Below are 60,948 nucleotides of genomic sequence, written 5' to 3'. Positions count from 1 at the left end.
AAATACCTATACACTGTGGTATCAAATTAATGTAGTTGTAATAATAAGTGATATTTTGAAATATTTTCTCTACATAAACATAAGTAATAGATGGAATTGATCAAATCGAAATTGGTGTTCAATAAATATTGCCTGACCTCGGTCACTACTTCTTGATGCTGGTGCGTTGATGTCTTTTGTACTAGGCGTCCGCTACTCTGCTACATTACGTTGTATATTTAAGTTCAAAGCTGTTTAGAAGTACTTATGCAGTCAGTATTTTACGAATTAGTATCTAACTTAATATCATAACTGTAAGTAAGTTGCTTTCATTAAAACAACCATAAAATAAACATGCTTAAAATTTTATTTAGTGATGTGATACTAAGAGGCTTTTATCGCTGTGTTTTATACAAGTCTCTGTCCTCTCCATGACATCTCCTATTCTGTACGGTTTGTACGCTCTTGAGTGATATGTTGCTGATAGAAGAGAGGAATGAAAGTCTGATATGAACTGATATAACTGTATTGATAGACTGATACTTATGCTAAATGATAGAATGATATTGAGAACGCGCACGGTATGAACGATGACCGAACATGAACTGATGAAATTATAAATGTGGAGTAAAAATGCTGATGTGACGCGAACTTATGAAACAATGTAAAATGCTGACGCGCAATTGGGTATTTGACACCATTCGCCAATAATTCTAAACCACAACTTTTTTAAAAATACACTTGTTTCTGGTCTTAAAAACTTAATTAATTTTTAATTACCTGTAAATTACGATTTTTGGTTGCATTATAATTGAAAAAAGTAGTTTCATTGTGTTGATAAAATTGTGACGTCACATGCTAGTATTGCCGTACAAAATCTATGGGAGAGTTTCGTTTTGACAGTTTTAAAAAGTACGTCAATTGATTGGTGGTGTCAAATACCCTATTCGGTACGTGCTACTGGCTCGTACATATTCCATTGTTGGTATTTATTCGGCTTTGTTGTCTTTCGCGGGCGCTTGCGCAGGCGCCGACTGGTCTACGAACGCCATCTTGACGAGGTGGTTCACGGGCGCCTCGACGCACAAGTGTGCCACCACAGAGAATATCACGATCAGCCCCATGTAGCCGAAGTATTCCTGGAACTGAAAATAAATTAAATCGCATTTGTTCTTCTCATTTTTTTTGTAAAAGGAAGAGGAAAAAATATAATTAAAATTCAAGTTCTTTAATAGTGAAGGTTGCTACCACCACTCTGGAATAACATGTCGGCTGGTGCTGCGAAGTAGTGGCGGGAGAAAGTCAAGTCAAGTAAAGAAGTGGTAAGCCAAATATGCTTGCGTTACGTGTGGGCTCATCACAAAAGTCCAGGCGGGGTTTGATTGAACCCATGTTCCTTGGATTTTGAGTCAGCCAGCCCGTCATCGATTGGGCTATTGTCGTTTCAGAAAGTCACCTATGTCTGGCAGCCTCAAACATTCTAAACCAGCGCGAGCGCGAATGCCGCCCGTTTGAGACGCCTCTGTATACTATGCAAAATGAAGTACATTACAGCTGGTGATTGTCTTCTGTTAGAGCGCTTTCACATTAGGGCGTTAGAAGCTCGACAGCAGCGCATCAGCGGCGTTTTATAATGTGAAGGCAGGCATCGGCTGTCATAGAACGGTAATACTATCTATACAGTATTCCAATTTTATTTATTTATTTATTTATTATTCATTATTGAGCAATTACATATTTGATCCAAATAGCGTCCTAAATCCTTTTTAGGTTTGTCTAGACACTATTGTTCTCTATACAAATAAAAACAAACGTTTTAGTTTTTTAATTCGGCCATATTTTTGAAATAAATGTCAACAGCCGCGCGGTACGTCACCGTATGACAACATGCGATAGGGCTGCCCACCTGCAGACCCTATTTTCATTACATCTGCCTACTTAGAATTTCTATCTAGTTTTGTTAATGTATTTTGTGATTGTAATTTTTTTATTTTATTTTGACAAACAAAACACTTTGTGAATGCAATAGGATAAAAATGCATGTTGCCTTGTTATTAAGAGCGTTTACGCCGTTTGGCGCAAAAACAGTACTTTTTCAACTCGTTACAATCATTAACCAGTAATACTACAAATATGTTATAGGCATAAATAGTTAGGCAATTTCGTCGTCTAAATAGTTAATTGAGAAAATATTGCGATTAGTTTAGTATTTAAGAATTCTATCAAGAAAAAGGAAGGTTTTGTAAATTTCCACTTTAGCGTCAGTTTACAAGCTGAAATTTTTATAAAAATACTGTGAAAACGATTTAACAAACATTTATATCCTATAGCATAGATCCTTGGGCAAATAGTTATCTGAGAAAATTTTTAGATTTAAGCATTTTACAATAAGAAATCACAAATTAAAAGAACGTGAAATACCCAAAAATCAAAGTGATTTTTTCACCAATATTCTTTCTTTATTCAACATAAAAATAGCTTAATATAATAAAACAACATCTTCTTTAAAATATTTACTTTGAAACGATATTTAATTCATTGTTATTGTTTTGCTATAACATTTGAAAACTATTAAAAAACGCCGCGCGCGAATCATTTCCAATGATGCCCCTTGAAACGCCGCGCTTCGCGTAAACGCTCTTAATTGATTTAATTAAAAAAAAAATTGTGTTAAGATTTAGTAACAAATCTTATAAAGCGACTGTAAAATGTATGCGCCTCGAGTGAGGCGTAAAAAATGCTTGATTATTATACAGAGTGTTAGAAAATTGATATCATCATTTTAATAATTTTAATTTTCATACAAATCTGATTTTAAAAATTTTATTTTGTATGAAAATTAAAAAATAATTATATCACTGACTTCACCATACCATTTACATGCATAAATGTTAACATGGGCTAGTGTCAGCTTATAAACCCATTTACCTAACACCCTGTATAGATAGGTACTTGTAATTATTTTTTTTTAAAAAAACACTTACTGTTTAAAAACCAACACATCGTCCGTTTATTACTGTGGCACATTCGCGACACCCCCGGCTTTTGCATGTCGAGCGCATACCGAGATTTGAATTTCGAAGGAAAGCTCGCGTTTCGTCCGTTTATATGAAGTTACAATACTGTATGATAGTATTACCGTGGTCATAGTATGACATTTTCGGCAGCGCGTCTGTCGCGCGTTTGTCGCGCTTGTAAATCGCCTAAGAGTAGGCGCACACCGTTGATTTTTCGTCGGCCGATAGTTTAGTCGGGCAGTTGATCAGTATGGGCATGTATGGGAGTGCGCACACTACGCCGATTCGATTTGGCCGATTCTTCATACAAATTAAAATCGGGCACACCTATCGGCCAACTAAAAATCAACGGTGTGCGCCTACTCTAAATGTGAAAGCGCTCTTACTATCTATTTTATGTCGAAGATCAGCTAAACACTGGCACTTACAACGTGCACGTAGGACATGTGGACCAAGGTGGCACGCGAGCCGACGGCGTAGCGGATCACGAGCATGTGGAAGGTGTAGATGCTGAACGACAGCTTGGCCAGAGGCACGAACCCGCGCCACTCCAGCACGCTGCGGTATAACGCTGCAACAAGCATACAACCATGACAACTACGGTCTACATTGTAGACTTACTTAGTCCATAACTTACTTTTGCAGACTATATTATGCTAAGTAACTCATGGACGCGTGGCTGTTTGAGACACAGGTGAAAATGCAGTAAAAAGAATGAGTCAACTCACAGATCACTCGATCTTATTAAAACCATATTGTTATTTTGTGATTCTTGCTCACTATCATACAAGAAGAATACTTGTGATTTGCAACGAAGCGCGGCGAGCTTCATTACTTCAAAGAATTCAAGAAAACTGACATCAGTAGCGAACAGATACATCTTTGGCCTTATCAGTGTTGAACCTGAACCAACTAATACTTTGTGCTGTGTGGTCTGTGGGTGTAATTAGTGAGCTCACGAGTGAATACTATCATCATCGGTTGCCTAACGTCCTGATGCGTGCGTGCCTTATTCTGTGGTTCGACTTTCGCCTGGCGCGACAACCAAATAAAAAGGCCGAACAGGCCGGACATCGGTTATTTTGGCCGGACACGCAATCAAAAAGCCTAACTATGTCCGGCTTTATCCGGACGCCTGGCAACCCTAGCTATGTCCAGCCATGCTCACTTTCGACTTTGTTGACGGCGCCGGCGATGATGAGCGCGACGATGAGCCCGAACAGCGGCTTGATGACGGGCGTGAACAGCGCCCGCAGCGGCAGCGAGCGCGGCGGCCCCGGCTGGTAGAAGCAGTACCCGCCAGATTGCAGCACCAGCACCATCAACGGAAACAACAACCAATAGGCGTAGCGGTACTTCTGCAACAATGTCTTCTGTCAGTTAATCTTCCCGAAACGTGACATGGCGACAATATGAAATATGGTACTTCGAAGGCCCCATATCTCCGCGTGAATCCCGTTTTACCCCTTTAGGGATGGAGTTTTGTAAAATCCTTTCTTAGCGAATGCCTACGTCATAACATCTACCTGCATGAGTGCATGCCAAATTTCAGCCCGATCCGTCCAGTGGTTTGGACTGTGCGTTGATAGATCAGTATGTCAGTCAGTCAGTCACCTTTGAGTTATATTTAGATCACAATGGAACGCGAAAGTTTAAAAGGTTTCTATTTGTCGTCTTTTATTAGGAAATCAGAACCTCTATTTCAGATTCTCTGTATAGCTAGCAAACGTGTTAGCTATATCAAAGCAAGATTCTAGCAAACTCAAGCTGTCTTAACTAAGAAAAGAAATCTGATTGACGCCGAATGCGTAGTAACCCGTAGCATACAACTTCTAGAAGTTTCAAAGCAAGATTCTAGCAAGCTGAAGCTGAATGTTATCACCACCATAGAAGAAAGGCAGACTGTACGAGCTATCGTACATTATTACTTGCACATTTCCCTTTTATATAGTTAAATCATTTATTGCTAAGTAGGCGTTAAACACTTTACGTATAAGTTTGACCTAGTTTTAATTCACGCCTGTAGAATCACTTAGTAATAAATCAGTGTATGAGCAGCACTCAAACGGGTCGGTTTTATTTAGCACTCTTCGGAGTAACCCATCCCTCATCAGCAAGCATAGCATAGCAACTATTACATAGACAATACCGAGTGGTCCCGCGTCGTGACCTTCCTCTTCTGCCAGTCGTAGATGAAGAAGCCGAGGGTCATGCCGATAATGAACACGGGCATGTTGCTGTATGTCCGCTTGTACAGGTAGTGGAACGTCTCGTCATTCTTGTAGTACTCCATAATTGTTCTGCGGGAAAATGTACGCAATATAATAGCTATACCTGAAAAGAGCTGAAAAACGAAGAGGTCACCCGTGTGCGAGCAAATTAGGGACATTATCACAGAATAATAATAAGTACTACGTACAGAAGTTTTACTTCGCGAAGGTATTTAAAAAAATGTATGCTCAATGTCATTATTGTTCATTGGCGACTTGCTCGCTCAGCACGAGGATATTGACATTTTTGCCGACCATATTGGATTTATTTTTAAACGTTTTTGTATATCACTCAATGACACTCATTGTTAATGATAATGATGACCTGCTTGATATAATGATTTTTTTTTTGACATGTGACATTATTAATCCATAATTTTTCTGTTCTAATGTATCTATATTAATTTTATCTCGATTTGTTTATTATCTAGAATTTGTTAATTAATTAATTCTGTTTAAACAGAATTTAATTTTAATTTAATTTAATAATTTGTGTAATTTTTTGACTATATATAATTTTATTGTAATCGATGTGGTGACTAAACATGTAAGCGCTTTGGGTTTTCTGTAAGCTTATTATGTTGCTCATTAAATAAATAAATAAATTAATTAACAATATGGTGTAATTTAGCCTGTCTCAAGAGTCAAGCACCATTTTGTTGACAAACGTCAGTGATCGGCACTGCGCCGAAGCTATAGGGCTGACTTCGGTAAAATGATGTGACGTGAGGTGCCAAACTGCGGAAAATGGCGGAGGAAATACATGATTTAGCATGAATTATCATGAATAACATTAACTACTTATTTACCTCTCAGTGTATTGAGGCAACTTAAAAAAGTACATTCTGTGTTTTTATTATTATTTAGGCAGTTAAATACTGCTCATTATTTAGTACACTATTTTCTTTATTTTCTTCCATCATACACAAGAATACGCGTGCGTGAGTCAATGTTCGCTCGTATGTGAGGCCTTGTCGAATAGTATCCTATAGGTGGGCCATCGTGCGTGTTTTGTTTTCGATGTAAACTCGCGGAGATGAACAGGCCTGACATTATGCACAATAAGGTAACTTTCCTCTGTAACATTATGGATGCATTAAAGAATTGAGTATTGAGTATTTCCGCCACTGCACAAGTGACTACGTTGTTAATAACTGTTTTGGAGAAGTCAGAAGATTACGAATGAATACGACATAGTTTTTCACGAAAATCATAAGCGATCAGCTACTATTTTATACCAATCCGTAGTGTAGAGATGTTATAGAGGTCTCAAAATGTGATCTACGTCTTACGTTAAGTGAATTTGTAAGTGAGAAAATATCATCGATTGCGAAGAACAAGATCTCTACTCGCCTACCCGTAGATTTCAGGGAGCACAATAAAATGATAACTGATAAGACTAACTCTGGTTTGGCGATCAAAGTGCCATCCAGGTCTCTTGTGATGACGTTGTAAGCCGGCCACACCAGGCCCACCACGTATAGCAGTGCCAGCATCACGCGCCGCCACGCCACGCTCGGTGCCAGATAAAGCACCGTCAGGCCTATCATGTGCAGGTGGAAGTCGCTGGCTGACGACCTGGGGACGTTACAGTTTTTATAGACGACAAAAAACAAATGCTACGAAAGGTTAAAAACAAAGAAAAAAGTACGCTGCCAGGCTGACCAAAATAAAAAGGAACATACGTACAGAAAGATTTATCTAAGTACTAGCTTTTGCTAGAATTTTGTCTGTCACAGAAAAACTTTATCGCACGCGTCTCTGGTTCAAAAACCGGGATAAAAACTATCCTGTGTTCTTTCCCGGGACTCAAACTATCTCTGTCAAATTTAATCGAAATCGGATCAGTGGTTTAGGCGTGAAAGCAAGACAGACAGAGTTTCCGTAGATAGAACGTGAAGAAAAGAAACTATTGAATAGTAAAAATAAAAGTACTGTAAAAGTAAATACCAAGCCTGCAAATTGCAAGTGGAGACGTCGACGAGATTGTTGATAAACAGCGCGTTGTAAATCCAGTATTTGCGGCAGTATTCCACTTCTTCTCCTGTCTGTTCCTAAAAATAAAGAATACCAGTATGACATTGTTTTGTTTATGGACAGATTTTGAACATCGGTCCATTCATTTCACTACTGAATTCCACCAAAGTCCTTGAGAAAATATATCCTTTTTTTATATTTAACGTAGTTCCTTTTGTGTGTTAATGTGTTTTTTCTCGTTCAAAGAAACGCATAAAAAGTTGCATAAATTGTATTTTTTTTTCTTTGGAAAATTAAACAAAAAATCGTCGATAGTTAGTGATGGACACTTACATGCCAAAGTGGTCCATAAGCTGAGAAACGCAGCCAAGTAGCTGACAGTACCAGTGAGAGGAGGATCATCGGGGCCAGCCTGTAATGAGTAAATAAATATTATTTTAGGCAAATACCACATGACGTTATTATAATTGCCTCCTTCCTTATGTCCTTACCTCGTCCATCTCAAAAATATCGACTTCATATATTTTCTCCACGTAAACGGCTGCTTCTCAGTTGATATTTGCATGTTGTAGACCAGCAGCAAACCTGACATCAAGAAAAATGACTGCGTTGTCGTGTTCGCGTTATAAATCAAATAGTTGTCCTTCCCCTCGTACCCCTGAAATTGTTGAGAGACCCTTTTATTTTATTGTAACTTTTACGAAGAGGTTTGGTGAGGCATCTTTCATGTTCTTTTTTCAAGAAGCAATGTCTGATGATTTATTAGAAATGTCACCCATTCCAAATATAATAGTGACATCGCAACGGAATTTACGGTGGAATAAGATTTTTCCAGAAGACTGTGCCATGAACTTTCGCCAAACTAAAAATTGACGACATTGTGTATGCAAAGTCGAATTTTTTATATTCTTTTGAATTATTTATGTAAATATTTATTTACGTTCAAGATATCTATAAAAAACCATTTGGTAGACAAGTAGATACATACCTTTTCTATGAAGTCGGGGTTTTCAAGAGCAATGTGTGCTGGCATGGGCACGTGGACGAATACGATTATGAGGCAGGTCAAGAATCTGAGGACAAGGGTTGTATTATTATTAGTGGATTAGAGAGTTTATACTTAGCAGGCCGAGTATTTAGTTTTTTGGTTGGAAATATGACTCTACAGTCTACACATTAATGCGAACAGCTAGAGACTGGAATTCGTTGCCTGCTGTTGTCTTTCCCGTACACTTACAGGGCAGATACATTGTACCATCCTAGACAGCATCTCACTTAACATCAGGCAGGTGCGATTGCGGTCAAATACTTGCCTTGTTCTGCATAAAAAAGTAATCTTCTTGTGGTTTTAAGAAGTAGCTTAGGATTCTACCGACTGTGCTTATTACCTACCTATCACATGGTTGACATGGTCTTAAATAGCTAAACACTTGAATGTTTAGAACCTGCCTTATCCCATTGAGTGACTGCAGCTCCATTGCGCGAGGATCTGGTGACGGCGGCTGCATCAGCTGCTTCCAGTTTCTCTTCCACGAGAATGACAGCAGGAATCTGTTCGCTGTAATATACTAGAATGATTATGCGCCATACGTGTTGGACTTTAATGTTTATAGAATTGTTATTTGGGTACTTTTCAAATGGATTTTAGCGAACGAACGAGAAGGGCTATCAGACATAAAAACTTATAAAACTCATTTTAATTTTGCAAGCTTTTAAAAAGCACCTTAAACGTCCTACCACTGCTTCGGGATCGGGACTACAAAGTAAAGACTAAGACCATGTTGTAAAAACTAAAAAGGCCTACTGCGATACTAGCTATGCTTAGTGCAGAAGCCGTTAGATTTAATGGCAATAAAAATTTTAATTAATGGCCCAGTGCTGAGAAGAAGCAGGGCAAAAAACTCAGTCACTCACATCTTAGTACCGCCGCACATCAAAATCGTTATTCTAAACTTACTCAATTGGTTGTACCTGGCTTAGCCTCGTCTCTGGTATAGTCATATACACTCCCTGCAACATTCAAGGTAAGGACAGCAAATATGAGCGCCGCAACGGCCCAGTCCACCCAGTCGACTGAGTATTTGCTCTTCGTCTCATCTTCGAAGTAGCAGTTTATCTGTGTCGGAAAACTCAATTTTAGTGGAATTTTCTTGATCCGGATCCCAACAAAATTATGGCTTTTTAGTAAATAGAGGACCCTAACCTATACTAGTCCGAAGACATATAATAGCAGCAGCAATCTGCTTGTAATGTTTAGAAGTAGCTGACTCTTAGCACTGAGAAAATACCTTTGTGACTTTCGTCTTTAGACCGCACTCTTGGGCCAGTGTGTGGTTGAGGCAGGCCTCGGCGGCTGCCCGCAGTTCAGGCTCGCTGTCCCCGGAGTAGAACTGTTGGCAGGAGCGCGTCATGCACAGCCCGCGGCGCAGCCGTGTGTAGTTGTGGTGCGCGGTCGTGTATGCTGAGTAGCCCTGTTATAAAAACCACAATAGAATAGTCTTCTTAAGTCAGGCTCGTCAAGCCGTGGCGGCGGCGCACCAGGGTTCAGGTCGCCGTAAGCGGACGACCCAAGGAGATCCACCATATTCCTCTTGAAACGCGGTAGCCTGAGACGGAGCGGACGAATGTCCAAGTTAGACAGTAACTTGCAGCTCCGTTTCATTGGGCTCCGGGTTTTAGTTTAGCGGGTAGGCCCCGCTTTTTCAACCGACTTCAAAAAAGGAGGAGGTTCTCAATTCGACCCGTATGTTTTTTTTCTATGTTTGTTACGCGATAACTCCGCCAATTATGAACCGATTTGAACAAATCTTTTTTCGTCATATAGGTAATACCTCAAGGGTGGTCCCATTTAAATTTAATAATAGAAAAAACAACCAACCCAAGGGTGGAAAATTGGGGATGAACTTTTTTATACACAATATCTCCGCCGATTATAAATCAATTTGAACGATTATTTTTTTGTTGAATAGGTATTACCAAAAGGGTGGTTGCATGCGAATTTGAAGAAAATATTTCACCCCCAAGGGTGGAAAATTGGGGATGAACTTTTTTATACGCAATATTTTCAATTTTTTTAGTTTTTTTTTGTGTTCACGCATTTGAAGTCGGTTTTATTTTTTTTTAAAAGTTAATTATTGACGGGGAGAATCTAGCATAATCCATTGGTTGTCCTCATCAGCCATTACGCGCCAAGAATTTCCCGACGTAAAAGAAGAGAGTACGTAGGACACGTCAAAGTATCTTGAAATCAGATAAAGAGTGGCCAAGCTGGTTTGCCTGGAAGGTGTACAGACCCTCATCATATCCAGCAGTTCGCTCGGGCCGTCGGAGACGACGTCGGCGTGCGCGAAGCAGTACACCCCATTGGGCTGGTTCAGGCAGTGCTGGTAGCGGTCCAGGTCGGTCTTCAGCGGCATTCGTGCATAATCTTCCTCTGGAAATCCATCAACATTGTGATCAAATCAAACGGCAATGCTCATGGGTAATTGTACAAGAACGGCAATCGTTGAAAATAAGGGCATGCTCATGCGCCAATTTCAAGATGGCAGTCCATCATACTCAGATAGTATTAATCATGAGTTAGATAGTGACATGGCATGTCAGAGGCACAGCCCCCCCCCCCCCCTCTGAAAAAGAAGCCTAGATAAATGGTTAAGCTGCTGCTAACTAATTGCTAACATCTACATACTTGTTTTTTTATTTTATTCCCCACGAGAAAGCTGTTGCTGACTGCATCTCACATAATTGTAAGAGATGATCAGGTACAATAAAATTTACCATGTTTTTCAACAATATAGGTACTTACGTAGGTATTATTCAAGGATCAGTAAGGTAACACACGCAAGTGTTGGCGTTGACGCAAGCGTAAAAGAAAGAACCTAAAAACCTTTACCTATTCATCATCTTAGTTTTCGTACAAGGTCTTTTACAGCGTAAACAATAACTTTAAAGATTTTCTTCTGATACAATCATGGTGCCCTAACAATATTTGTGTTAGGTATTTGAAAGCCCAGTACTTAAATTTAAACTTAAAGACAAACGCATTTAGTTTTTTTATAAACAACTAGCTGACCCGGCGAACTTTGTTCCGCCTTAATGGCAATAAATAAGCAGACTTTTTTTTTAATTTCGAACGGGATAAAAAGTATCCTATGTCCTTTTCCTGGCTCTAAACTACCTCCCTGACAATTTTCAGCTAAATCGGTTCAGCCGTTCTTGAGTTATAAGCGAAGTAACTAACACGACTTTCTTTTATATAAGTATATAGATTAACCATAAATGTGACTTGAAAAACGGCCTCACTTGTGGCCCACCTCTGGGATCAATTAGACCTATTTTTGTGGTTATAAAACCAAATAGGTGATCTCACGTGTCCTCTTTAACAGAGGGATAGCGAATAATCCCAACTAAACAGTTTTTAGGCCAGAAGAGACTCTGGATCCTTATAAAGACACATTTTTGGGGTGAAATCCTTTCCTTTAATGAAATGAAGTTTAGAATTTATTAGGCTTTAAAAATGGGTACCAATATTGGTGGGAAATAGGGATGCATACGTTTGAAAGTGCTTATCGCGGGAGGTGCGATTTGTTTGACGCCGAGTGTATTACTTTTATGACCGGACTTTGACAATACTTACTGCTTAGCTTGTAGATTACCTCTGTCGATACCGACTGATGGAACAGAACCAGTAAACCAAACAGGATTAGTTCCATGGCTTATAAAAGTAACAATTCACAATTAAATAACTTTAAAATTATGTAATTTGGTTAATTTTGTTTACAACATTGTTATCAACTATCGCCAGTGGTAGCGTGCTATTGAATGTAATTATGAAAAGGTTGATCACTTGTCGCCTTTTATGTGTTTACTTCAACAATGCAAGGTGCTTCTTGAGTAGGTATTATTTTTGAATTTAAAAAAATATAGTGCATACCGATTAGTACTTTGCCACACAGGGTTCTGTACATTACTCACTTACATAGTTACTTAAATTGCTATCGCTTTTGTTAACTACTCAGGTAATCCCTTTTGATTTTTAATTCGCCTACTGCTGGACAAAGCGCTCGCGCACTGGTGACTTTTGTCGTCAACCCAGTCTATGGAAATGTACATACTAAACGGGAAAAACAGCAGCAGGCAACGAATCCTCCTACTAATATTATATGAAAGTTTGTATGGATGTCTGGATGTTAACATGTTTATTCTTTGACGCAAACTACTGAACGGATTTTGATAAAACTTTATAGTATTATTGTTTATAACCACAGAACATAGAAATGTTCTGTGTTTATAACCCAGAATAACATAGGCTATGATTTATGACAATCTGTGACAAACTTCACGCGGGTGAAGCCGCGGGCAGAAGCTGTACCTATAAATCCTACTAATATTATAAATGCGAAAGTTTGTGTGGATGTTTGTTACTCTTTCACGCAAAAACTACTGAACGGATTTTGATGAAACTTTACAGTATTATTGTTTATAACCCAGAATAACATATTAGGCTATAATTTATGACGATCTGTGACAAGCTAGAGCAAGCTAGCAAAAGCTAGTAAAATAATAAATGAATGGCCCCTAACTAGGAAGATAGAGCACTTAAATAAATATACCTACCGATGTTCATTTATGATTATTTGAATTTATTTAGCACAGAAACGCAAAAACCTAGCAAAACCAGATATTACCTAATGTTACAGTCAGAACTCATAATCGGTCAAAACCACTTCTGACTGCAAATTCAGCCAAAACTGGTTTTGACAGACGCGACGCCCTTAGTTTAACGGAACCACAAACGGAACTATTACTCTTATCCTCCTCCTCCTAACTATTCCTACTATTACACTTATGGTAACAAATAAGTAACAGGAATTTTGTTTACATACTAAGGGTTTCTTCAAAATTAGGGATTTATGGTGAAAACGGGCATTATTTTAGTAATTTGTAAGTACAATTTAATATTCTTCTTATCTATTACGAATAATTAGTTTATTTAGTTTATTAGAGATAACATTATTTAGAAAAGACACACCAAAAGCACTATAATACTCCTACATATACCGATTATGAGTTTTGACTGTAACATTAACAGATGCGAAAATGAATAAAACAAATAAGATTAAACAGTAAGAGTGAAGATGTTTCCAACCTTCAGATTTCGATTGAGGTATACTTGCGCGAATTCATCTATGTGAGAAAATGCGCATTTGGATTCGCACATTAAGGCCCAGAACAGACGGTGAAACGCGACTGCAACGAACTGCAACTGGTAGTTACTTTTGAGTTGCATCTAAGTTTCTGCCATAGCGTCCGTTGAGAGACCACACATGACGCGACCAGTTTGAAACTTTCAGTTTCAGTTTCATTCATCAGAATCATCAGAAAGTTGCAGTTTCGTTGCAGTCGCGTTTCACCGTCTGTTCTGGGCCTAGGTGTTGTGTTACGGGCTCATCTTGCTGCAACGTAAAGGTTGTCATTTATGACTGGAGGCTGGAGACCGCTGACTGATTCTTCAAATCATTATCATCATCATTTCAGCGACAGGAGTACAGGACGTCCACTGCTGTAATTACTGAATGCCTCCCTTAAATGTTATCATATATTTTCGTATTTTTACTACCTCATATAGACCAAAAAAATAAATGCAGTTAGAAGGTATTGTTACTTCAACGACGCCGATATTATGGTCGATATTTGGAGGTTTGACCCTATGGTGTTATTTACGAAGTCACTTCCTTATCCTCAGCAAATCCGTAAGTAATACTTAGGTATTACTATAAAAGCTATGGCCAGACATCTCATTTAACATTGCACCGTTAATTTTACACCTATACTCGTACTTACTTACCTAGTTGTCAATCCTATTATAAAGTTATTTTTCTCAAAGCCACTATAAATATAATGGACTTCAATAACAAAGTTGTTGTAATTACCGGTGCCAGCTCTGGCATCGGCGCCGAGTGTGCCCTGCTGTTCGCGAAGGCATCCGCCAAGCTCGCGCTGGTCGGAAGAAACGTTGGCAACCTGATGAAAGTCGCGAACTCGTGCAAAGATTTCACATCGGAACCTTTGGTCATTGCCGCGGATCTATGTGTGCAGGACGACGTTAAGCAGATTGTCAACAAAACTCTCGCCCATTTCGGAAGGCTTGATGTGCTAGTGAACAACGCGGGGATCATGGTTCTGAGAAGTATCGAAGCCGGCATCGACGCATTCGAGGAAGTCGTACGAACAAACCTGTGGGGGCTTTTTCTTTTGACGGACCTGGCCATGTCGCATTTGATCCAAGCCAAAGGAAACGTCGTTAACATATCTAGCATGCTGTCTTCCATGCCTGTGTCCATGATGACGGCTTATTGCATGTCTAAAGCGGCGGTGGATATGTTCACTAAATGCGCCGCCGTTGAGTTTGGGCCCAAAGGTGTTCGAGTCAACGCTGTGAATCCCGGGCCAGTGAAGACGGCATTAATGAAAAATGCGGGACTTAATGAAGAAGCTAACGACTTATTTTATTCCACACTGGAGTCGGCGAGTCCTTTAGGAAAAGTAGCATGCGGCAAAGATGTAGCCGAGGTCGTGTTGTTTTTGGCGAGTGATAAAGCGTCCTGTGTCACTGGAAGTTGCTATCAAATCGATTGCGGAGCAAGTATTAGGGAACTAAGTATGCTTTAAAATTAAATTATAAACAACTGTCCTCATCATAGGTTGTCTGGTAGAGATCGCTTCATAATGATAAGACCGACTATATTGTCGGCTATTTGGTGTAGTGGTTCAGAACGGACTATTATGCCGAGAGGTCCCGGTTCGATTTCCGGTCGGGCAGAAATTGAAATGGTGCATTTTAATTTCTGTGACGGGTCTGGGTGCTGTTTTATGCATGTTTTTAAAATGTTCAATCGTATAAAAAAAACTAGACCGTGAACATACCTTTTTTCCACTTTTTAAAATAGGGCCACCTATTATCGGGATGAATTCGCGTTTGATAGAGTCATGTTCAATTAATCATAACACCTAGATTAAGTAGCTAGTTGATTTAACTTTTAAAGCTAAGCCATACTTATCAGTTTTTAGGTAATTACTAGTGCATCTAAAAAATGGAAAAAAAAGGTAAGTTCACGGTCAGTAACATTGAATTTAAAAAAGAAGCACAAAAAACTGTACTTTTTACGTTTCAAGTGTTTCTAAAATATTTAAATGGGAGTTTTTGGTAAAATTTTTGATGTCAACTTATTGCTTACTTTTTTAGCCGTCGAACGAACTCACCTTTACACTTATAGGTCCTGTACATCAAATCTATACTTAATATTATAAAGCTGAAGAGTTTGTTTGTTTACTTGAACGCGCTAATCTCAGGAACTATCGGTACGATTTGAAAAATTCTTTCAGTGTTAGATAGCCCATTTATTGAGGAAGGCTTTAAGCTATATACTATCACGCTACGAGTAAGTACCTAATAGGTGCAGAGCAAAAATGAAAAATGTTGCGAAAACGGGTTTTCATGCATACGAAGTCGCGGGCACAGCTAGTTAATCATAATATTCAACAAATTACTTGCTCAGTGACAGTGATTCAACTAGCAGCCGCCCGCGATTTCGTCATATTATTTTCAATCCTTTAATATTATAAATTCCGTTCTTAGTGGATGTCTACACCCTATAAGGAAACCTACATGCCAAATTTCAAGTTTGTAAGTGTTAGTTAGATAATACCGGCCGGCACCAATACCTATCAATATTGTAATATTATAGCCTGACCAGGAACATAAAAACCCTGGCATAGAGGCGCGTCAATTGCATTTGATAGTGCAACACTGAGTACAGTCGTACCTGTGTTAAATTAATAGGCTAACTTTATGTATCAGGATTCAGGATTTCGGGCTATTTTGATATTTTCATAAATTAACGGAAACATATTATTATAGGTAATCTGGTTTAAATAAATTAAATGAAACCATCAATCGAGCTAGTAGGATTTATTTTATTATTCATCAATAATCAAATTCAGAACTTGAATATTCAACTGCAATGTTTGCTCATGAACGCTTCCAACTCGGTACTTCTTTCCCAATTCCATAAAATTCAACACTTAGAAAGTGACAAAAAAATTTAAAATAGGTAGTTGTAACAAACCACAGCTAATTTTCATAGTGGACTGTACTATGCGATAAACATGTCAGTCAATTTGACAACCTTTGTCGGAAACATTATTCAATGAAAATATTGTCCGAACCCTTAGTATTTCTCTTCGACAAATACTTTAACACATTGTGAACCACTTTTCTTTCACGACTATAAAAAGATTTCAGCAATTTAATTCACAAAATCAATTACGCACATTTAAAATATAGTTTGTTTACACTTTGACAGCAATAGACTGACATGCAAGGTGACATGTCAATGAAGTTTTAAGTTACTGTTGCCATTAAAAGAAATTAGTACCATTAGTTTTCCGCAACATGGCGAGGGTTTTTATGTTCTTGGTCGGGCTATACCTTGACAAACGTTTAGGTATTCAGTTTGGCAAATTGGCATTCTGAGTCAAATACTTCAGTTTTTCATAAATTATGCTATAAAAATTTATGGCTTTTAAATAATTTTTGCCAGGGGGGACAACAGTCCTCAAATCATTATTAAAAATCTAGTCCTGTTGTCTCCCCTAGCCAGGGGGGACAACAGGATTTCGAAATCCTGTTGGCTCCCCTAGGGGGCCCAACACAGGGGGGACAACAGGACTGCACCTTATTCCAGTGGATTTGTCGATAAAATTGATCATCTAGCTAGTGTGGTAAGTATATCAGAGCACCCATAACACAAGCATATAATTAAATTATTATTGCTTACTTTGGCTTTGGGGCTAGATGGCTGATGGCTCTGTGTGAAAATGTCCAAGGTTTATTGTGCCGTCTCTTGTGAAATTATTAAAATTAAAATGTATAAAACAGTAATCCAAGTGTCCAACGTATTCGTAAAATATCATCACAATAAGTAGGTACGTAACATAATATAAAAACCCAAACATTGAAACTAGGTAGTTGTAGTTAGGTATAACCAGGGTCGGACTGGGCCGGAAGGGCCCGGGTGGCTGATAGCAATCCCGAGGCCCGAGACTAGATCATGGTGATGGGATACTATCGAAAAATACGGAGATACACAAATTGAGATAAACAAACTGTAAAAAATTTATTACAATACTAAAATAAAGTAAAATAATAAGTAGGTATAGGTGTTATTTTTTATACTGATCATACTTTACCAACNCCCTACTATTAGGATAATAATTATATTGTAGCCTAAGGTCTTACTTGGCTATTTCTCATAATACGAATTATATTAGCCTTCGCAAGTCCTAAACCTGTTGCAAGTTAAAATGTATTTTTTGTAATGTTTGTCACTAAATTTTAACTTGCAACTTGCTATTAAATTCTGTGTTTAATTTAATCACATAATTCAATCATCAATTTGGCATAACACAGTGGCATTTGCCATAAGATTTGTAACTTAGTATTATTATAACTTGCACTTGCCAGTATATCCTTATTATGTATTATTTTTCATAAAAACAATTAATGCTAAATAAATGTTTAGTTGATGAATAATTTTGTATTTTGATTTTCACCTGAGTCTTCCATTTTGATTTACGAAACCTACGAAGCTTATTTCCTCAGATGGCTGTTTTCCTTTACATGGTGGAGTCACAACATTTTTTTATGCATAACAAGGCAGTCTAGGATTTTACATAATGTTCGCAAAAATATAGAGCAATTCACGAAAAAGAGCGATTTGCATAACTTTAATACAAGAAACAAAAATAAACTTGCCGTTCCTTGCAGATTGCATAAGATTGGTAATTCATTTATGGGAAAATGTATTAAATTCTTTAATAAATTACCACAAACTGTTGTAGAACTACCCATTCATAAATTCAAAGGACATATTAAAAGTACCTTAATGAAAAAGGGCTACTATAATGTCGATGATTATTTAAAAGATAAAAATGTTTGGGATGCGTTACCGCCTAGCTTGCATAAATATTTATAACTTTGTACATTTTAAAGCCTGTAAACCTTTGAAAAAGAGGCTGACAATAGTGACTGAGTTTCTTGCGCTGCTTCTTCTCAGCACTGTGCACTGGCCCATTGATTGTCCTGAAGCAGTGTTAGGGTTAATACTGGGACTTGTAATTAAGTGCTTTTTTAAGCCTATCTACAGAAATAAATGAGTTGTTTTATGAGGTTTTTTTTATGAGAATTTAATATGATTAATATCATGTTCTCTTCCATCAAAAATACCATCTAGATGAGTATCGGGCGAGCGCAAAAATTACGTCTCGCGAAATAACAGCGCTGCAGCGCACTTGAGAAGTGAGTTCTTATGTAATTAACGTTAGCGGGGTATACAATATGTAATACATGGGAATTATAAAGACTTTAAAATATTAAATTAAATATTAATAAACGAACTCACTTCTATCTATTGTGCGCTCTTATTTCCCAAAAGGTATTTTTTGCGCTTGACCCGATATCTACAGTTGGTATTGTTGATCGAAGTGTTTACTGAATTTGTGAGCTCACTAGCGATGTTTTGGAAGTTAAAACCAACAAAGCTATCGATGCAAAACATGTAGCAACCACTATGCGATTTATTCAACCGACCTGCTATTGCCTTTGGACTTTGCATATTGCCTGTACATTCCATGTCGTAAGTACAAGTTTTATCAATCGAAAAAGTTGTTGACCCATTGTTATTATTATACATGGTGGCTTTGCATTCAGTATCCAAATTAATCGATTTACGCAAAGAAAACATTTTATTTCAATATTTAATCAATTATTTTTATCCGCTGCGCGCGGTTTCAAAATTGGCACACGTGGATAATTAGCTCCGTTTTTATAGAAAAATACATACATACACTGTTAACAACAAAGCGTAATAGACATAATGGTAGGTATGCGAAAATAAGTTAAGGGCACCCGCGAATTAAATTTTAGATTATTTTTTTCGCGAAAAATACCACGATTAAAAATAATTAATATAAAGCAGTATTGTTGTATTGTTCTGTAGAGCTTATTAAAAAAATTTGGATACTGATTACAAAATCACCTAAACAATTGTATTATAGCTATTAATTGTTTCAGTATTTATCTAAAATATATAATTTGTAACGCGACGTAGGTACTTTTGTTCCAGTTATGATACAGTTTTCTAATAAACTAAGTGAATAAATACTGTACTTGAATCTTATTGAAATTATGGGCTAAAACTTCGTCCATCAGTCATATTACTGAATACATTTAATAATTTGTTATGTTTACCTACTAACTATGTAGTATATTGTAAGTATATAAATATTTCAGATACCAAATTTCAGGGTACATACAAACAGAAGGATAAAGAGAAACACAGAAGACAAGTTCAACGTGTTGCTTAATCTATACAAATTTAATCCGCTAAGACACTCGAAGGTATTCGAAATGTTTTCCAATAAAATTCTCCTGCCGTATAAAGACAGTGGAGGGATCTACAACGACGCCTTGCATTATAATGAGAATGAAAGTATCAAGGAAAAGCAAACGCGAGCTGACGTGAATCTTAAGAAGATACAGGATGCAATACATTCTTCACGTGCTACCAGCAAACGAATTGGTAAACCGGACTTTGAGGTAGACATAGATACAGTACCAGAGAGATTCTCCAGCGAACTGACAGTCAAGGAACTAATCAAAGCCGACCTTTTAAAACCTAAACATGACGCGTTCAAAGATATTTTCGGTCACATTGTAGAAAGTAATGAGACAGCCGGTGATGTTACTCATGCCCCGGTCACGAATACGTATGATAGAGCGTTAGATCTAATTCCTACAACAGTTTCACAGTCGGTTAAGGTTGGACCGATTAATTTAGATAAAGATAATTATAAAGTCTATAGAGATGATGGTGTTGTCGTTATGAGATAGATTTTAAGAAGATTTTACTATATCTGCTATCCAAGTGACTGTAGTATATGGATATTTTTTTAATTTGATATTTTTTATTTCACAAAATTAATAATATTTGACCTTTTAAAGGTAGCAGGAACGCGCTGGATGCAGGCCGCTACCGGGCGATGAAGGCCTATGTTCAACAGTGGACATTCTGTTGCTAAAATGATTACGATAAATCTTTGACCAATAGGATGGGATAGGTAGGTCATGATAACTTTTAGTATAATAAATTATTGCACTCCACTGACAATCACAGGGCACTTGACGCTACTTTCATTATTTTGTTTATCATTTACGTCAAGCCCCATTTAGATTTTGGCTCTGTTTGCACGAGTTATTTATTCTAAGCTTAAAAATAACTAAAGTCCGTTTCAAAATACAGCAAGGATCTCGTATTTTTAAGAGATTAAGGCGTAGGGCAATCAAAGAACATTGTTATGAAACTTAATTTATACAGACTTTATTTACAGTGTAGAAATAAATAAATAAATAATTTAATCGAGGTCCGTAAGTCTTGTGTCGTTTTAGAGGTGGCCCGAGTAGGCTATTTCTTGGGCGTCTTCGTAGGATCTGGCTTGGTAGGGACCGTGGGCATCCCACGCGGGGGCATGGTGGTCTACGTGGTGTTCAACGTGGTGTTGCGGGTAGTGGATCACTTCGTAGTTCACCACCTTGGGCTTCGTGAATTTGAAGATCACCATGGCACCTGCGAAGATGTTACACCGTCACAATCCGTATTAAAGTATTAGTAGAGACGCTAACCTTACTAATAAAAAGTTACACGCTTACTTAGAGTAGGCGCACACCGTTGATTTTTCGTCGGCCGATAGTTTAGTCGGGCAGTTGATCAGTATGGGCATGTATGGGAGTGCGCACAATACGACGAATCGATTTGGCCGATTCTTCATACAATTTAAAATCGGGCACAACTATCGGCCAACTAAAAATCAACGGTGAGCGCCTACTCTTACGTTGCAACGCAGTTATGTGTGCGTTGAAGTATGGAGTTTCATACAAGTAATACTGACCGCCTTAAGTTGATACGGTTACGATCCCTTTCCAGGTCGACAAGTGTGCTACGTCCTTAAAATGTTAGGTACATGCTTGTTGAACTGTTTGCTTTGTTCATAATGACATTTTCGTATTAACCGTCACTATAAAGTGGGTTCACGTGCATATAACTTTTATTAGTTAGAGGGATATGCCCGTTTACACCATCGATCCCTAATTTTTAAGTGACCCCTATGTAAACTAAATTCATATATGTCATCATAGGGGTCACAAGGGGGGGTAAAAATTAGGGATTGGTGGTGAAAACGGGCATTAGAGTAAATCCTAGGTAGGGGATTTGGACTTTTTAAACGTACCTATCTTACTAACATTATTAAAGCGAAAGTTTGTGTTCTCTTTCACGTCAACAAGATCAGTTAAATTTTGAGAACACTACACAATAATTATGTACTTACTGTAACACAATAAGCAAGCAAAGTTTTTGTAAGTATGTAATTAAGAAAAATATAGCTTGGACTGACTTGACATTATTACTCGTAGTCTTTTTTGGTAATGATAATTGACTTTTGGGTTGAAAATTTTCTCATTTCCATTACCGTTTAAAATATCAAAAAAATATGCAACAACTTACCGGATAAAACAAGTGAGATTAGACCAAGGGTCAGGGCCTTCCACGTCTTCAGGGCGATCAGAGCAAGAGCCAATGGAACGAGCACGGAGGCCTTGAACTTCAGTCCGAGGAGGAAAGGCAGCAGCACCTTCTTGATGAAGCCGTGCTCTGAAAAATGGTAATTAATACTGTAACTACTATAACACAATTTAAGTCCATAATGGAAATAGAGTATAAACTAACTGCTCTTAATCCTCAAAGGCTTGGGCAGCTTGATCTTCTTCTTCCTGCCTTCGAACTCCTCAACCTCTTCTTCACCATCCAAAGGCATGTTCAGCTCCGAAGGAAGGTCCACCAGCAAAGACCTTGGCACGTATTCAGAGGCTGCACTGTTCGTGATCTCAGCAGGAACTTTAACTTTCACAGAATGGGTTTGGAGGAACCGGTCTACTCTGTCCACAATTTGTAGCGCGGGCTCCAAAGCCATCCTTGGATCCACATTGCCGTCTTCTAAGACAGCCGTCTTCACGATTGAGAGGTTATCCGTGATTTTGATCTCGTCGTCATTCGCGACCGCTGACATCCACTGCAGGGCTCGAGGTTTCACACATTCCACAGAATATTGACTGAGGCATTCGTTGTAGACGTTCCGTAATAAACTGGAGGCGGAGTAGGTCTGTGCACTGGCGAAGGCAGCTATGGATAATAACACTATTAACTTGGCCATGTTGTCAGACGGCTGAGCTCTTGCTGCCGTCAATGCTGCGGTCACAATGTATGCTATGGGAGTCCAGGGCTTGGTATATATACGAGCATTAATACGTGAGCTGACATCGAATGCGCTGGCCATCTTCGGCGGCGTGTTTCGCCCGCGTACATTTTAATCGCGAGGAAGCAATGTATTGGAAAACTGACACATTGTGCCATAAGACTTGTGATTGATTAACGAAGAATAAAAGTTCAACTCCGTCAATTTGTATAATTTCATTAAATATTACGTGAATTTAATTAAATCAAAAAATACTATGCACCAATAAATCCACGAATTTCTGAAGAGGGCGAATATTACCCTCAGCTCTGCAGTCGGGTAATTTGAAGTATTAATTATAGCTACATAACTAATTAGGTTGGGATAGAGCCTATAAGTCTAATAATGTAGAGTCGTAGAGGGTAAAGTAAATCCCATCAAAAACAATACTTGTCAAAAAAACAAGTCTCGCAACTCAGTTGTTCTACGGTAAAAAGTTGTGAGATCCATGTAATACCAAGTCCAGGCCAGGAAATCTTTAACGTTTTACATAAATATATTGACTTGGCCATCGCATGAAAACACGTGTAAATTAAATTATTTAGTGCGTTTAGTGCAGATGTCCAAGGATTCCATAATTTTTGAATTGATATCTAACGCCGTGTGGTTTAGTAGTAAGGAGTTGAACTCTTTCCACTTGGAAGTACTGGGTTTGATTCCCAATTAGGGACGTGTACTTACTTATAAAACTGTCAAATCAGAGAGTAGGATTGTTATCGCCCGTATTAACCAGGGTGACACACGAACCAATCACATAACTCTATTCAACGCAGTGCGTTCGATTTGCTGCTTCACTTAGCCAAGCATCGTTTGTGAATAACACGGGCGTTAGACAATCTTACTGTTAGTTGTTGTAACTCGACTACTGCTGTATTATTGTCCGTACTACATACTCATGAGAGCTTTGAAGAGCTATTAGTAGTGCAGACGACAGCACATCAGACTACACATTTTCGTTGCAAAGTCGCCTTTATCGCAACTACGTAAGATACCACAATGTTTACGTTGACGTGCTTTCGACTGCATGGACCTATAAAAAAAGTCGGACGGAGTCTCATCAACAAAATACTGTGACATTAGGATACACCAGCTTGCCTGTACGTACAGGCCGGCACGCACACATTCACACCCTGTTACACCACTTCGAGAGCAAACTTCACACAGTTGACACATTTAAGCAGCGAAAAAACAACACGAATACGACATGTCTTGTGTGATGAAATTGTGTAAAAACCGTTCTGTTCGAACAAACAAAAATTAAGGAATCACATTTCACAGGCAAAATAATAATCCAATCACTTATTTCCCGACATTAAAATATTGAAATTAATTGAAATCAAACGTCATTCACTCGAAAAAATAATACGTCAAAGACCAGTGTTCTCAGTTATTTACGTGGGAAAATTACCCGAAATATGGGAAATTAATAATGATTTTAGGACTTTTTAGTTATGTATTACGCATACTATGGAAATAAAATAATTTATCATAATAATTGTGTTTTAATGGGATATATTTTCATAGGCAAATTTGATCCTTCCCAAAAATGTGGAACTGCGAAATTCAAATTTTCTTACATTGATTGCAAGTCAGTGTCAGGTTGTATGTTAAAAAAAATCTATCAGAGATAATAATAATATATTGATGATGCATAAGATTATGATTATAATGTACACAAGATTCGTAATTTGTAACTGCGTGAATTATTTTTGATCAACATTATGTACATACCCTGACACACTGACTTGCAAACAATGTAAGAAAATTTGAACATTGAAAATTTCGCGCCTACCTCAACGCATACACCTTTCATCCTTTTAAAATGGCACGGAATAATTCTGTCTACATTTCCAAGTAACATCTGCCGATCTATGTTTTTCTTAAAATAAATGGGTAAAATGTTTTGGCTAACATGGCATCCCTAAATTCACTCACACAATAGACAAACGCCAAAATTTTGCGTCACAGTTTTGTTGTAGCGCGAGTTCCGTCCGCCTTTTTTTATAGGTCCATGTTCGACTGTACTTACCTATGTGACCATTGGCGTAAAGGCTTGGGTAGGCTAGGGTTTAGGGTCTTAGGGTCATAAAGTATGACTATTATTAGATTTACTATTTCTAAGATTTTTTGTGGAGGGCCGTAAGTTATCGGCCCACCCGCTATAAGTATTATAAAACGTGAATAAAATGACATAATTTACTATTCATGAGTGATGTGCTTTGAAATTAGCTGCTTGCTTCTTCTCAGCATTGGCCCATTTATTGTACTGGGACATGTAAAAGTTTGTGGGTTCTATTCCCGCCTTAGGCAGTTCGATTTTTTCAAGTTATATAATTTTCAAATTAGTTTGAGATGCGACTCTTAACGCTAAAAATGAAATAACTGTGTATGTAAAAGTACTTTTTAAAAGCCTACTTGCATATGTAAATAAATGAGTTTTAGGAGTTTTTTTTATGTTTACAAAATTTAACTCTGTGGCAACTGGCAAGTCATTGAACTTTATTTGTATACATTTCCCCATACTACGCTAGAAAAAGGCACAAAGCAATCCATGGTAGCCTCTCCCAAAACACTACAAAACAAAGATGTTCCGATTCTTTTACCATCATCATTGTCATCATTTCAGCCACTAACGTTACTGTTGAACAAACCCTTCCCCAAAGGTTTCCAGATGAGCCGTTTGGTGCGTCTTGTATCCAGCATTTTCCTACTGTGTGGTAGATAACGTTGCCGAAAGCATACTTGGTACCTTTATGAAGTCATCTGTCCACATACACGCCTCCACTCCAGAACCTCTGCAGGCAGCATCAGTGACTTTCAGTCTGCGTGCTATGTCAGCGACTCTAGTTCATTTACCGCTTCTTTCAGCCTATTTCTGCCGTTTCTTCGCAGCACCAGACCATAATATTGTCCTGAAGTGGTGGTAGGGCAAAGTATTTGGGAGATATACAAGCGCCTTAAGCGCGTACCGGAAAACATAGCGTGGGACGTCCACAGGAGGACCGACGACCTCATAAAGGTAGCAGGAAGACGCTGGATGCAGGCCGCCACCAACCGGTCATTGTGGAATCATTGGGGGAGGCCTATGTTCAGCAGTGGATGTCCTATGGCTGAAATGGTGATGATGACGTACAAGCGCCCTAGAAAGGGCGTAAGTACTGAATAAATGATTTGATTTGATTTCAGCCAGCAATTTCGTTAAGTATAACAAAGGAAAGTGATCTAACGAATCGAGATCAACAATTGCGTTCGCATTCCTTACGTAAGAGCGTTCATTTCTTATATTTGACATTCCGGTCATATATTTAGTGAAAGATGTCGCTACAAAACGGATGCGTGCGCGCATGTCTCGAATCGCAATTGGCGCCTTGGACTTGGGTGTGTAAAGGCTTAATAATAAGTGTTGATTGGCTAGACGATCCTTCATTAACCCACTGTTGAAGAAAGTGCTGACCTTTATACGATTTTAGATCGTTGCATCCTGGTTTTCTATTGTCCTTTTTCTACGGATCTTTTTGGTTGTCAGCGTGAACGGTCAAATTAAGTCATTATATTCACTTAAAAACCTAGTTAAGGTACTTTATTAAAAATCTACATAATATTTTATTATTATTTAGACACAAATTGCTTTTACAATTTTTATAAATATTATGATCCCATGTGGGTGAAATAACGACCTCATAAAAGGTAGCAGGAAGGCGCTGGGTGCAAGCCACTGCCAAACGATAATTACGGAAATAATTGAGGTGGCCTATGTTCAGCAATGGATGTCCTATGGCTGATATGATGATGATGATGTTTATGATCCGTTCTCTATAGCGCTAGTCAGTCAAGCTGTCGATCCTACCAATAAAACTATGTCAACACATCATGACGACCTACAAATCTTTACAATGCTTGTCGAGTGACCTTGTTACAGCCTGTATACTTACCCCCTTAGGTACTAATAAAACTTAGGCACGCACCCGTATGTGCTCCCGTTACGGTGTTTTAAAGTGACGTTTAGTATGGAAAAGTCATTTTTAAACAGTGTTCAACAACTGTGTAACTTTTTATTAGTAAGGGGGTTAATGAAAGAAATTAGAAAGAAAGAAAGAAACAATAATATTTAGTCCAAAATCCTTAGACTACAACATCATTTAATTATAAATACCTACTTGTACACACGACACCACATCAGGCTACCCTTTTTTGTTGCAAACTCGCCCCTATTACAACTGCACAAGAACCCACAGTGGTTAACTTGACGTGCCGTCGTCTGTACATAGCTACTCGTAGTTTGTTTAATGAACCAAAATGGCAGCCACTCGGTGCATTATTGAGTCATACAAGATACAGCCTAAATACGCTGTCATCATCTATCTAGCAATAATCTCCGCATCCATGAACTCCGCAGGAGGACTACCTTCATTTAGGAGGCAAAAGGGAGGAGGCCACACTACCTACCTAATTCCCCATGCTCTGGTCAGGGGCAGTAAAATTATGCTCGTGGACCCCCTAGGGGTCGCTGACCACCGATTAAGCAACACTGCTCTAAGGCATCAAGTAGTCTTATAGCACTGGCCAGAGGTGCCTGATGATGATACCACAGATGAGAGAGTATGTCTAAAAAGACTGTAGGTAGGTACTTAAAAAAAAAAAAAAAATTTTAATAAACTCTGACGTCACTAAACATGTAAAATTTGATCCATTGATTAACTACGGTAGTCCTCGAAACTATTCAGGCCGATTTCGCTGCTGTCGTCGTCCTTTGAATATTTAGCAGTAAGTAGGTGGAGTCCCAATGCCTCCGTTACAACTCATAACTCTATAAAAAATAGTTGCCACCTCTGTGGTTTAGTGGTCAACCTGCATCCCAACGGTCCTAGGTTCGATTCCATTTGGGGTAAAATTTTCTGCTTCATATGTGATGAAAATGAAATCATCTTTCTTAACCAGTTTCAAGTTAACGAGGTGAATATCACCACTCCTTTGGCTGGTGGTTTCTAGCGCATAAAATGTTTTCAGATTTATTTTTGTACCTGAAACGATGCAATGCGCGCCAAACCTAATAATTTTAAATAGTTTTTTCTTTTTTTATTTTGTTTTAATAAAATAACATAAATTATTGTTGTTTGTTTTTTTTTTTATTTGGCTTACAAAACTGGATTTCTGAACGACATTGTCTATGACAGGAAGCGAGAACCATAAACAATAGACAAACGTCAATCACATCCATCTGTGATCACATCAGCTGTCATTCACGCACGCTCCGTCACGTCACGAACGAACGAGAACTGTGTCGCGCGCTTCAGCGGGACCATGAAGCTACAGATAAAAATGGAGGGCAAAGTTGGGAACAAAACTTGAGTCAAATACCTACTTATCTCTATCTCGCTCTCTGTGGGCCGACCTCTCTTTTTAGTGTGAACTGTAGTATTGCTATCTTCTTATTTAAATCTCCTTGTAAATTCTTCGAAATAGCCAATTCACTAACCAAATAAGAAGTTAAATAAATAAATTATTAATATTTGAAACTTAGATTACCTAGTTAAATAAAAAATCACAAAATTGTCGGCCATTTAGGCTTAATGTGTTGGCGAATCAGGGAATTACAATCCCAATTTCTGAGGTATCGGTAATGTGGCAACATCGGCCGAATCCGGCCCATCATGGCGGTTGTTTACTATGCAGTTGATTTCGTTTGAGATTTTTCAAGGGACGTTATCATTGTTTTGTCTGAAGAAATGGTGCAAAATTGTATAGTGCGTGGTTGCGGTAGTTCGTGTTATCCTGGAAGTGATATAAAATTCCACGCGTAAGTGTTTATTTCGTGATTTCTGACAGTGGATCATTGTTAACATATTTCTTTGTATTTTCACAGTAATTACTTCCTAAAACGTTTTACCAGTATTTAAACTTATTATTAAATGTTACATATGTCAAGAAAAAGAAGATTTTACATTGAGTTTCATTGACTTTGAGCAAATTTAAAATTTTTGTTTCTATAAGACATTTTGAAGTAGTATGACCATATTGAGGATATATCTGGGACTTTCTGTGGGACCTTACTTATCTAATTTTGCATAATGTTTTCTACGGCCGTTTACTGTAATCAATCCATATCCAAATCCGTCTGTCAACTGCCAAATTAAAATCTGTTTTCTATCAAATATCCACAGTTTTCGATGCCTTTACACTTTCTTAATGTTGTAATTCATCTTAAAACAAAAACATCGAAAACCTTTTTTCATAATCATATTAAGTGCACTTTATCAAGACACACTGTTTAAACGTAAATCAGTCGTTGTCGTCCTGAGAAAAATAAATAAAAGGTTACCCTACTTAGAAAGAGAGAGCCTGCCCACAGAGAGCGAGATAGTGATACATAGGTTGTGCTTCAAGTAGGTATTCTAAGTCTGGCCTCCATTTTTATCTTTAGCTTCATGAGCGGGACAGTCCATCCCAAAAAAAAAAAAAAAAAAAAAGAGAACTGTGTCTCCGTGCTCAATTTATGTGAATTTAAACCGTGAGATCAATCTATTGCCGTAAGGTTTCTCTTCGTATTTCATCTCCGAACTAAATACTATGCTTTACTTGTGATATAAACCGGTTATTTGGTGTAGCGACTGTGTTTGTGCAACAATGGCTAATAATCGTATTCCGTCGGGTCCCAACACTCCTGGAAGCACCCAGACGCCTACGCAGCAAGGTGTGAAGATATTTATACAAAGGGACTACTCCGAAGGCACAGCAGTGAAGTTCCAGACCAGATTTCCGCCAGAACTCGAAGACAGAGTAAGTGAAAGCGCCCAGGGCGTTTATCCCACAGTTTTGTTTATCGTGTCAACTGAACTTTGACAGGGACATTGTAATCGCGAATATCCTTGTTGATGTATGACTGTGGACGGTTTTGAGAATTTCAAGGCAATTATGAAGACAATTAACGTTAACTGCCTCTGTAAATCAGAGTCAGAGAATCAGTTAACCTAATATTGAGTCCAATTGAATAATTTGATAGCTAATCTCATTTTATCATTGAACTTATCTCTCATGTTAGTTTGGAATGTTATGCCAAGATTGGTTTCAGTGTAAACTTATTGCATTGCAAAACATTAAGGCTGAGCTGCACCACATAACTTTAACCGTAACTATATGATAACCAGTGCTTTTTGTATGGAGTTTGACAGATTTTTAAGGTTGTTAAAGTTAAAGTAAGATGGTGCAACCCAGTCTAAATTTACCACATTAACTTAATTTATTTATCACATTGTCCTGTTCTAACAAAATTAAAAGTTATTTTTGAACTTGATTTACTGTTTCTTTGACCAATTTCATTGTTAGTTGCAAAACAAATATAAAACATGCTATAATTAGCTTAACCTCTTCTTGAATTTGCTTATCATCAAATTTCTATGATATAAATTATAAATAGTATCGACACGTTAGAATTAAGTTGTATATCAACGTTTTTATGTCAACATGTCTTCAAAATATATTTTCAGATAGACCGCCAAACGTTTGAATACACGATGGAGAGGTTGAACGAACATTTTGACATGGCCGAGACAGCAGACTGCAGCACGTACTGTGAGGGTTGCCTCGCTTGCCTCACCGCTTATTTTATTTACATTTGCACAGAAACACACTATGAAAAGGTAAGAAAAATTCAAATAAACTTAATTTTTTTGTATGTTTAATTTTGTAAATTATAAAATTATCTTACATTTTGATAGAATTTTATATGACATGTCTGGTGTTAATTCGTTAGCAGTCTTTTTATTTTAATATAATCATATTCACCTTCATAAGCCAAAAATAAGTAGGTACCTACGAATCCTGTGATATGAAGATTCTTTGTTAATGACTTACACTTATGGTATTAAATAACATTAATTTTGATATTGTAAATAATACCATCTTAATTTCTTCACTCTTATTTTAATTAAATTTAACTATCCAAGAGACAGTAATAAATCATCATACTACAAAGTTGCTCACTTCATAATAATAGATAGGTACCTAAAGATGACCTCATCATATTGGGTGAAGCGACCTATTCTTGTTACTATAACCATCATGAGATTTTTATGTCTCCCAACTTCTTAAGAGTTACCTTATCTAATCTTGACACAACTTATTACTATTTTCCAACCAGAAACTAATATGAATATTATGTTACATTTCAGCATTTACGGAAAGTATCAAAATTCATAGCGACACAGAATGAAAGAATTTACAATCCAAGAGGCATACACATCACCGACCCCATACTAAGGGGTTTGCGAGTAATTGAGATAACGGTGATCGATGTACCGAACTGCCAGAGTCCGACAGGTAACTCAACATCAACTATGAGGCACACTTGACCACCACACGACAGCAGGGAATTCTTTATGTAACAAACACGTTATTGGTTTTAAAAACCATTGTATCGTGCGCCAGTGTTATTCTGTATCGATAACACGACCAGGACTTTAAATTGAGAGATTGCGATGGACTAGTGAACGTATAGAATTCTTCCTGCAATAAGTCGGAATAAGCTGATGTGAATGTGGAAGTCGAAATATATGATGTGAAATTTTCTTGATGTCTAAGTTTTTTCACGGTGGTTGGTAACATGATAGGTTAAAGCATGTTTAAGAGTTTGACAAATGAGATAAAAGAGCCTCGAACATATCTTGTATAAAACAGTTGCTTTTTCTGGAATCATTTCTACCGAATCAAGTAGTGTTGTGAATAAAATAATCATGCTATGAAACTAACTACTGAAAGCTACATTTATTGGAAGTGTCTATATGGGAATTGTTCTTTTAAATGAAAAAAAGTGAACCTGTATTTCATACAATACAGCTTTCTTTCTTCACTTCACTTTTCTATAGCTTCAAAGTAAAAAAAGCAAGTAACTAAGTAATGAAATAAACAATTTTTCTTTCTTTATATCAACTGATCTAGCTCATCTTTCATTTGTCAATCTCTTCAGTGCCAGGCGTTATAGCCTTCCTTATTTTGTATAATTCATGGTGTTCAATGTCATGTTGATCAGATATGTTTAAATATTCTTGCGTATACATACCATTAGGCTCTTAAGTGATGGAATCATGAAGAACTGCGTTTCAAATGCAGCACATTATCTATGAGATGTTAGTTCTATACGTAATAAACTTAATTGTGTGTTTGACTCAAAAATAACCAATTTTGAATAGTTTAAACATGTATATTTCTTTAATAAATAGGTATTTTATATCTTTATAAATTAGTGTAAAGGTTTATTGGATTAGTAACATTGTTAATGAGTGTTAATGAATGTGATTGATTTTGTAAATTAATATGAAAATTTATAAGTGAATTCGAAAGTCTTATTGGTAGTAAAGATATTATTCTTACTATAAAGGCATGATGAATGAAAAGAATTTATATAAGGATATTATGATGACAAGTCATAAAATGCTTTGGTTAAATCTGTGGTATGCTTGTGTGTGTTTGGCCATTAATATTGAATTAACCGAAAAGTTTTGTAATTTTTTACATTAACGTAGCTTACATTTTAACTTATTAACCTAACTTTCCGAGTTAATTCACGAGTTATGTAAATCACAACTATTTTTAAGAATATAATACATAATATTATGATTCATTATTTCGATGTATTAAACCATGTGTTCAAGAATTCAATGTTTAATTTATAATGGAAAATATTATGAAACTCATGGTCTCAAGAAAAAAGGTCAGTCACTGATAATTTGACACACAGCTTATTTTCAAACAGATGTCATTTTGGATAACTTATATTTTATACCCTATTCTTTGGTAGATAAAGAAGAAAATTTTGCTTCCTAATCATATTCTGTATGCAATCTTCTCTGCTTGCTAAATAAATCATTTTGACTCCTTGTTCAAAATAAATAGCGTGTTTTTATTTATTGGTGTTTTAAGTTTAGTACATTTAGTTTACAACTCACAAATAGCATTCTTAAGTAATTTTTAAAGTCGATGATGATTATTTAAAATTTCAAAAACAGGGTTTCTGTTAGAAAATCCTATTTCAGACTATATTTTTAGATAATAAATTGTTTTATTGGATGTTAAATGCATGCCGTCAGTATATCATATAAGAATATAAATGTCTTCAAATGATTTTAAACTTTATTGCTCTTATTAATAACAATGAAAATGTTATAGCACCGTTTAGCCAAAAATGTTTGTTACTTTCTGTCACATGTTGATTGCAATGAGATGAAAAATGGCAAACAGTGTTTGAAATAGGGTTCAAATTCATTGTTGTGGTGGGTTGAATTGCTGACGACCTTACTACTAATGTGATTCATATAATGCTATTTATGAATTTATTTTATTATTATTCGTGTAACTTGTACTTTTATTAACTTTAGATATTTGATTCTAGTATAATTTAAATGGTAAGTATTTTAAGTACTTTTTTTAAGTTACTTTATAGTGCTTATACGTTTGATATGAATTGTAGATGTATAAATAGTTGTTCTTATGACAGCCATCGTGAAATTATGAACTTCGTCAGTTTATAATATAACGCGTAGGATTGAAAACTAACAGTGGATTAGGTTATATTGTAATCTAACTACGCCAGATTATAATTTGACGATGGCATATTGTATTGCTAGCTAACTGCCAATTTTTCCGATAGAGGCGCTGCTGATTTTTTAACAACTTAAGAAGCCTGGTCCGTGAGCACGTAGAATCCCGTCCAATGACCCCAAGCTGCCCATCCTTGTCGCTCACACGTAATTATGTTGCTGTCGATCTCGCACACTCACTGCGGGCGCCCGTCGCACACACGTCACAGTCGCGACAGCAATATAATTACGCGCGAGCGATAAGGATGGGTAGCTAGGGGTCATTGGACGGGATTCTACGTGCTCACGGACCAGGCTTTAGGCACCATTAAATGACGAAACAAGCCTTAATTTTGTTGAGCTCAGAATTTGTCATGTATACGTCTAAATAAATGCCACCACAATAATTTTGTGTAAATTAATTAAAGCACAGATTATTCTACACTATAATCATAGACAAACAAAATAAATAATTTTATTATAACAAGTAATAATAAAATTGGTTAGTTATTTTGATAGTTTCTTTCTATGCAGTTTTCCATTTAAAACCCTCTGACATACTTTTGCTTCTTTTTCTTATGGCCCAACTATTAGTAATACTTTTCACAACGCCAATAAGCTTTAAGTAAGACCCGGTTTCCACCAAAGCGGAGCGGACACACACACACTACGCCCCCTCAAAACTCAAACTTAAGTTGTATTTAATCTAAAATGTTCCATAATTTAAGATTGCTAGTTGTCGAGTTTTTTGACTGCTTGCTTGTTACACGTTTTATTTATTTTAAAATATGCATGTGTGTATGTAGTCAGGTAAATTGCACATAATTTTATTTGATTACTTTTAACTTAACGGGATTTGGTATGACGCCACCTGGCGGTGCGAAAATGAAACTTTCTTGATACAATATTTAAGATGTAACCGGCGATTCGAAGACTTGTTCAGTCAGCGTCAAATAGTTCGTGACAACGCAAGTGGCCAAAAAGTTTATAACAACCTTATTCTAATTGTAACAAAGACGTGTTTCGAACTTATTGGCTACTTTGGGCAGGCCTGTTCATCTCCGCGAGTTTACATCGAAAACAAAACACGCACGATGGCCCACCTACAGGATACTATTCGACAAGGCCTCACATACGAGCGAACATTGACTCACGCACGCGTATTCTTGTGTATGATGGAAGAAAATAAAGAAAATGTGTACTAAATACTGTGCAGTATTTAACTGCCTAAATAATAATAAAAACACAGAATGTACTTTTTTAAGTTGCCTCAAGACACTGAGAGGTAAATAAGTAGTTAATATTATTCTTGATAATTCATGCTAAATCATGTATTTCCTCCGCCATTTTCCGCAGTTTGGCACCTAACGTCACATCATTTTACCGAAGTCAGCCCTATAGCTTCGGCGCAGTACCGATCACTGACGTTTGTCAACAAAATGGTGCTTGACTCTTGAGACAAGCTAAATTACACCATAATGTTAATGACATTGAGCATACATTTTTTTAAATACCTTCGCGAAGTAAAACTTCTGTACGTAGTACTTATTATTATTCTGTGCTTTGGGTGTCACGGACTATTTGACGCTGACTGTACCTACATGTTAAAATGGCAGTTTCTTTAGAGTAGGCGCACACCGTTGATTTTTCGTCGGCCGATAGTTTAGTCGGGCTGTTGATCAGTATGGGCATGTATGGGAGTGCGCACACTACGCCGATTCGATTTGGCCGATTCTTCATACAATTTGAAATCGGGCACAACTATCGGCCAACTAAAAATCAACGGTGTGCGCCTACTCTTATTATTTAACAAAGTATACTGTCGCCTATTGTTTGTAAATATGGTTGTGTTATATAATTTTGGTAGAAATAAAATATAATGCATGGCATTCTTTAATTTATCTTACATTATAATGATCTCAGAGAGATTTTTAACTATATGGAACCCATAACCGTGGTCAAATATCTAAAGTTTAATTTTCCATTTAAAAACGTCTACCACAGAAAGGTTGGTGGTGTATAAAACTAAAAGCAGCCCATAAATAAAAGATGTTAAAATGACAAAATAAATTTTTCGCTAAAATGCCTTATAATCTTACTTTTAATGCAAACTAATATTTATAGGAATAGTGCTTGGCTGTCTCCGTACCCGAGGTATGGAAGCGGCACGGGAGGGGTGACATTAATGAGGATCAGTACTGTTGTAGAAAATTCAATAAAACTAGTATCTACGTTAATCTTTAAGACATAAGAAAGATATATCTTTTTGAATTATCCAAATCGGACCATTACTTACGAAGATATTAAGTAATAAACATTGGCCGTTTTTGCCGCTAAAAGTCAACGTACGCAAGGCCGCGTGACGTCATTATATCCGAATCGAGCGCAGCCGGCGTACTAATGGGATGGAAAATATTTTTTTCCGGCTAAACTATCAGTTTTAGAAAAAAACTTTTAATAACATTTATTCTTCAAAATTTAATGTACCGTTTTACGTTTTAACGCAAATACGCCCATATACTGTGCTCGAGATTTAGTTAGGTCTTTTAACATAATGTGTCATATTTTTAAGAAATATAATTAACTTGAAAAAATCGAATTGCCTAAGGCGGGAATTGAATCCACGATGCCTTAGGCAGTTCGATTTTTTCAAGTTATTTATAATTTTCAAATTAGTTTGAGATGCGACTCTTAACGCTAAAAATTAAATAACTATATAATGTGTCATAATTTATAAATAAAACAATTTGCTAAATATTTTCATGGCTTTGTTTAAGATTTGGATTATAAAAAATATATGTTTATGTAAGCAACTACTCGTATAGATTGACGAATCGTATGATTGGGCTTTATACGTGGCGTAGTTTTGCACATATGCCTATTTACCTAAAATTTTATTTTGTATCTAATGGAAAAAAAATATTTTTTTCTTACTGATGTTATAGATTAGAGCAAAGTGAAATCATTGCTTAAATAATTGGAAAAAGGCGTAAGCGGCAGTTTCGCCCTTATACGTAGGAGCCATCGTTATAACATATCTGCTTTTGTTTTTATACAATATCATTGAGTATTATATTAAGTTGAAATGTCGCGTGACGTCACTTTTGAGTAAAAATTATACTCAAGCGTGACGTATCGCGCCATTTCAACTCGATGTAGCACTGTTACTATTTAATTATGAAAGAAAATAAACAATATGAGTCTAATATTTTCTAATTATCTGTCTGACGGACAAATAATTGAAATTTTGTCATCTAGCCTATTATTATGACGTGACAGAGCATATTTGTGGGTCTAGACAAAGTGCAAATTATAATCGCAAACCAGTCGAAAAGTGGTCGAAAAGCCCCTTTTTTGTATGGAGTTTTGACGGATTCGATTTTCGATTCGATCAAAAAGTCCGTTTTGTCTAGGGGGGTAGAAGGATATCTGAAGTCTTTCTGACGTTTGACTGTCACAAAAACCTCCCCAGACACTGACCCAGTTAAACTCTAGTACCTATAGTTTGTTATTCAAAATATTAAAATGGGATTTGAAAAAATTGTAAAAACTATGTATCACTTGTTATAACATTGTGTGTAGTATTAATGTATGTATAAAATGCACATATTATTTGAAAAATTGATATTAGTTTTAACACATGAAAAAGAAACATCCAAATTTTTAAATACTTCTGTATAATGTACTAATGGTTAGTATTAAGACGATATAGAATTATTTGTAAAATTTATTATGACTCGTATTAAAATATTTGGAATTTAATAATAGCAGTTGTATTATTTCATCACTGTAGGATTCGGTAGAAACCACCTTGGCTAGTTTGCATGAAACTCATAAAAAATAGTACCCACATTTCGTTTGCTTTGGCAAGTTCCGTTTTTAGAAGTTAGACTAGTTGAGTTTTGAATGACTATGAAGTTGGAAACATGGAATTTTCGGACAGATCCAGTTTATTTTGTAACCTATTATTGGTACCGTTGGATAGAGCTCGTGAAGCACTTTCAGGATCAGTAACCAGTTTTTGAATATCTTGTATACCTAGTTTAGAAATAATCGATTGAGATCACTTATCGTTTCCACCCTGTAACCACTAGACTGCATAGGCACAAGGCTTAAATGGAATACAAGGCTTTAACAGAAAGGCACCAACCGTTAAGATTTAATCCAACTTTTATTATCGTGTAATTCGAGATAAAGTAGGTAATTACTTTTGGCGTAAACAAAACAAACGTCTCATCTCAAAGATCTGGACGCGTAATTCTTAAGAGGCGGTAAACAACGTTTTACGACGTCTAATTACAGAAGCGTAGGAGGATAAGACAGGTCCTTTTACCGATTGCAGAAAGAAGTGTAATGTTTTTAAGTGTATGCAAATGATGTTGGTATAAATGTTTGAATGAGAAGTTTTTATTATCATGTCCTTTACTTACTCCGATCTATCGATCGACCTTTGGGTAGGTAAGTTACTGTACCTACTTACTAACTTATGTGTTTCAGAATAAAAGGTAAGCTATAAAAAGATTATTGCCCGTTTTCACCATCAATCTCTAATTTTTAAGTGACCCCTATGGGAACACACAACAGGAATTTGGTTTTAATAGGAGTCACATAAAAATTAGGAATTGATGGTGAAAACGGGCTTAAGCAAGTATGCTAATTTTACTCATAATACTTACTGCTGTTATGGTCCGCCTACATTTATTGTCCATAACGTTATGATTCCTGAGAAAGAACGTAGGTAAATAACTTTTTTAAAATCGGTAACACGCGCGAAGACAAAACGAAACTCGCGCGGGCGAAGCTTCAAGCAAAAACTAATTTTAAAAGAACTTCAAAGGAACCAAAGTGCAGCATGCTACTTCGAAAACAAGAATCCAACGCGCGAATAAACTAAGTGCTGATCTTAATTGTAAATTAAAAACTAAACTGAGATAGAACGAAGCGAACACGGTTGATTAAAAAAGTTGTTACGGTTCTGAAAATACGCTTTTCTTTCTTGAGAGTTCCCTTTGACGGCAGAATATTAAAATTAAAATGCGAATAAACGTTTTTGTGAGGGCTGTGTACCGTTTTGGGTTTGTTTAAAATAATTTAAACGGTCGGCCGTTTGGTGTATAGTGGTTCGAAACGGACTACTATTCCGGAGGTTGCGGGTTCGATTCCCGCACAGTACAAACATTTGTGTGCATGAACATATTTGTTTGTATTGGACTGGGTGTTTTCTATGTATAATAAGTATGTATTTACAAAAAAAAAAGTATTTAAGTATGTTTATATCCGTTGTCTAGTACCCATAGTACAAGCTTTGCTTAGTTTGGGACTAGAAGCGCAGTGTAAATGTCCAAGGATATTTATTTATTTATTATTGATGCGTTTTTTAATGATGACGTAACCTCCAAGTATGATTAGCTAGGCCTACTAGGTACACCCCTACTCTCAATAATGAATTTTTGTGTCCATGATTAATGCTATTACCGTTTTTTACTGCTTATTGGGTAATTAGTACTTTCTAAAAAAGAAATCGACTTTTTAAAAGTTTTATAAGTAGGTACTTTGTTAGAAAACATTAATAAAATGGCCGGATCACAGTCTCACATAGATCGTACTATCGAAAGAATTCAAGATATGCTTAACTACATCATAAATAATATTCTTGATCTAGGCAAAAAAGAAGCAATTTTGTTTCAATTTTCAGTATTTATTATTGAAATAGGTGTCAACCCTGGGCACATTTAGAGATTTAGGGCCGATTTTTCAATCGTCAGATATCTTTTAACTGATGAATAAACTTGTCATTTTGACATATTTTCCATACCGAAACTGTCAATGTGCCAAATTATTCTTCAGTTAAAAGTTATCCGACTATTGAAAAATCAGCCCTAAGTAAAAATAAACATCTTTCCATTTGGACTTGGAGACAAGTTTGTTCAGTCAAGGGGCTGAGTGACCGATTTTTTTGTGAAAGGGATTTGGAAGAGTTTATTTTAATACTTAGCATTTTTATTTACGCTCCGCTCTCTAGCTTTGACTGATGTTTTTTACTTATTTATACGGTTTTATATTCTGAATTTTATTTCTCTTTGGAGATTACTTAAAATAAAAATAAATGACATTGTTATCAATATTACTGCTAAAAAAATGTTTGTTGCAATAAAACACCTATTTAATAACTAGCTACATATATGCTAAAGCTTGCTGCTTGATGTACAGTCAGCGTCAATTAGTTCGTGACACCCAAAGTGGCCAAAAAGTTGACAACACAACCTTATTCCAATTGTAACAAAGACGTGTTGCGAACTTATTGGCTACTTTGGGTGTCACGGACTATTTGACGCTGACTGTACCGTAGCGTAGTAAGGGGGTGCCCATTAATTACGTGACACTTTTTATCTGGCAAAATCTCATGAAATCTCACCAAGGGGGGCGGGGGGGTTAAAAAAATTAGCCGAAATTGTCTCACGTAATTAATGGACGCCCCCTAACCGTTGTGTAGCGAGGCGTCGTTCATTCATACAAGTGAAAACTTTTTTCAGGCATGCCCGTGGCTACGAATCGTAGCATCTTCGTAGCCTTCGAGGCTACGACGAAGAACTAACACCCGTACCGTACCTACCAATTCACAAACGATGCTTGCTTATGTGAAGTAGCAAATCGAACGCACAGCGTTGAATGGAGCTCTGTGATCGCTTCGTGACCCTGTGCGTCGACGCGCACTGTGAGACCTCATAGTAATGTTTGTGAATACGGGCGTAAGGCACAAAATAGAAAAGTACCTACATACTAACGTTAGTAAAGTACTGGGTGGCGCAAAAGTACTGGCACTAAAGAAAATACTTTTTTTTTTTTATATGACATTTTCTGTCATTTTTTTGTTGAAAATTGTGTAGTGAACAAATGTAAAATACACTGAAAATAAACATGGACCGTTTTACTCCCCAAGAACGTGGAATAATTGTGTCAATGTTCTTACGGACGCTTTTCCAGGTCGAGTTATCTCTCGTTTTGGCGATTTGCCTTGGCCTGCAAGATCACCCGATCTGACCAGTCCAGACTTCTTTCTTTGGGGTTTTTTGAAATCTCGGGTGTATGTGAACAAGCCACAGACTCTCGCAGCTCTAAAAGAAAACATTCGTCAAGAAATAACGAACATATCGCAGGAAGTGTTACGGCAAGTTATGCAAAATGTCATAAATAGGGCTCAAATGTGTATCAACTCTGGAGGTCACCATTTAAAAGACATCATCTTTAAATCCTAATGGTACGAAATTTAATGGCACAAATATACATTTAAAAAAACCTAAATCTAGTTTTCTAATTTAGAAAAAATGTTATAGCTGAACCAAATAGGGTCTTTACTTTTGCGCCACCCAGTAGTTCCCGTGGGAATTCCTAAGTATACTATAACCTGCCCAGGAGTATGAAGAATAATTGTACCAAGTTTCGTTAAAATCCGTCGAGTAGTTTTTGTTTCTATAAGGAACATAAAGACGGACAGACAGACAGACAAAAATTTTACTGATTGCATTTTTGGCATCAGTATCGATCACTAATCACCCCCTGATAGTTATTTTGAAAATATATTTCATGTACAGAATTGACCTCTCTACAGATTTATTATAAGTATAGATAGATTAAATTGGTGAAGTATGTAAATTTTACCAATCACAAGGCATGATTGTTATTCGTTGCGAATTTGCATCGTGCCGCAGTGTTGTGTAGTCAGCGTCAAATAGTTCGCAACACGTCTTTGTTACAATTGGAATAAGGTTGTGTAGTTTTTGGCCGCTTTGGGTGCCACGAACTATTTGACGCTGACTGTATAAGCCCTAAACATGTTAAACCTAGTGTTGATATTAAAAGTCACAACTCAAAGAACTTAATTAAGCAAGCAAATATAATTGTTTATCGCAACAAACGTAAATGGAGTTATTTCAGCACTTTGCACAAGATAATAAATCATAAATGCTAAACAGAGGGTTACTCTGCAACCTAATTTAGTTTCGAATCTACCCGTTTCCCTTTTTCATACCGGTTTTTCAGTACGAGTAAAAGAGAGGGATAGAGCACAATACAGATTTTACAACAGAGTAGTCTACTGACTCAAGTCCGGTACAATTAATTCATACAGGCCTTTGTCCCTAAAGCAAATTCAATTTATTAGAATATTCCAGAGTCCTTGGAGTTAAATCTTATTAATAGTACGTTTCTGTATAATTAAGAAGGGACCTACATAAATCAACGATAATAGAAACTGCAAACGTCGACACCACAACAGAACACTATTTAGGTTTTTCAGCCAAATGACGTCCACTGCTGGACAAAGGCCTCCCCCAAGGATTTCCATAGTCCTGCGCTGCCCGCATCCAGGTATAATTCCCGCGACCTTAGGTCGTCAAGATATGCCCAATTTTGACTAAGTATGGTCATGGCCAATATTTATAAAGAAAAGAGAGAAGGAAGCCAGCCTTGTTCGAAGCTTTTGGATTGAATTTGGTGACTTTCCAATTTAAAAGAGCTTTTAAACATAATACTTGCATAACGTAAGATTGAACCCTACCCTAAACGCTTCACCCCTTTTCTGATGTTTTACACGATCTTTCTTCAAGAATAATTAGGGGAGGCCTATGTTCAGCTTATGGCTCGGAAACGTGGCCCCTCACTATAGGCCTTATACAGAAGCTCAAAGTTGCACAGCGTGCTATGGAGAGGGCTATGCTCGGTGTTTCTTTACGAGATCGAATCAGAAATGAGGAGATCCGTAAACGAACTAAAGTCGCTGACATAGCCCGACGGATCAGCAAGCTGAAGTGGCAGTGGGCTGGGCACATAGTACGCAGAACTGACGGCCGATGGGGCAGCAAGGTTCTGGAATGGAGGCCACGTACCGGAAAACGCAGCGTGGGACGTCCACCCACAAGGTGGACCGATGACCTGATAAAGGTAGCGGGAAGGCGCTGGATGCAGGCCGCTACCAACCGTGCGATGTGGAAGTCATTGGGGGAGGCCTATGTTCAGCAGTGGACGTCCTGTGGCTGAAATGATGATGATGATGATGATATGTTCAGCAGTGGACGTCCTATGGCTGAAAATGATGAAGATGTAACTACTTACTGTTATAATTCGAGTAGGTATACAGAAATTAAGTAGGATGGCCAATTTATTTGCTAAGTTATTTATTTATTTATTTATTTTATAGAAACCAACAGCGATACATTGAAAATATTAGTTATAAGATTTAGACTGATAGTATAGCCAATGAAAGGTTTCCCTTTTTATAAAAGTATCTTATTAATTAAGTATCTTACTAATTTGCACGACTTCTAGTAAGTATGTCCCAAAAAAAAATTTTTTTTTTGTAAAGGACGCGTGCTGGTAGCTTGAAGAGCTTTTCCAGCTTCACCGGGCAGAGTGGCGAGTACAGAAGGTACTCTAGCCGTTTGGCGATCGGCGATGCGACGAGGCCGAGTGTGGCCTTCGCAAAGCGAAGCCCAGGCTCGTCCGCGTCGGTCGCAGAACGACGTTCGCGATCGGGCCGTATCGAGCGCATAAGGCGCCCGATCAGTGGCGAACCCACTCACGGTGGGCTCACTCTAGTGCGCCCGATCGAGGGGGACTACGGACGCGGCCTGAGGGCGCCACGGTAGGCTCGGACCTCGGCTCAGGCCGTATCCGGGGGATGGATTGGGGGCTCTGGCCGTCTTCGGGGGACGGATTGGGGAAAAAAAATATATTTGCGTATGATTTATTTGCTAAATAGGTACGTTCGTAAGGACTTGTTATTAGACGTTTTCAGCATTAAAGTAGGTTCTTTAGACTACATAGAGCGAACCTTTCTGCACATCGCTAAATTCGCCATTAACGTGCATTAGAAAAATAAGAACGCATCCATTTGTACAAATCACTCGTAATGCAACATACGGTTGATTGGTTCTAAAGGTACGACTCCACCAGTGCGTTCCTTCTTCTAACTTAAACGTTTTTTTGACCCGAAGCAGTAAAAGTCCTTTTTAAAAGCCAATATGCAAAAATATATGAGTTTTTTGTTTTTTTTTTGTTCGCGAAGTATGGCAAACTTTATCTTCTTCTTCCTCGTTCCCTCACTGATGAGGATCGCGACCACAGATAGTGTTCCTCCACAGACTGCGGTCAAACTTTATATTATGTCTAAATGGTGTTCTACTTGGCCTATTTTTAACAATCTAAGCAAGCATTATATTTACCTGACTGCAGAAGTAAGGTTATGTTTTTTACATCGAACTGTATTATGATAAAAAAAACTGGTCCGCTTATCTGGACAAGCTCGTTGTACATGACACCCAAAGTAGCCAAAAACTTCGCAACACATCTTTGTTACAGTTGGAATAAGGTTGTGTTGTCAACTTTTGGCCACTTTGGGTGTCACGAACTATTTGATGTTGACTGTACAATAAATCACATTTTTCATTTCTAAACAAAAAAAAAAACAAAGGCACTTTCTGAACAACCAGCTAAGACTAATGTGTGAATCGAACTACAGCCTAATGAGGTGCTGTTGAATGCACCCCGTCTGTGGGGTGCCAATAATACCCCCTATCTGCGTTTCTATCCCTATTAGGATTGAATGTGTGCTATTATAGGATTCCCCTTCTCTTATTAGAGTCTCACACACAGTATTAATCAAGTTCTTATAGGCGAATTCTGTACCTTTAGTGAAAACGGACTAACTTAACTAATTCTAACTCGAGTTTGATCGAAATTGATATCAAGTTAGATTACTTAGATTTGAAAGAAAGAAAGAAAGATACATTTATTACAATGGACATCACACAAATACAGGCAATTACATAGACATGACAGTGGCACATAATAATAAAAGAAGAAAAAATAAAAACAAGAGTAAACTGAGCAGTGCCACCCATTCACCAACAAGATGCCCACTGCAACGGGACCCCACTCAGCATATGCCGTGGCCCACGGTGACGAAGGCCACGGCGCTGGTTTTCAGTGTGCCCCATGCCGAGTGAGGGTCACGGATCACGGATTTGTCGTTGACGTTTCAAAATTTAAAAATTATATTCCCAGTTGCCCCTTCAAAGGCACCGGGGGCAACTGGGACATTATTTTTTTACGAATTCCCAGTTGCCCCCAGTGGGGGCGATGCCGGTGGGGGCAACTGGGAATAACCGAAACAAACGACAACGCTCAAATCTTTCCTCTTCATACAATAGTCAGTTTTTAAAATTATTCGCCGTTTTTGTAATTCAGGGCAATTTTATACTTTTATAAACTGAAACCATAAAATTCCTCAACCGGGTAAGGAGAGCGCAAAATGACCATGACAAACTCATTTTGTCGCCATTTTTTTGTTTCTGAAACATGCTGACAAGACTCCTCTGTTTTGTAATCCAACTTCGCGTGATTTCAAAAGCTATGATAATCGTGATCTGAGATGACCCGTACCATTAAGTTTTGTATCGAATGGAATATATTTCTTCGTCGAGATAATTTCATTTTCAATTATTTTTAAGCTGTTTGTCAGAAAAATAAGGTAAATACCGTGTTTCATTTAAATCGTAGGGCATCTTACTTAAGCTTTTAGGGTTTCAGACATTGGGTTATTCAGTCCGATTATTTAGTCAATAACTTATTGTTAGGATAATAGAATTCAATTTTATTTAAGTCATTGCTCCATGAGAGATAGTGGCAGTACCAAGTGGTTTGAAAAGGAAAAGAAAGTGCTTTATAGGCCATTATTGAAGGTTAAATATGACAAGCAGATTCTGCCTTTGGCTGTAATGATGATGCTATAAAATCCTGAATCCAACTCAAGCATATAACTACATATTTATTTAAGCCTATAATTTGACAGTAATTGAAATTAAAGCATCATCCGATTTTCATTATAGTCTTGTCAAATAAAAATACAAAGAGTCAATGCAGGGCAAAATGCTGCTCAATCATAATGAATCTATCTTAAGAATTCCAATTTTATCAGCAAGATAGGTTTATCAAAAACCGAAATTTATGTAACATCTGAGAATAATGGTAGGGCTCGTACGTGACTCTTGATACAAGTGAAGTTCCAATTTGAAACTTGGTAATGACGTCGTTAAATCTAGATTACAATGGCGGCACAGAATTGATGTGCGTGTGGCATTTTAGGTTTCAATGGCGTTTGTTTGAATGGGATGAGTAAAGTCGGGTCTTTTGCGGGCATGTTAAGGTCATCTATCTTCTATATCTTCTGAATATGGGTACTTACATAATTGTTTCAGCAAAATGACGCCCACTGCTGGACAAAGGCCGCCCCCAAGGATTTCCATAATGACCGGTCCTGCGCTGCCCGCATTCAGGTACTTCCCGCGACCTTCGCCAGATCGTCGGTCCACCTAGTGGGGGCGGGCCCACACTATGTCTTCCGGTCTTCCGAAATGAATCAGAAGAATATCTATCTATAGCAGCCTTAAGGGGGTTCTCTTTCGAACATAGGCCTCCTCTTCAACCCTCCAGCGACTTCTGTCCCTGGCCACACGCATCTAGTTCACTCCAGCCTGCTGCCGGATGTCGTCTGTCCACCGTTTAGGCCCCTGCCGCGGGTGTTGTTCCGGGGTCTCCACTCCAGGGTCTTTCTGACCCAGCGACCCTGGTTCATCCGTGCAATGTGCCCTGCCCATCTTTAAGTTATATGGATGGACTTCACTCTACTTCTCTCCATTTATAGTCTGAATAGCTGTGACCGCGACTTCGTGCGGGTGAAAATAGTTTGAATAATATTTCCCGTTTTTGCAACATTTTGCTCTGCCCCTATTGGCTATAGGGGGATGTTATACTAGCCTAACTAAACCCCGTGCGCTGGACTGACCAGGTCAAAACCGCACTCAATGGTCCACTCCACGAGTGCACAAGAAAGGCTGCAGTGCGGGAGGATTGTGAGGCTTGTCACCGGGCCGGGTGTGACGGCCACGACCACTCTGGCAAGAGTGTAGCGACGAGGAAGAAGAAGAAAGCCTTCATTGATACATGAACTATCCAACACAAAAAGATAAGACTGTCCAAGACAAATTCTTCAGCTTTTAGGTAAGATATCAGAAATATGGTAATATTAGTAAGAAGATATGCTTTCGTCTGTACATTAAAATGAGTTGGCTGCTATCTTCGGACTGTGGCTGAACCATCCGCTTTACGAGTCCCGGATCGCACCTCCGGGATCCACCCGTCCCAATAAAAGTTGCTGCGTAGTTACTGCTGTTCAGCTTTTACTGTTAAACTGAAATACCGGTTATTTGACAAACAGTTTGGACTGTTTTATTTTTGTTTTATGAAACGCTGACATTTAATGATATTAGAGCTTAACAAATTGAAAATAAAGATGAATGAAGGCGGACGAATTAGGTACATTTACATTTAGTTTTTAAACCTCTTGTCTTGTTACTGAAATATAATTTAGATAGCCAACAGAGTATCTAACGCCCGTACTCACAAACATTACTATGAGATCTCACAATGCGCGTGGACGCACAGGGTCACACATGAATCAATTAACATTAGGTGCGATTGTGGTCAAATAACTGCCTTGTTATGCATAAAAAAAATCACAGAGCTCTATTCAACGCTGTGCGTTCGATTTGCTAAATTGTTTGTGAATACGGGCGTAAGTATTGCATCTTCTTAACTATGGACACTCAATTCAATACGAACAGTATTAAACTCTTACCTGTGGAGCGACGACCTCATAAAGGTAGCAGGAAGGCGCTGGATTCAGGCCGCTACCAACCGCGCGATAAGGAAATTATTGGGGGAGGCCTAATTCAGCAGTGGACGTCCTATGGCTGAAATGATGATGATAAATTATTAATTCCATTCCATTTTCTCGTTTTCAGCAATTTCCTACGTCCTAAAGCTTAGAATTTTACCCACAGCAAGGAATAACATTGCGTAACTTCTCTCAAATAAATATAAAATCACTGTTTGAATAGAATCCGTTGAGTTTTCTCTTACATTCTGTCAGTCAGTAGGGGCACCATGCGGTTTGTGAAATTCGATACTCAACTCGGATAGGAATTAATATAAACTAGCGGCCGCCCGCGACTTCGTACGCGTGGATCCCGTTTTACCTCCTTTGAATGAATGGCTTTTACGAAACTCCACCCGAGTTTAAGGACTATAAGAACTATAAGGAAATTACCTGCCAGATTTCAAGTTTGTATGTGTTTTACTTTCTGAGCCTTTAATCAACTTACGACGGTACGCAGAGATGAGATAAGCGTCTTTAATTTCATGCTTTTTCTAGACTTGTTTTCAAATGCACTAAATTACTAAATTATTTTGAAGATTAGTTTATTAAATTGTTTGTTTGTATTATCAATTGTACTTAATCATGGTTACAATAGCCTTAGCGTAGTTGGCGTGTACCCAACATGTCCAAATAAGTAATTTATTTCCATGTTAGTCAAATAATTCCTTACATTATTTTAAATACTGATCTATAAATCTTGGGGAATACTTTAGACACTTCAGTGGTCTGTAGGTTACTAATGTTTTTATAACGTGTGACTTTTAGGTGTACTATTTGGCTGTACGTAAAACTGACTTCTAACTGAAATAAACCTTATTCCTTTTTCTCGATTAATCTCCTTTAATTTTTTTTTCTTTCTTTCTCAATTCTGAACACCATAATTTCTGCTCTCCATAACTTGTGACAATCATTTTGGTCAATAATAAACTAAAAACTTTCTTGGGGTTATCTGGGAAACTTTTGGTGTTGAAAGTATTTTTAAGCATTGAAGATACAGAAGTATTTCATTATTTTTGTTTTGATTTAGTTGTTTAAAAGGAATTACACATTTTCACTCGATTTTTTTAGATTTTCTTTGCGATATTGTAGTGATAATTTTGTTGAAAATGATGATAAATTAAATTATAGACTTTCTGCTATCCATCTTAATTGTGATTAAGCATTCTAGAACGAACTCATTGCGACTAAGCCAACGTCTTATAGAACTTCTGGCGATAATAGCCCTTCCTTCTACAGCTTTTAGAGTTATATCAGCTGCATAAGATCCTTGGTTAAAGCTCGGAAACCATTTAGGGTATGCAGATTAACTCATAATACTTCTTTTGGAGAGGAATTGCTTGTTTTATTCGATCTTGGCAAAATTGTTTATTGCAAGACCTACAGTAATAATATCTGTGTCACTAGAATACGAGAAGGGTAAGAGTGATTGAAGGGCGGGCATTTTACTAAATTCATATTCAAAATTCACTTCCACCACATCGTCGTCCACCCACTAGGTGGACCGACGACATCGTAAAAGTAGCAGGAAGGCGCTGGACGCAGGCCGCTACCGACCGGGCAACATGGAAAGCATTGGGAGAGGCCTATGTTCAGCAGTGGACGTCCTATGGCTGAGATGATGATGATGATATTCAAAATTTTGTACGTCTGTGTTATTAAAAATTATGCTTTTTATAATCCAGAGATTGGTCTCAAATTCTAAATCCCACCAAAAACAATTTTATGTGTTGCCGAGAAGATACCTTACTAGTTGGCATTGTGAAAAAAAAGTAACCAATATCTATACTAATATTATAAAGCTGAAGAGTTTCTTTGTTTACTTGAACGCGCTAATCTCAGGAACTACTGGTCCGATTTGAAAAATTCTTTCAGTGTTAGATAGCCCATTTATCGAGGAAGGCTTTAGGCTATAATTATGTACCATCATGCTACGAGTAATAGGAGCAGAGCAACAATGAAAAATGTTGAGGAAATGGGTTTTAATGCGTACGAAGTCGCGGGCACAGCTAGTCTCATAGGTATAAAGCCAATCTTCTAACTCTACACCTACAAGCCATAACTAACCAACTTGATTAGTGCAAAAGTGTATGTTTTATTGGAAAATGACATTTAATTAATGTAAATTCATTTATTGATTATTTTCTAATAAGCGTTTTAATAAAACATTTTAAAAAATGATGACACGGTTGACGGCATAGGTATCAAGCCAAACTTCATAAGTAGGCTTCATAAAAAGGTTGAATTTTGCAACAAAAATTAAGTCTAAATTGCGGTTGACTGTACATCGCATGAAGACATACCGCCCAGTTGCATGCAAGGTTAAGATATTTCTATCAAAAACATAATAATCAGCCAGCAATATTCGTCTATCATACTTCATTTAGTAAAAGCCTTAGCGACAACCTGCCTATATACCGGTACATAAAGCTAATTGTTCCATGAATGAAACATTCTTTCAAGACTGATCAAAAATAGTGCGAGACGCCAGACGCCAAAGATTATAAATTGCAGAAGGCATAGTAACACGATTCAATTTTTATTTTGCTGCCTACCAAAAAAACATTTGTTTTCTTTAATTTCACACATCAATAGTTGACATCTCTTGCATGATTTAACAACATCATGCGAGTAGTTTAATCAAAGTCATTTATAAATAAAAAAAGTTAATTTTCTGGTGTCAAGTTTAAAAACTAACGCCCGTATTTAAAAAACAATGCTTACTTAAATGAAACAGCAAATCGAATGCACAGCGTTGAATAGAGCTCTGTGATTGGTTCGTGTGTGACCCTGAGCGTCCACGCGCACTGTGAGACCTCATAGTAATGTTTGTGAATACGGGTGTAAGTCTAAGACGCAATAAGATGTACACGCCTTATCACAGCAGTAGTATAGTATCCATTTAAAATTGCAAGTTTTAACTGTACTATCTCCAATGGCATTGTTACTAATTGTGTTTGTTATCAACACTGATTGCGCTCTCAGATAACCGAGATTACTTTAAAGGACTGTGAGCATAGGAATAATTAATGTAAACCAACACTAGACTATATCAATGCTATTTAATATTGTGATACGAACAGATTAATATTTAATAGGATTAAAATTTGACGTAATAATTATTTTTCTCCGATTTTCACTTCTATCAGGGATTTAAAATATTAAAGTAAAGATGCCTGAATTTACATTAAACAATAAATTTTTATTTTTATTTAATTTTATTTAAAAAAAAAAAAAAAATGTATTGTTTAATATTAATAGGATTAAAATTTGACGTAATAATTATTTTCTCCGATTTTCACTTCTAGCAGGGATTTAAAATATTAAAGTAAAGATGCCTGAATTTACATTAAACAATAAACCTTAGAGTTAGGTTTTTTATCTACAACCGGGTAGGGCTAAATCAAAAGATTTTAAATCCAACTTAATATTTCGCTTATCTCATCTTAATTAAGTTTTTATCGTTTATTTTGCAAATCCTTTATTGACGATTGCAGTGCAATAACAATTTTTTATTGCAATAAATCAATCAGAATATTTTATAGCATTAAAACATTCATGATAGCCATAAAAGAGTTAATCTATGATTTTTACAACTCCACAATACAATCGTGACAATCAATGAAAATAATATGTAGGTATACTAAAGGCTTTGTGTAGTCACAATAGTAGGTAGGTAATATGAAAGCCTTAGTGTAATCAAATTAAAAAGTATAAATAGGTAACTTGAAAAAATCGAACTACCTACGCAGGAATCGAACCCGCAACCTTTCGCTTACCGGGCGACTGCTATTCCATCTGTGGGCTGAGTGTGAGTTTACATCAAAGGTCCTCACTAGTGAGCGCGTTAAAAAAATGTATGAAAATTTTAGTTTTTGAACGTTTCCGCTAGGGTCACTGTACAATCCGTCATACATTTAATGTCATTTTTTACGCGCTCACTTGATGCACACTCACACTAGGCCCTCTAAGATACCAATGAGCTTTTGTCTAATCATTTTTACAGGGATATCTGTGCCCTATTTACTCTATGTCCTGGCTCAGGCAGTGCCTGGGCGGGCGGGAAGGGAGGGGGGCTCGCCCGGCTCACGGGCTCACCTCAAGCCAACCGAGCCTTCAGTCTGTCCCGCGCAGCGCCATCACCCACACGCGTGTCGCGCTCCCGCTTCCGCAGAACAAAAAACCGTTTTTCTAAATTAAATCGCGTGTGCCACTCCATATCTCAACTGTGTACCAATTGGACTTCTGTGATTTATTTACTGTTACACTGTGCTTGTTTTTGTATGGCTGCACGTCGATACTTCACACACATTTGACGGCACAAGAAAAATTTTCAGCTGAACTGTGAGTATTTGTTATTATTCTTATCGACTTTTGGCAATGAAGTGGTTGAGTGGCTTAGTTAGCGCTTAATGTTTGTCTTTTAGGTGCCAAAATGGTATTGCTTTGCCGAAAAGGGAAGGTAACAATTAACGGTTCGGCTGTTTTGGAATCTGCTTTCGTAGATGATTCGGCAACTCACTTGGTAGTATTGGCTTTAGATCATGGCTTTAAGCTTGTTCAATTTGGATTACCTGATTAAAAAGCGAACATTTTAGGATGAACAAACAATCGCTATAACTACGATGCGATTTCTAATAGACACCAACAGACAAAAGGATTTCGAGGCAGTCAAAACATGGAAAAACAAATGAATAACAGAGCACTCAGATTTACTTTCAAGATAGTTATGCTCATATCGACCGTGGGCCATAAATTACATTAAATCTACTTAGCTACACTTTCTCGGGAAGATTTAGTAGTCATAAATGCCGTTATCAGGCGTGGAGGAGACACCTCTACCGGCTACGGGTTTTCCTGCATGGGCGGAAAAATATTGCCTACATGATCTAATTTTTACCCTTGGCCTATGGTGATTACGGAGTCTGTTATGGATTCAGTGATTTCACAAAAACACATTACTGTTCTTGAAGTAGCTTGACCGCCAAAAAAAATTTAAAAATCATCAACAATCATTAACAGGAGTTGCAGCGGTAGGAACGAGAGGTGGGAATAGTCCCGTGTTCTTAAAGTAACTCTGTAATTAATTTGTAAATCGTGTGTCTTAAGAATAGATTGAATCCTGTGTGGTCTAAATATGGAAATTCAACCAATCATGGCTTGAATTTGAGTTTCAATTGAATTTAGCTTCGTTTCATAGGAGTCCTTTGTATATGATATTAGACTTTGAAACATACCTACTGCATTGTTCTAAGTATCTAACCTAAAGTAGCCAGATAGTCTGGCTAGGCTCAGAAAATAATTTACAATACATTTACAATACAATAAAAAAAAGTCCTGAACTCTCATTAACATCTTTCTCATCACTCTAACATTGACCTCTGCGGAATTAGATCCTGTAACCATTAGTGTTGTAATCTAGTAGGTACAGAAAACACTGGGTCAACAAGACTGTGTTTTCGTCGTAGACTTCCTACGCAACGCAAATCAAATTAAGAAGATTATCGTATTTTCCTCTATTGATTCCAAGGGCTAGAGATGTAGACATGAAACATTAAAAATAGCTTCACTAAAAGCATTTTTTCTAGCCTATAATAACTACATCACAATCTTCCAAAATCACTCGGTACTCGCGAAACAACGACGTCATAGTAGCTTCTCTTTGCCATAGGTACAAAATCTATGTAAGAATCTCGTTTGCAAGAACTGACAAAAGCTATCAATTGTCCTATGTGGAGAACTATCGCAAATTGATCGCACTAATTTGTATAGAAGGTTGCTGAAATTCAATGAACCGATAATTTTTTGCTTAAAATCATACATCTCCATGTCTACACATAGAAGATAACGTCTAGATATCGTCCTCAAACTTCTGTATCATAACAATATGTATCAACATTTACTATTTGTTGTTTTCATTAGCATGGACTCGTTAAATTGTATGAAACTGTATGGAATTGTTTAATTAAGGTCTAACACAATGACGCACATTATTTGGAAGAGTTATCGCAGTTACGAGTACATTGTATGGTGATGTCTTCACACAGTGGGGATGTGTTCAGTAGGTCATAGGAAATTTTAAGTATCTGAGGTTAGAGTCACCCACTAGGTGGACCGACGATCTCGGGAATGTCTTGATGAACCTGGATGCGGGCAGCGCAGGACCGGTCGTTTTGTAAATCCTTGGGGGAGGCCTTTGTTCATCAGTGGACGTCATTTGGCTGAACGAACGAAGAATTAGGGGAGGGAGCTGATTCATGAAAGATTGAAAAGAGTCCCAAGAGTTGCAAGCAAGCCTTCAAATCCTCCAAAACCCGTCTAGCAGTATATGCCAAATCTTCCTTTACTTCTAGAGAATTAAATAAGGTCGTGCTTCTGCATTTTTGAACCCGTTAACCTCTCGTAGCAAGATAAATGTCATGTTAATAGTGGATTCACCACAATAGTCCAGCGCCAGCGGGTTCGAACACTCGTTCCTCGGATCACTAGTTGGCCAGTCCGACAACTTCACCGTTCGGCTATCGTCACATTAAAGTCTAAATGATCTGATCCAATGATGATGATGATATTCATTCTTGTAAAATAATATCAATTTTCTCACTAAAAATACAAAAATAAACCAATTTGTCTCTAAGGCCCAGAACAGACGGCGAAACGCAACTGCAACGAAACTGCAACTTTGTGATGATTCTGATGAATGAAACTGAAACTGAAAGTTTCAAACTGGTCGCGTCATATGTGGTCTCTCAACGGACGCTATAGCAGAAACTTATATGCAACTCAAAAGTAACTAGCAGTTGCAGTTTCGTTGCAGTTGCGTTTCACCGTCTGTTTTGGGCGTAAGACACACTGTGCGTGACTGCATTGTGGCCTGATCTTCAATGGGTAGTAACCAGGATAATTGTTTGTTTTCCTTGAATTAACTAATACAATAAGTATTTTATACCAAATTTCCTATTACGTGCAGTTGTATTGTTTCCTTTTGTATTGAAATTATTAAAATGGTAATTTACTAGGGTACTAGTAGACAGATAATCGTGTAGTAAAATCCCTAGTATACTTATATTACGTGTATAAATAGTAACATTGCTAGCCTCCCTAACCTTTTTAGCCAGCGTGGGGAGTGTTAGGCCAAATCCTTCATAATTGTCTTTGATAAATAGCGGGTCGTGCTCCTGTTGCAGAAACCAAATGACCTGATGATGACAGTGCTTGATTTTAAATGGATTCAGATTAAAGAGCTTCATGGTAAGGTTAACTAACAAGCAAAAAACGTACCGTATATCGTTTCTTAAGAAATGTATATTTTTTGCAGAGTAGCTGATAACAACCGTATGCAAGATTTGCTCTGTAAATTCTGCTATTATACAGTCAGTGGCAAATAGTTCGTAACATCTAAAGTAACCAAAAATTTCGCAACACCTCTTTGTTACTTGGAATAAGGTGGTGTTGTCAAATTTTTGGTCCCTTTGAGTGTCACGAACTTGATGCTGACTGTATATACTATAGTTATGTAACAAAGCATTGCTATCGGGAGCGGGCAGCACTGATATGTGCCGAGATAAATGAGATAAACGCGTGGATTACTTGGCGTTAGGTTGACCACCGTGTTAGCTTTTGTAGGCCTTCGTAAGGAAATTCTTCATTATCATCAGCCGCCGCTCTACTATGGGGGTGAACCCACTCGTAAGTTCGTAACACAAGCATATTTAGCTTACAACGAGGGATTAGTTGAAATGTACCAGAATATTCCAAACTTACGTTCCCATCGCTGCATCCTCTGTGTAGCCAGGATCGGCAATAAAAACCCAACCACCGAAGGCCAAGTCAAGATTGTCCCGGGGAAAACTTAAACTGTCATTGGACCCGCAACGAAATTAATCAGAAGAACATTGAGGAGTTCCTATTGCAGTATGCCAAACTTAAGGGTCCCAAAGGCCTTGCAAAGAGCACAAAATTTCCCACTTAGTTTATTTAGTCACCCACTAGATTGATATCTTTTTAGAATGTCACACAATCAAGGAGGGGTGTTCCTTAATTAAGTTTATCAAAACGTAGTTTCAGCTTAATAATCCTTTGATACTCCTCCTTCACCGGATTGGTAGAAATGACTGGTTGAGTTAATGTTATGACGTCATCATCATCAACTTATTTCAGTCTACTATCTACTCCAATTCAATAACCCCACCATACACACTCAAAAGTTATAACAATCTTATTTACTTTAAAATACCTACTTATATTTAATTTGAAATCAATGACCTTTATTGGTCCCTATTAGTAATGAATGACCAAGCTTCTTGATACTTGTTTACTTATCTCTTTTACACACACATTGTACCTTTACGAGTATTATCAAGAATCAGAATTTCTCTACCTATCTAGCGTGTATTTTGAAATAAAATACCTTTATTCAGCCCCAATAATTATGAATGACCAAGCTTCTTGATACTTGCTTATCTCTCTCACGCACAATGTATTGTCTAGCTCTACAATGTAAATAATTGTTTTACTTTGTTATGCAATAAGGCTTAACTCAACACAATAGTTGTTATGGTGCCATTTGATTGTTATTCATGAGTTGATTATGAGTAACATGTGACTAGAATTAAATGATAACAGAGCAGGCTATCCTAGGCCTATCAAAGTAAACGTTGTAAAAATCTATTACATTGGTATTATCTTCACCTATGCCAGTAGTGTTAATCGTGCTTTATTTATGTGGTTTCACATGCAAACTTGTATCCCCTATTCATACCATGGAGATTTATTTTTGCGAAAAAAGTGGCAACAAAATTGGTTTCTTTCTGTTAAACAATATAATAATTTTCCTTATAAAACAGTTTTTACAAGATCATTTACTTTTTATAAATGTTACTTTACGTAGTACACATCAATATCCTTATTTTTCCTCTTTCATAAGTGGACACCATACAAGTGGCGGACTCTGCTCTTATTATTAGGGTCCCTCTATGTCCTGTACATATTATAGTGATAGAGACAGCAATCTTATTATTTCTTAAGCTACGGACGATTTAAAGGGCATTTTTGTAAAGAAAACTGCAGTTCTTTACTTTCTTTGTGACTTTTATTTGTTATGTCCACCTAGTCTCAAATGGACATAAAAATAATGCATTTTACATACACTTTTGTTACAAAATCGCAATTATTACAAACTCATAATGTGCTATATGAGGTGCTTAGCTTTATGCGATATTTTCCATCCTTATACAATACATAAACATAAAACAAGAAGACATATTCATGTCAGTATTAGTAACAACATCATCATCAGTTCAGTTAGTCATCAGCTCAACTGCAGAACTTGACCCTCCCAATTTACCAGAGGCAAATGGAGGATTTGAACACAAAATCATAATAATAATATAATCTAATGTACAAATCACGCCATTTTTGGTGTTACGGCGTTGGAACAAAAGTCATTTACAGAAGTCAAATCTGCGAATAAAACTGTAGGTGCTAATCCGAGATGAAGTTAGAGATTAACTGATCGTTAAACTTGACCGGTCGTTCAAGAAACATTTGGCGCTATTACCGACACTTTAACCGAAGTTAGCGACCTTGATCGCAGATTGTGGTACTTGGTTTTATCTTCGTAATCAACCTGATAAGGGACTTAAGATGCTGATAGAATACGCGTGTTTTTAAGGAAGGTGGTGGATTGTATTAGAGAATCGTCATCTTTATTTTTGTCTGAAATGGAACTGTATTTTTTGGCAACATTTGTCGCCCAACTGATATATTTTTTAGCAACCTAAGCCGCGAATAATTAGATGGGTATCCATTCTGCCCATATTTAGTGGCATTTATGAAAAGCATCGCCATGCTCCGGAAGTCTGACACAAACGGGACTATTCCCACCTCTCGTTCCCACTGCTGCAACTCTTGTGTAGCCAGGATCTACAGCTTGACCGCCATAAAACCCAACCAGTGAAGGTCCAGTTTGTCCCGGGGGAAAGTTAAACTGTCTTTCGACCCACAAGGAAATTAGTCAGAAGAACATTGGAACTGTTCGAACTTAAGGTTCAGCCATAAATATTATTCCATTCATTGACTAAATTGTGAATTGTGGAAATCATGCTTTAAGATTACGTTGTTTTCCATCTGTCAATCAATTTCAAGAGCATCATTTTGTTATCTATCAGATATTGTTAGGCCCTCAAGATTACAGTAAAGAGCGATTGTATAGTCACCAGCATATCAGACTATAATTTTTTGTTGGAAAATAGTATCTATTACAGCTACATAAGATGCCTTAGGGCTTAACTTGATGTGCCCTTTGTATGCTTCGTACCTACATATTGTGTTTGTGAAAGCTTAATAATTAAGACTACAAACAGTTTGAATATGTGTGAGTATCTTTTACTTATTGCCGTGGTATCTGACATCCCTTTTACATTACCCTACTTAGTATTGTGTATGTGTTTGTACAAACGAGCAATTATAGTGGCACTCGTGAGCATTTTGATTTGTCTTAAAATTTGTACAAGCCAGTAGATATAAGAGTTACTAGCAACTAATAGAGGGTTCCTACGAGTATTTTGTGTTCTTTTCCATCCCCTTTTGTTACCACATTTTTAATTTACTACGGACTGTGGTAAAAACTGATAATGAAGATTGGAAATTATGAACTCTCAGAATAAGTACCTTAGTATTATCCTGTATACATAGAAAGAAAGAAAGAAAAATTATTTATTTGACAACTAAAAAAAAAAAGTACAAAGACAATGTAGAGAAAAGAGAAAAAAGAAATGTTGCCAAAGAGGTCACCCACTCAGTATTATCTTGACAGTTGATATTTTACTGCCAAGTGCCAAGACACTGGTTTTCAGTGGGTACCTTGTACGCAGGGGCAAAAAGAATGTAATAAAATAAAATAAATTCAAATTAATTACAAATTCAAATAAATTACATCATCATCATCAGATAATTTCTCTAATTCACCCGAGCCAAATAGAGAATTGGCCTACATATTCTCCACCCTGTCCAGGCGAGTTCAAAAACACACAGCTCCCAAAAATCCAAACACATTTTTATAACAACGAATTTCGCTCGAGTGGAGGGCAGGAAATCGATATTTGAATATTTCCTGCAGGTTCAATTTGAATCCGTAAAATATGGGACTTTCAGAATGGCACTTTACTCGACACCCACAGTGCCCACAGACATATTTACATGCATTTCAGCTAGCGTTCCAAAAAGCCAGCTGAAGCGAGGAATATTGTATATATTTTCCGGTGTTGACCACAACCACTCTAGCGAAGAAATACGTGATGGAAAGGCTTTGAGCAGTCGCAAGCACATTGGTCCAATATTGAAATAAAGAAAATTGTTTATTTAGTTCAAAGTTTCCAAAATCAGAATGGCATCCAAAATGGCAACCACTCAGCTGTGTCATGCTCTAGGGTAGAACCACGTTGTTGCAAGTTACACTTATTTCAACTACATACTATGCTACACCAATGTTTAGTGCATCGATAATTTAGCCAATTTTCTCTACCTTTAAGTATCTATAATCTTCTATTTGCGTCTGAAATTTTTATAATCATGGTCAACAGACACGACATTTACAAATGGAGTTATACCAGGTCCAGAGTTTCTGAAAATGTAATCCAATTGCTACAAATAAATTCAACAATAGGTACATCAAAGAAATACCAGAGAGACGGAAAAGTCTATCAAGATAAATATTTTTATCAATACGTTGAAACATAGGGTTGTCAATATACTTTAATCGAAATTATTTTTCATGTTCTTTGGTAGTAATATATTAATATTACTTTGTAATATACTATAATTAGTAATATACAAATTAATATATTTAAGAGTTGAGGCAAAGTTTAAACTTTACCTCAAATCTTCTTCTCACACCGCGACTTCGTACGCGTGGATCCCGTTTTACCCCTTTTTCCCGAATTTTCTTTGCTATAAACCTCACGGAGCCCGAGACCTTTCCAACGAATGCAAAACCGTGGAAATCAGTTCGTGCGTTCTGGAGTTATAGCGTCAGGGAGGAAAACCCGACTTATTTTTATATAGTAGATAAGTAATAATTACTAATTAATATATTTAAGAGTTGATGCAATGTTTAAACTTTACCTCAAATCTTCTTCTCACACTCTTGTCAGAGCTTGGCGATAGCAGCCCTACATAACGATAACAGATGTGAACTGACAGTGTCATTGGTTTTATGCTAAACAGATAAGCAGGAGTGCTTCGGGGATGTTCGAATCTTTATTTATCGCAAAGCTGATTTTGACGAAAAAATTGGAGGAGAAAATTGTAGGGACACCAATTTCTTGGATTAACGCTTCAATGATTAAGGGATAAGTGATGTTTTATGAATTCTGACTTGTTTTTTGGCTGGATAAATCTTTTTCATTGCATATTTGACGTTAAAACCGCCTAAATTGTGCCGCATCTTATGTATATTTTTGTTATTTTCTTTTTTCTTTTATCTTTTTATTTTCTTGTCTTATAAAATGTGTTCTACCTATTTTTAACCGACCAAAAGCAGGAGATAGGAGATAACTTGGATAAGATGAATGAAAGATAATATGATTAGGAATCGAACCTGCAGCGTTTGCCATAATAGTCCAGCACGTGAACCACTAGGTAATTTTGTTTATTCTTCTGTTACATCTGCCACATTGACGTTGACAAGTCATCAATTTAAAAACATCATGAAACTATAGTATTTGTTGCAAAATCACACCTATTCCAACTGCTTAGGGTGCCCCTGTGTTTACCTTGGTGCTGTCGTCGTACCAATAACCTAGCTTCCTGGCAATTATCCTGATTACGAGACTACCAATATGACTCTAATTTGGAGCTCAGGGCTGCCCCGATTCGAATTTAGAACTTAATATCGATGCAAATGGGATTAATAATTTAAAGTATTAGTATTACAACAAAAAAAAAGAAAGAAAAATAAAATTTATTTCCTGCATTGCATCCTTAGAAAATAAATTAATAACGCCTAAAACTAATCATAATTAAGAAGAAAGAAACTTAAAAAAGTAGAGCGTATAAAAATTTAATAGTGTTTTGCAAAAGAACATAAAGAAATCAACATTAATTTTACTCAACTTTGTACAATTCAAGATTTTAGTCAGAATCAAAGTAGGTATGTATAATGGTTCAAATAATACTCATTAATTAATAAATGCTAAGTACCTAAATAATTAACGCTTTAATTTGAACATCAGAATGTTTAGAACAAACAATAATGATACTAATTAAGCTCTCAAAGCTAAAAACAAACAAAACAAGAACTCTTATTAAAGCCTATTCAAATAAAATAAACGAACAAACGATGTATGGCGAAGCGATGGGAGAAACTAAGGTACTCGTTATTAATCTAATTAGTGTAGTTATCTCATAATCAGATATTACAATCGAAGAATCCTTACAATACAGTAAGTAACGTAATGTAAATCTTATAAACCTTATTACAACAAAGTTAAACTCGGGATGAGCACTGGTTTAAGACATTTTCATTCTAAATGTCAATTTAAACTTGAGTTTAACTTTTTGTTTTAAGTTTTGATGACATTCCTTTTTTATATCAATTAAAACAACAATAAAATCTTCCCTAAATGTGTGTTTTCAAACTAACGTGTCACTGAATCTTCATGATTATGCTGAAATAAATAAATAAATAGGTGAAAATAATCTTGAACTAAAAAGCTAACCGAAGCCAATAAAGATATTGTCTGATCTTCAAATTATCATTGCCCGTAATATTTGTGATGACCCTACTGAACCCAGGTAACGATGTATAAGCGATAAATAAACTGTCATTTCCTTGATTGCTACTAGATTGGCATGCCTGGTCAAATGGCCCGGGCAAATTTAGACCAGGCTAAATTAGGCGCCGATAAGTGAGGCCCAAAATAGCTAGTGGGTATAGATGCTATCGGGGTAGGCAATTT

At 37.1% G+C, this 60,948-nt stretch overlaps 4 protein-coding genes across 5 annotated transcripts; 2 read left to right on the top strand and 2 right to left on the bottom strand.

Moving 5' to 3' along the window:
* Positions 1 to 803: 803 nt before the first annotated feature.
* LOC114351195 (nose resistant to fluoxetine protein 6-like) lies at positions 804 to 12,054 on the bottom strand. Of its 2 annotated transcripts, none has more exons than XM_028302308.1 (14): positions 11,880 to 12,054; positions 10,537 to 10,676; positions 9,532 to 9,714; positions 9,215 to 9,359; positions 8,693 to 8,801; positions 8,232 to 8,316; positions 7,735 to 7,901; positions 7,577 to 7,655; positions 7,217 to 7,320; positions 6,671 to 6,844; positions 5,146 to 5,296; positions 4,165 to 4,354; positions 3,425 to 3,567; positions 804 to 1,124 (listed from the first exon to the last, which is right to left on the bottom strand). In XM_028302308.1, exons 1-14 carry the CDS (start codon positions 11,953 to 11,955, stop codon positions 969 to 971), a joined length of 1,902 nt encoding a protein of 633 aa, XP_028158109.1. In that variant the 5' UTR covers positions 11,956 to 12,054; the 3' UTR covers positions 804 to 968. The 2 variants fall into 2 exon arrangements, with proteins under 2 accessions (XP_028158109.1, XP_028158110.1); XM_028302309.1 differs by having other exon boundaries at positions 4,165 to 4,351.
* A 2,089-nt stretch (positions 12,055 to 14,143) lies between these two features.
* On the top strand, positions 14,144 to 14,914 carry LOC114351166 (3-oxoacyl-[acyl-carrier-protein] reductase FabG-like). The gene has a single exon (XM_028302251.1). It carries the CDS (start codon positions 14,144 to 14,146, stop codon positions 14,912 to 14,914), a length of 771 nt encoding a protein of 256 aa, XP_028158052.1.
* A 5,788-nt stretch (positions 14,915 to 20,702) lies between these two features.
* Positions 20,703 to 22,617, bottom strand: LOC114351155 (DUF1676 domain-containing protein Osi18). Its single transcript, XM_028302239.1, has 3 exons — positions 22,087 to 22,617; positions 21,865 to 22,011; positions 20,703 to 20,928 (listed from the first exon to the last, which is right to left on the bottom strand). The coding sequence occupies exons 1-3, from the start codon at positions 22,568 to 22,570 to the stop codon at positions 20,747 to 20,749; spliced, it is 813 nt and encodes a 270-aa protein (XP_028158040.1). The 5' UTR covers positions 22,571 to 22,617; the 3' UTR covers positions 20,703 to 20,746.
* Positions 22,618 to 29,118: 6,501 nt separating this feature from the next.
* LOC114351158 (golgin subfamily A member 7) lies at positions 29,119 to 31,806 on the top strand. Its single transcript, XM_028302241.1, has 3 exons — positions 29,119 to 29,428; positions 30,136 to 30,288; positions 30,820 to 31,806. The coding sequence occupies exons 1-3, from the start codon at positions 29,276 to 29,278 to the stop codon at positions 30,997 to 30,999; spliced, it is 486 nt and encodes a 161-aa protein (XP_028158042.1). The 5' UTR covers positions 29,119 to 29,275; the 3' UTR covers positions 31,000 to 31,806.
* The last annotated feature ends 29,142 nt before the right edge of the window (positions 31,807 to 60,948 follow it).

This window comes from Ostrinia furnacalis, unplaced genomic scaffold (assembly GCF_004193835.3).
Source record: "Ostrinia furnacalis isolate ACB-3 unplaced genomic scaffold, ASM419383v2 OfSCF1098, whole genome shotgun sequence".
In the NCBI taxonomy this organism is placed as follows: Eukaryota; Metazoa; Arthropoda; class Insecta; order Lepidoptera; family Crambidae; genus Ostrinia; species Ostrinia furnacalis.
The sequence above is the reverse complement of the archived record's forward strand: the minus strand, read 5'-3'. Positions and strand labels throughout refer to the sequence as shown.

Bases quoted from the DNA above. Each gene is read 5' to 3' on its own strand.
- LOC114351195 (XM_028302308.1), bottom strand. From the start codon at position 11,955: ATGGAACTAATCCTGTTTGGTTTACTGGTTCTGTTCCATCAGTCGGTA. The intron at 9,715-10,536 runs GTCTGTACACCT...TTTTTATAACAG, and splicing joins AACTGCTGGATATGATGAGG to GGCTACTCAGCATACACGAC. The intron at 7,321-7,576 runs GTAAGTGTCCAT...CTTTATTTTTAG, and splicing joins CTTATGGACCACTTTGGCAT to GAACAGACAGGAGAAGAAGT.
- LOC114351166 (XM_028302251.1), top strand. From the start codon at position 14,144: ATGGACTTCAATAACAAAGTTGTTGTAATTACCGGTGCCAGCTCTGGC.
- LOC114351155 (XM_028302239.1), bottom strand. From the start codon at position 22,570: ATGGCCAAGTTAATAGTGTTATTATCCATAGCTGCCTTCGCCAGTGCA. The intron at 22,012-22,086 runs GTTAGTTTATAC...ACCATTTTTCAG, and splicing joins GCCTTTGAGGATTAAGAGCA to AGCACGGCTTCATCAAGAAG. The intron at 20,929-21,864 runs GTAAGTTGTTGC...ACATCTTCGCAG, and splicing joins AATCTCACTTGTTTTATCCG to GTGCCATGGTGATCTTCAAA.
- LOC114351158 (XM_028302241.1), top strand. From the start codon at position 29,276: ATGGCTAATAATCGTATTCCGTCGGGTCCCAACACTCCTGGAAGCACC. The intron at 29,429-30,135 runs GTAAGTGAAAGC...ATATATTTTCAG, and splicing joins CGCCAGAACTCGAAGACAGA to ATAGACCGCCAAACGTTTGA. The intron at 30,289-30,819 runs GTAAGAAAAATT...GTTACATTTCAG, and splicing joins CAGAAACACACTATGAAAAG to CATTTACGGAAAGTATCAAA.